The sequence below is a fragment of the Sceloporus occidentalis genome, unplaced genomic scaffold (genome assembly GCF_023333645.1).
Source record: "Sceloporus occidentalis isolate IW3139 unplaced genomic scaffold, rSceOcc1.0.p SCAF_2, whole genome shotgun sequence".
NCBI lineage: Eukaryota > Metazoa > Chordata > Lepidosauria > Squamata > Phrynosomatidae > Sceloporus > Sceloporus occidentalis.
In genome coordinates, this window is record NW_028316982.1 from 107900824 (window position 1) to 107972912 (window position 72089).

Here is a 72089-nt window from a genome sequence, read left to right on the forward strand (position 1 = left end):
AGAGCGCGTTGCAGAAATCCAAACGAGAGGTTACCAGAGCATGTACTACAGTTTCAAGGTCCCCCCGGTCGAGATAGGGTCGCAGCTGGAGTATCAGCCGAAGCTGATAACAGGCGCTCCTGACCGTCGCATCCACCTGAGATGTAAGGTGGAGCGACGAGTCCAGGAGCACCCCCAGACTGCTTACTGAGTTCTTCACGGAAAGCGTGATTCCGTTCAGGACAGGTGGAACCACCACCAACCCCGAACCGGGAGAACCTATCACGAGTACTTCCGTCTTTTCCGGATTCAGGCTGAGTCTGTTTTCCCTCATCCATCCCATTACCGACTCCAGACAGGCCACGAGAGGAGAGACACCAACCCCGGTCACTGCATCAGTCGGAGACATAGAGAAAACTATTTGGGTGTCATCAGCGTACTGATAACCCCGCGCCCCATGTCTCCGGATGATCTCTCCCAGCGGTTTCATGTAAATGTTAAAGAGCATGGGAGACAGAATGGCTCCTTGAGGGACCCCAGATGTCAGGGCCCTCTTATCGGAGCACACGTCCCCCAGCTGCACCATCTGGAACCTCCCGGAGAGGTAGGACCGGAACCACTGGAGCGCAGTGCCCCCGATTCCCACCTCTGCCAGGCGCTCCAGAAGGATACCATGGTCTATGGTATCGAAAGCCACTGAGATGTCCAAGAGCACTAACAGGGACACGCTACCCCTGTCCATGCCCAGACGGAGATCATCGACCAAGGCGACCATAGCAGTCTCAACCCCGTAGCCCGCCCGAAAGCCGGTTTGAAATGGGTCTAGATAATCCGTTTCATCCAAGATCGATTGAAGCTGGATTGCAACCGCCCGCTCGATCACCTTCCCCAAAAATGGCAATAGCGAGATTGGCCGATAATTATTATGCAACAGGGGGTCGAGGGAGGGCTTTTTTAATAAAGGTTTTACTATGGCCAATTTCAGATTAGTTGGAAATTGCCCATCCCTCAAAGATGTATTAATAATCTGATGTAACAATGAAGTCACAATCAGGCCCCCCTGTGCCGCCAGCCATGAGGGACAGGGATCGAGAGAGCAAGTTGTCTTCCTAACGCTTCCAAGGATCTTGTCCACATCCTCGGTACTGACAGACTCAAACTGATCCAGAATAACCAAGTTTCATCTGCTGGAAAGTATTGGTGTGAAGCAACTCCTCCAAATCAGTGCTTTTTCTCTGAGCCTTTGCCAAGAGCTTGAGCCAGTGAGTGTGTGGGGAGTGAGAGATAGGCTGGACCTAAGCTTGAGCTCCTGGCCAAGGCTCAGAGGGAAAGCACTGTTTTGGAGGAGTCACTGTCATCTCATTCACTGCTGCTAGCAGCTTTACCTGCTTTGGTGAGGAAGCTGGCAGATTCTAGCTAGATCCAAGAAGGCTGAGCCTCCATCCTTAGAGAGTAAGGCCAACCTTTTCCAGCTGTCTTGCAGCCATTTTGAGGAAGGCCAGGCCAAATAATACAAAAACAACATTAAATGATATAAAAAGCTTCAGATTTAGTCCATACCTGATTTAATGTTAATAAATGTATTTGCTGCTTTTCATTTATCAAGAATCCAATTACCTGCGCTATCAAGCACCTGCAAATAAAACAAGCATCAAACTATATAGCTGTTTTCATCTTTACTCTGCTGACGGATGAAATAACTATTGGCCCTTTCACACAAAACAAGTATTGCATAATACAGTATAGCACAACATGTCGAGAAAATACATGAAAGTTTTGTAGAGCAGTTGAAAGATACCATATTAAGAGCCCAGGTTGGAAACATTTAATACTAATTAACAAAATATGAGACAATGAGTTACCATAGTTCATTTTCTATAAGCAGGCAAGGTTATCTTCAAGCTTCTTATTTAGCATGAGCAAATTCATGAGCAGCAAGATGGGTTAAATTTTAACTGTTAATAGACAATGTTGAGAATCTGTGTGGTACCTCATCTTGGTAAAACTCTACATAACCTTGTTTTACTGTTGCTGTTTTGCCTTATCTTTCCTTCCTACAATCTTGGAAGGTAGTGAACTTTGAGCAGAATGGTATGCCTTCATTTACTGGTGATAATTGTGCCAGGTCCTCACAAGCAGAACTGAGGTACAAAGAAAGTGATAGCTTAGGAATAACCCTGCCATTCTCTGTATTACTGGAGAAAAATGATGTGCTTAATAGAATTACAATATGGCCACATATCTAGCTACCTGCTTCAGCTATTTTAATTATTGAATACAGGCTAGGAAACATGGTTTCAAACTCCAAATGACTGATATATGACTTTGTCCCTTAAAGCTATTTTCAGAATGGGACAAATATATATTGCTTTAAGCCAGTTCATCTTTGTTTTTAGACATAATTACCACTGTAATCAGCAAAGATGCATTTATTGAAACACCATTTTATTAAAAATTATGTATTCAAGGTAGGAATGCTTGAATCGCAAGCACACAAACCTAGTCTATAGGGCAGTGATGGTGAACTTATGGCACGCGTGCCAGAGGTGGCACTCAGAGCCCTCTCTGTGGGCACATGTGCCATCGTCCCAGCACAGAGTTTGCCAGAGTTTGTTACTAGAAAGCCAGAGGGACATGGCACTTTGCAATAAATAAGTGGGTTTTGGGTTTCAGTTTGGGCACTCGGCCTCGAAAAGGTTCACCATCAGTGCTATATGGCTTAGGTCCAGGTTATTTGAAGGACTGTATGTGCCCATTAGAACACTAAGATCATCAGGCACTCTTTTGATGTAAGTAGAGCTCTGGAACCACCTCACTAGGGTTTTAGAATCCAGGGATGGAGAAGGACTCTGCCTTTGAGGCAGATCTGGGAGCACTTGGGTTTGTATTTCAGAAGATGATGGGATGGTGAGCTACCCAGCCCATTGGATTGCCCCTGACCCTGGTTTTATGTATTTCACCCAGAAGAAGGCTGGAGAGGTAGTCAAGGGATGATACCTGGCCTCAGCCAAGCCTCCATCAGTTTGCTCCATCTCTTGTGGCCTTCCAGGATTGAAATATTAATTAGGTCAATAATATGGCCCTTGTTAACCCCGTTCCTGGTGTCAGGTCTCATTATTCCGTGGAAGGTCACCAAAATATTTTTGTATTGAGCTCCTGAATAATTGCTTCTGAGTCTATGTAATTGAAATGGCATCAGCAACAATGACATTTTTGAAAAATCAGTCATGTGAGAGAGAAAATTATATAATAAAAGGGCTTCTCAATAAACAACTGACAAGTTATGAGCAATCAAATAACTATTTCCTACAAGTTGAAAACTGTTATTGAGTTTAGGGAAGTGGGGGGGGGGGGGATAAAGAGAAAAGGAATTCCAGGTAAACTACCTACTGAAGTGTAGAAATGCATGCTATCCCAGCAGAAAGCCACAGAAGCTTCTAACTATTGTTGGCACATGTCAAGTTTGTACATGTATTTTATATTAAAGTACTAGTTTTTATTTTTCACATTTTTAATTTTCACATTCGTAATTACAGTATTCTCTTCCTGGCAGATGTTGGACAAAAAATTAATCCCAGGAAAAAAAATCCAGACGTTCCAAGCATGGTTTCTACCAACTGGTTCATTCAAGAATCCACTTGTTATATGCACCCTAAATCACTGGAATTGAATGGTTCCAAGTTTTTAATTGTATAAAACATAATTTGGAGAAAGTTTATTCTTAAAACCTTTATGTGTGTTCTCTTCTTTTTCTTCCATCTTTTCCTCTTCCACTTTTTCTTCCTCTTCTCTTGTATCTCAGTGTTGTCTCCATGAACTGGTTGACCTTTGCCAAATTCCCATTTTTCAGTCTGGCTGGAACTGAGTAAATAACACTATAATCTTGGCAGGCATATGGATGATGTCCTTAAGGCACATAGATAAAGCCTACCTTACAAGGTTTTTTAAGGATTGCTAAGGGGACCCTTCATCCGACCCTAAATGCACCAACTATATCTCTTGTTGAAAGCAGCAATTTGCTGATCCTTGTCCTTAGAAAATTATGGTCCCATTTTAGACTTTTGAAAATGCCTTACATGTCAACTGTGCATGCAAAAGGCTTATTGGTGGCTGTTTTGGGATGTCTGCCCTCATCCAAATCTCTACAAATTAGATTTCCAAGTGAGGTGTGTGGGGGGAGAGGTTCTTCTCTAATACAGATTCATATAACCTCAAGCCCACATAATCATCACTTAAGCACAGTACAGCTTTCAACCTGCTATATCACACTTTCCAATAGTGAAGTTAATTTTGAACATGGCCACACTTGATATTGAGAATGATGTTTTGCCTTAATTTATCAAATCTTTGTTTTATTTTTAATACAGCCTGACTGTTGCTAAACTTATTCTTTCTTAACTTGAATATAATGAAATGGCAGCATGCTGCTTCCTTCCTGTACCACTTGTAACAAAAGATCCAGGGAGTGATGTGTTTGAATTGCAGGTGTTTCACCAGTACAAGCAGGTTTTTTCGTTAATGCAAAATGAAGGGAAGGATGGGATAATTCCACTTCACTGACGGGTCAATGACAGGATCAATGTGACTTTGTCTGAAAGTCCTTCCCGTGATTGTGTGGGAAGGACGGGACAAGGACATCCCATCCCCTGTCTGATAATCTCTATTATTTTTCTCACACCAAAATTAAAGCCATCAGCCAGTCCAGAATCTCATTGTTGATTCCTGGAGAAGCATCAAGCTTTTGTTACCTATCAAGATTGCTCATACCCAGAGGCTAGTTTTCAGGTATAAATATAGGTCCCAAGAATCTAGTACGCAATATGCATACAGTTGTCTCAGGTTGCTTTCCATGTACTGTATTGCCCTCAGACTCCAGTCTGAGCCACTCATTCTTTTTGTGGTCAGTTTTTCAGGCAGGTAAATATTATCCTCCTTAAACCCCTCAAGCTCCATTATCATCTTTCCAAAGCTCATTTCCAATTAGCTCTGAATGCTTTGGCTGTGTGTGATTGCATTCTACATTTTTCTAATAAAACTCTCTTAATTCACCCAAAGCTGGAGTTCTTTCAGTTATTACCAGTATGTACAGGTGCAAACAGTCCTAAAGGTTACCCAGCTTTTTGCAAAGCTAATTTCCCCATTTAAAGTAACACTGATAAGTTCCCCTCATCATTCTTTGGATAAAAACATGCACCATTTTGTTGATAATAATACAATTGTCCATATTGTTTGCTTTGTAGGGGTTCTCCTTACTGTCTGATTTGGCAGAGTTTTCCACTGTCATAGGCAGAGATGTTTACCATTATCTGCTGCACAGTTCTATTAACTGAAGACATTGGAGACTGTACCTTGGACCTTTGTTTTGTAGAATCATTGAGTAGAAAGGGATCTTGAAGGTCATCTTATCCAACCACTTGCTCAGTGAAGGGTATGTTGAGACAGAGTGCAAGTACAGCATCCATCTAAACAGATGTCCAGCTTTTCTTTAAATACCTCCAATGAAAGAGAGCCCGCCACCTGCTGAGGCAGGCTGTTACACTGTTGAACAGCTCTTTTCATTAGGAAGTTTATCTTAAGAAACAAGACATATGTCCCTGAAATTTTCACCTATTAGTGCCCTGCCCTTGGGTAGAAGAGAAAACAAGTCTGCTCCATTTTAGTGTGGGTGACCTTTAGATATCTGATTATCTGAAGGCATTTCTCCCTTTCATCTTCTCTTGACATGGCTAAATGTTCCCAGCTCTTTCCAACCCATCATGAGTTGCACAGCAACTGGAGAGGACACAATCTGATTTCTGCTATTAGCAGAAAGATGTAGAATCACTGGGAGGTGCACCTGTGCTTTTCAGAAATATCAAAACAAGTGGGAGAAGTAATCTAGCCTCATTCATAGGCTAGAGAAGGAATGAAAACAGAGAACGTACTTTCTCCCTCCTGCCAAACCACTCAACTGTAACACATTGGTGCTCTGAACAAGAAGAAAGGACATACACTGGACAAACGATCAAGCGATATCAACCAATTTTCACTAGAATGCCAGCAAGGGAAACTGGCTAGAAATGGATGTGAGTGCTACTCATAGGTCACCCATTCGTTCGGGACTCAAGAAGTGCCAGCAAGTATGTATTTCTTAATAATAATAATAATAATAGTTTATTTATATTCCCTGCCTCTCCAAAGATTGAGGCGTGATTACAACAATAAAATAATACAAGGTAATACAAAATATTAATACAATCAATAAAACACTAATATTGAATTTACCAATTCCTATAGTCATATAGTCAAATAAACAATAAAATAAACCATTCCTGACAGATGTTTCAGACAATCTCTTTCTAGACTAGATTTCTGTGTCAACCTTCCTTACACATATTCCTTTTAGTTGGTGTCCTTAAACTGTGGCACACAGAATTGGAAACAATACTTTAAAAACTACATGTTCAGTATAGTGCAGAACTATTACTTCCCATGCTGTTGTTGCTTTTGTTATGTGCCTTTAAATTGAATGATTTGTGGTGTCCTTATTATAGGCTTTTCTTGGCAAGATTTATTCAGAGGGGATTTGCTACTGTCTTCCTCTTACACTAAAAGTGTGTGATTTACTCAAGTTTACCCAATCCATAGCTGAGCAGGGATTTGAACTCTAGTCTCCAAATGTCTTAATCCAACACTCAAACCACTATACCATGCTGGTTAGGTTTCTGTTAGTGCAGGACAAGATCACATTTGCTTTTTTGACAACCAGACCGCACTGCAGGCATAAATTTCAGAAGGAAACAATGGCAAACCACTTCTATGTATTCCTTCCCTAAGAAAATGTCATAAACTTAATGGGATTGCAATAAATTTACAGGCAACTTCATGGCACATACATGTGCACATACATTGGGTTGTTTCTGTGAATGTTTTCTAATCTATTTCAGAAAAGCATCATCTACATTTTGGAGTTGGCTGGTTATAGTATACTGGCATAGATTCTTTTGACTGGGCTTTTATTGATTTCTATGCAGATACAAACATTCTTTGTTTATACCTCCCATACTCCTATTCTGCTGCATCTGCTTCTTTGGAGCAAGGCATACATTTTGGCTACAGTGTTCCAACTGACACCTGGGTCTCATCTATACAGATCTCAGTGACACCTATCAGATTGTATTTACCTTTTTGTATGTATTAGGAGTTCAAATTCATCCTTGTTTTAGTTACTGATGTGATGAAAACACAGTTCTGGTCTCCATGGCCCTGAGCTTTGGAAATCTAGTCATGATTTCTTTTTTTCTGGCTGTATTAATCATTCCCACAGAGGTCAGTCTATAGCAATCAGTGGATGTGATGAACCTTGGCAACCATTCTGTCATATCTTGAACAGATATGCATTACCTCTTCACAGCAGTCCTCCCCCTGCCCTGAGAAGAAAGGCCCTGGGAACATTTCATAAATGGAACCAGGTACTGGCATGAAAACTCATATGTCAGTCAGGCTACCACACGTGCTAAGAGATTTTCACATCATAGAATCATAGAATAATAGAGTTGGAAGAGACCACAAGGGCCATCCAGTCCAACCCCCTGCCATGCAGGAAATCTCAATCAAAGCATCCCCATTGACAGATGGCCATCCAGCCTCTGTTTAAAGACCTCAAAAGAAGAAGACTTCACAACACTCCAAGGGAGTTTGTTCCACTGTCAAACAGACCTTACTGTCAGGAAGTTCCTCCTAATGTTGAGGTGGGATCTCTGTTCCTGGAGCTTGCATCCACTGTTGCAGGTCCTAGTCTCTGGAGCAGCAGAAAACAAGCTTGCTCCCTCCTCAATATGACATCCTTCAAATATTTAAACAGGGCCATCATATCACTTCTTAGCCTTCTCTAGGATAAACACCCCCAACTCCCTAAGTCGTTCCTCATAGGACATGGTTTCCAGGCCCTTCACCATTTTAGTCGCCCTCCTTTGGACACACTCCAGTTTCTCAGTGTCCTTTTTGAATTGTGGTGCTGGACACAATATTCAAGGTGGGGCCTGACCAAAGCAGAATATAGTGGCACTATTACTTCCCTTGATCTAGACACTACACTTCTATTGATGCAGCCTAAAATCACATTGGCCTTGTTAGCTGCCACATCGCAGCAGTTATAGGCTCTGGGAGTATTGAAATGTAGATGTGTGGTTTTGGTTGTTAATTGGTGGGTGCAGAATATGAACATGGGATGTAGGAAGCTGATTTACAGACAGACCATTACTCTAGCTACTTCCGCACTGTTTACACTGACAGAACAGTTTCTGTATAGACTCAGACAATATAGACTAGCCCTGCCTGCAGATTTCTGGGACTGAACTTGGGACCTCTGGTATGAAAGACATGTGCTCCTCCACAGAACTATGGACCTTCACCTTCAAGCTGCTCTGAAGTGTGTATGTGAAGCACTTATTTCAGCATTCAGGAAAATCACAATTACTATATATAGTTATAAACCATAACTATAGGATCAATGTAGTGGCTTAAGTGTTGGACTCTGATTCTGGAGACCAGGATCTGAATTCCCGCTTGGTCAGAGAAACCCACTGGCTGATCTTGGGCAAGTCATAACTTTCACAACCTAAGAGAAATGTAATTGCAATGGCTTCAGAATAAATCTTGCCAAATCCCCACCCCACCCCACCACAAGTGGGAGCTGACTTGAGAGTACCCAACCACAATAGTTGTAAAATATGAAGCACAACAAATGTGACGGGTCTGGGCAAGAAACCCAACAAAGCCCTGAAGTGCTTAAGCATTTTCCCTTCCAGCTTTCCATGGATAGAGATGTTAGTGTCTATATTATATATTATGCAGTGAAAGTATTGACAAAAGAGCATCCCAGCCTGTCTATGCATATTTACTCAGAAGCACATCTCAGTGTGTTTACTAGGGCTTAGTTCTAGGTAAGCCTGTACTCTCACCCTGGAAGCACGACATCATGAGAAGGCATGATTCACTAGAAAAGCCAATAAGGCTAGGAAAGGTAGAAGGTAGTAGGAAGAGAGGAAGACCACATGCTAGATGGATAGATTTAATCAGAGTGGCCATGGGCCTGAATTTGCAGGACCTTAGCAGAGCAGTGGAAGATGGCGGTCTTGGAGATGTCTCATCCACAGAACTGCCATGATTCGGGGCGGCCTTGAGAACAGTTATCAACAACAACAGCAACAAAGTCTGTCTAGCACTGCATCTGTAAAGAGATGAATGGGACGAAAAGGGCAAGATGTTGGCAGCAGTCAATGCTAATTAAACGAGGAAGGTTTAGGAAGCAAAATGGCATATTAGGGCAATGGGTCAGCTGTAAAAAGGAGCACTTTAGGGAAAGGGGGTGCCTCAAGAGAATGAATGAAAGAAGGAAAAAGAGCCTGGGATTTTGAACTCCAGAAAGCAAGAGCTGTAAATGGTTCAGGGCCAAAGCAGAGGAGGACGCTGCCTAAGCCATGGACAATGTGATTCTGCGCTTATTTATTTGGACCCAAGTCCCTCTGTGCGGCTGGCTACCTGCCACATCTACATGCATTAGTATTGCACTATTAAAGCATTCCTCCATGGGTTCTGAGGCTGGGGCCTGGCATCTGTTTTCAAGGCGAGAGCTCAGCCCTGGAAGACTATATGAGGCAACAGATAAACAAGCAGCGAGGACATTTCTCTCGCCTCCTGAGCCAGGACAGAGAGTGCCCTGCTTGCTTGCCTGTCTCTCATCTGGGAGGTGGAAAAAACTTCCACTTCACAAGAGTTGGCACTTCCCAGCCCCATTAGACTTCCTCACTTCCCTTGGCCCATGAATTTATGTCAAGCTGCCTCAGCCTTGGTGTCCTTTTTCAGGGCCAGGCCTCCAGCCTGGAAGGGACATGAAAGGGCCAGGTGCAGAGAGGGAGAGCCTCAAAGCACCCTTGGCCTCAGCAGCCTCTAGCCCTGCCTTAGGACACATCCACCCTGCAGAAATAACCCAGTTTCGACACCTCTTGAATGCCCTGGTTCAATGCTATGAAAGTCTGGAAATTGGAGTTTGTTGTGGCCCCAGAGCGGAGCAAAGCTTTGCTCCGCTCTGGGGCCACAACAAACTCCAATTTCCAGACTTCCATAGCATTGAACCAGGGCAGTTCAAGAGGTGTCAAATCAGGTTATTTCTGCAGTGTGGATGCAGCCTTAGCCAGCCAGCCTGACCCTTTGCCTCCTTGCTGACCCAGCTAAGCTCAAGCTGTGCCTGGCTGAGAGATCCAGGACAGCCTCCCTTGCCAACCCTGGCCCAGAAGTTTGGGCAGCAGGGGGCAAAAATGGAGGGAAACTTCCCTCCCCCTTGCCATGAGGATTGGCACTGAGGCGGCTGTTGTTGTTATTCAAGTTGTTTCTGACATTTGGCGGCCCTGAGGCAACCCTTTCATGAGATTCTCTTGGCAACTTCCTTCAGACATGGTTTGTCCTTGCCATCCTCTGGGGCTGAGAGAGTGTGACTTGTCCAAACTCACCCAGGGGGTTTCTATGGCCGAGCAGGGATACAAAGCCTGGTCTCCTATGAGCCAGTGTTGCAGAGTGGTTGGAGTATTGGAGTAACATGTAAATCTCAGGCAAGTCACACTCTCTCAGCCTCAGAGGATGGCAATATATCCACCCCCCTCTGAACAAACCTGGCTGAGCAAAACCTCATGAGAGGTTCACCTTAGGGTCGCCATACGGTGGAAAGGGCTTGCACAGAGCCACAACAACAACAAGAAAGACCTTGAGCAAGTCACACTCTCTCAGCCTCAGGGGATGGCAATGTGAAACCCCCTCTGAACAAAGCCAAGAGAACCCCTTGAGAGGTTCACCTTAGGGCTGCCTTAATTCGGAAATGCCTGGAAGGCACCCAAAAACAACACAGACTTTTGGCCAGTCACACTCTCTCAGCCTCAGGGGAAGATAATGGGAAACCCCCTCTGAACAAACCTGGCCAACCAAACCCTATGAGAAGTTCACCATAGGGTCACCATAAATCGGAAATATCTTAAAGGCACCCCAAAACAACAAAGACCTTTGCCCTGTCACACTCTCTCAGCCTTAGGGGGAGGCAATGGGAAACCCCCTGTGAACAAAGCAGGCCAAGAAAACCCCAAGAGCGGTTCACCTGAGGGGTCGCCATAAGTCGGAAATGCCTTGAGGGCACCCCAAAACAACAAAGGCCTTGGGCCAGTCACACTCTCTCAGCCTCAGGGGAAGAAGAAGAAGAAGAAGGCAAGGGAGGACCCCCTCTGCACAAATTTGGCCAAGCCAACCCCAGGAGAGAGAGGGGCATGGCCTTAGGGCCGCCCTAAGTCGGGATTGAAATGCATGATCCGAGGCGGCGCACAACAACCATGAAACCCCTGCAGCAAGCAAGCAGCCATTCCCCTCCTTCCTTCCCTGAGGGTCTCCTCCTCAAGCCCCCGCTGCAGCCAAGGCAGCCTCCCTGCCTCTCCTCCCTCTCCTTTCTTTTCCTCCAGCCACCCACAACCCACACCGCACTCTCGCGCTTAGTTACAACCGGTTTGCACCGGCCTCCGGCTTGCTCGCCTCCTCCTCCTCCTCCTCCTCCTCTACTACCTCTCTCTGTCAGAGAGGATCCAAGGAGCAGGGCTTGGAGCTGCCTGACCCACTGACCGCCTGGCAAGAGCCCTCTCCTCCATCCCCAAGAAGCTCCCTTTCCAGGGAGGGAAAAAGGAGGCAAGCCTTGCTTCCATCGCCCAGGTAAAAGGAGAAAAGCTGGGGCAACCAAAGGAAAGGATCGGGAGGGGATTTTTTTTTTATGGGGGGGGAGACCTATATTGTTTGAGGGGAGACTTCAACTTTCAGCCAAAGGGGAAGCCAAAAAAACACCAGGCTCTTGTTTTCCTCCTCCAACAACAACAGCAACAGCAACCACAGGGGAGGGATGTCCTTCTCAGTGCTGCAAAAGCAGAGAGGAAATCAAATGTGTGTGTTTATATATGGGGTGTGTGTGTGAGAGAGAGGCTTTCCCAGACATAGTTGTTTCTTCTTCTCCCAGACAGCTAGCCCCCCCTTCGCAAAAAGCAGCCACAACAACAACAATAACAACCACCTCCCGCCGGGATCGGATCGGGTGACTCCAGTTTTGGATGCTCTGCTTTCACTGTAAGGCAGCCAGCTGCCTTTTGCTCAGAAGGGAGCCAGGGGGGGAACCCCCATTGGGAAGATTGACGTTCCAGTTGTTGTTGTTGTTGTTGTTGTTGTTGGCCTTCAAATCCTTTCCAGCTTATGGCCACCCCTCTCTCATGGTGGGGTTTGGTTTTTTGGCCAGGTTTCTTCAGAGAGAGGTTTGCCTTGGCCATCCTCTGAGGCTGAGAGAGTGTGACTTGACCAGGGGTTGACTTGCCTCATGACTTTCTATGGCCAAGCAGGGATTCAAACCCCCTCACGGGGTTTTCTTGGCAGGTTTCTTCAGAGCGAGATTTGCCCTGGCCATCCTCTGAGGCTGAGAGAGTGTGACTTGACCTGGGGTTGACTTGCCTCATGACTTTCTATGGCCAGGCAGGGATTCAAACCCTCTCACAGGTTTTTCTTGGCAAGTTTCTTCACAGAGGGGTTTGCCCTGGCCATCTTCCGAGGCTGAGAGAGTGTGACTTGCTCAAGGGTTGACTTTCCTGCTGACTTGCCCACTGGGTTTCCATGGCCGAGCTGGGATTCAAACCCTCCCATGAGGTTTTCTTGGGAAGTTTCTTCAGAAGGGGTTTGCCCTGAACATTCGCTGAGGCTGAGAGAGTGTGACTTGACCAGGGTATGACTTGCTCAGTGGGTTTTCAGGACTGTGCTGGGATTTGAACCCTGGTCTTCAGCGTCATAGTCCAACACCCAAACCACTGGCTGTCACTCGCTTGACTTTTCCCTAAGCCTCTCTATTCATAAAACCCGGTTTGTTTGCTTTTTAGGAGGACTCCTGGTGCTGCCAGTCCAGAGGCATTGTGTACCTCTTCTGTCTTCTCTTCTTGATGCCTTTTTTCCTGGTAAGAAGCCACTTTACTACTGAGATAAGGGAAGACAGGGAGGGGTTACTAGCAGGAGATGCTATTGTCTGGACCCCAGTGAAATCCCATGCTGCAGGCAAGGCACCTGCTGGATAGAAGCCTTATCTGGATGCAGTCTTTGCTGAGGTGGTTTAAGGTACTGATAAGTTCAGTTATGCTGCCTCAGCATATGAACTATTCGTTGGCTGTGCTTGTGAGGTTATGAACCACAGTCTAACAACTACATATTTATTGTGTGTACTTCCCTCCACCAATACCCCAATCCCCCCCGAACAAACTTTGGTAGTGTGCTCCTTCAGCTTTCCTTGGGTTTCTGCTCTTTTGTTAAGTTCCTATTTCATATTGGTGGCCAATCTGGAAGAGTGAAAGTAAGTGAAAATCATGAGCTGAACCTCTTGGGCTTTTGTGCTATGGTACATTGAGAGCCAGAGCCAGCATGGCATAGTGGTTTGAGTGTTGCACTATAACTCTGAAGACCAGGGTTCGATTCCCAACTTAGCCAAGAAACCCGCTGGATGACCGTGGCCAAGTCCCATGCTCTCATCCTCAGGGAAAAGCAATGGCAAGCCTCCTCTGAACAAATCTTGTCAGGTTTAATAGGTTTGGCTTAGGGTTGCCATAAATTGCAAATAACTTGAAGGCACAAAACACACACTGAGAGCCAGTGTTGTATAGTGATTGGAGCCTTGGACTATGGCTCTGGAGACCAGGGTTCAAATTCCCACTTGGCCATGGAAACCGACTGGGTAATCTTGGTCAAGCCACACTCTGTCAGACTCAGAGGAAGGCAAAGCTAAACCCTTTCTGAACAAATCTTGCCAAGAAAACCCTGTGATAGGCTTGCTCTAGTGTTGCCATAAGTCAGAAACAACTTGGAGGCACACAACAACAACAACAACAACAACAACATTACCGACAATAAGGTAGGAGGTTGTTGGCATATCCTCCGTTGTCATCCAGTTAATGAAGAAAAAGAACTATATTTAATGGGGGGGTATGCGAATACACATTCTCTTGTGTGGCAAATGAACTATATGAATAAAAGTTGTATATCCTTGTTTTGTGACATCAAGGCCTCATTCCCACTAACTTTTAAACCGGATCGGAAATCAGTTTGAACCAGTTTAAATGACCATTTTTGAATCGATTCATTCGTCAATTGATGGTGATGATGTTGGGGCACAAAGGCAGGATGCAGGAAGTTGCTTAAAGCTTAAAGCCAAGGTAGCAGTATTGGAATGTAGTGTGGAACCAGGAAGGACTGGCTAAGAGAGACCTCTTAATGTTGGGGGGCTAGATAGTATTATAATGTGTATCGTGTGTCAGGAAACCAGTTCAGTATGTTTTTGTGGATGTCGAATTTATTTTGAAGCTGCATTCTCTAGAAACTTAGGCGCGTTACAGACCGCCGGATTGCGGTGGTCTGCTGCCGCTGCCACTTACACCATCCGGGAGCTGCAGCCTTTAAACGGCGCGGCTCCCGGACGCTGCCGAGAAGGAGCGCGGAAATCGTGCTCCTTCTCAGGCCCCGGAAGAGGCACCGCAAAGCGCAAGGGGCGGATTTGCGGCATCATTTCCGGGGCGACACGTGCGGACGCAACGCGTCCAGCATGTAAAGATGGCGGCACCTGTGTGTATAGGGCGCCACCATCTTTACGCCCCCGTCACGTGCTAGGGATGAGGCTGGTATGGACGCTAGGTCCTCGGCCAACCCCTAGCACCTGACGGGGGCGTATTAAAGGCCCGTCTATAACGCGCCTTAGTGTATTTTGCTCCTTCTCAATTTAATGCCAATGCACTGGAATGATGATGTCCTACTGCTTGTTTCCCCTTGTCCGTTTTTGTGTCTCTCAATATTACAGCAACCTTTTCTTTAGAACACAAATTTCTGCCCTCATCGTCAGTGGACCAATGGAAATTGTTGAAGTGCAAAGCTTCATTATGATATCAAAGAGCAGTAGTACACAGAACAGCTTTCCCTAACTAAATGTTCTCTGGATGTGGATGTGGATCAACTTCTATTGGCCATAGTGGCTGGGAATTATGAGAGTCATAGGACCTTACCACGTGGAGAAGCCAGGAGAAGCCATTTTTTGAATACAGCGCACCTGCATCATATGCAGGCACGCTATACATGGCTTTCAGCATACGGGGCGCAAGGGGCGGACACCACCGCGCCGCCGCATGCACAAACCCCATTCACTTGAATGGGGCTTGAGCATGCATGGTATTTGGCTTACGCAGGGGGGTCCGGAACGGATCCCCTGCATAAGCCAAGGGTGGACTGTAATGGGATCTTCCGAAAACTTTGTCGGTGGAAGGAAAGTGGGAAGCCTCAATTACGTTTTAGAAGTGTAATAGACGATCCTGCCTTCGCATGTCTGCAACAGTTCAGTAATGTTTTGCCCACGTACGTGCCTCCATGTGATAAGGTCCATAGGCTGCATCCACAATGCAGAAATAATCCAGCCTCAGCTAAAGACCAATAGTGCCTTCAAGTTGACTTCTTTGACATATGGTGACACCATGAAAGAGAGACCTCCAAATCACCTTGTCATCAACAGCCCAGCTCTGATTCTGAAGACTCAGGGCTGTGGCTACCTTGATTGAATGCACCCATCTGTAATGTGGTCTTCTTCTTTTCATATTGCCTTCTACTTTGCCTGTTGTCTTTTCTAGTGAGTCATCTCTTCTCCTGATATGGCTGAAGTACAGCAGTCTCAGTTTAGTCATCTTGTCTTCTAAGGAGAGTTCAAGCTTGATTTGTGGTAGGGATCCATTTATTGGTCTTTTTAGCAGTCCATGGTATCTATAGAAATTTTTTCCAGCACCACATTTCAGTGGAGTTGATCTTTTTCCTCTCAGCTTTCTTGACCAAAGTACAAATTCCATAATTCTGTATAGCATGAAGCCATGGGAATTAAAGTGGAATGATAGGGCTGTAATTGTGTAGTGTGAAAGGGCTGTTCTTTTCTCTTTTCAGCCCATCCTGACAGAAGTGAGGGATATCAAGACTTTTTTGCTTTCCAAAGAAGAGTTCAGAGGTTAACTTTCTTAACCACAATTGATGAAAACTTTTTTAAATCTGCAAATCAGATGATCTTTAGGGGAAATGACTTGCACATGATCCCTGAGACTATGTATTCTGCGGTATAAGAAACTGCTCTGAACTGGTTTGGGAACAATGATTATAATATGTAGTTGTGATGTGTGTACCATTTTGAAGGAAGTTTGCTAGTTTGGGAAGGTATGGGATACAGGAAGTATTACAGAACAGTTATAAAATACTACTTAACTTCATCAAAAAAGTACTCAGACGGCAGATTCATAGACTTATTATTAAGACAAAGATGAGACTCTGAAAGGAGCTGCCATGGACTGTGACATGTAAGATTACAGCTTACAAATTTTGACTTAAGTTGTCAGCTGGCAACTTGATTTAATACTTCTTGTTGTCTTGCAATACAGTTACTTTCTTTTTTAAAACCCACAGCACTACCATTTTTACTGATGAACACTTTTTTCCTCTCTAAATGGGAACATGGTGGGGTTTAGTGTCCTTCTCATATCTTGACATCTATAAGGAAAGGTGTTCAGATGTCATTAAATGTTAAATTAAAATTTAATTTTGAATTCTAGTCTTCGGTAGGCAAGGACCAATGTAATAACTTGCATCACAGCACTTTCAGTGGGTCTTAGCTGATTTGTTATCATGAGAGTAATCAGTGGAAACTCCTAGTTTACATTGAATTGGATAAGTTGTCACAGCTAACTTTTAGCAGCAACAGAGCTAGTTGCAGAGGAATGGAACATTTGTTAATAGCATCCTAATTAACAAATAAAAAGGCTAAGTGAGAGAGAGGCTTTATAGGAAAAGAGCAGAGAGAGAAGATATAGCTATAGCTGAGGAAATAATTTTTAAAAGATGTGGAAGATACATACTTTGTTGTTAGCTGCCTTCAGGTTGACTCTGTCTCATAACCACCATGTGGATGAGACATCTCCAAGACCCGCTATCCTCCATTGCTTTGCTTACGTCCTGCAGATTCAGGCCTATGTCCTCTCTGAGACTAGCCATCTGGCATGCAATCTTCCTCTCTTTTTACTGCCATCTACCTGTCCTAGCATTATGGTCCTTTCTGATCAGTCGTGCCTTCTCATGAGGCGGCCAAAGTATGACAACTTCAATTTGTTCATCTTGGCTTCCAGGAAGAGTTCGGTCTTGATCTGTTCAAGGAACCATTTGTTTGTTTGTTTTTTGTCCTCCATGGTATCCTCATCATGCTTCTCCAGCTTTTCCACATCTGAAATGAGCCAGTTTTCTTCTTATTGACTTTCTTCACTGTCCAGCTCTCACATCCGTACGTGGTGATTGGGAATATAATGGCTAGATGATGCTAACTATAGTGCTCAGTTGTATATCTTTACTCTTTAGGATGTTGTCTAGTTCTTTCATGGCTGCTCTTTCTATTCCTGGTCTTCTTCTAATTATTTGACTGAAGTCTCTGTTCTGATCAATGTTGGATCCAAGGTACGGGAAATCTTTAACTATTTCGATTTTTTTTATTATCTAGCTTGAATTTATGTATATCCTCTGCAGTCATTATTTTTTGTTTTCTTTATGTTCAGCAATAAACCTGCCTTTGCACTTTTTTCTTTTACCTTTCTTAGTAATTGTGCCAAGCCTATGATGCTTTCCACTAATGGTATGGTGACATCCACATATTTTAGATTGTTTTGGACAGCCAAAAAGACAGACAAACAAATGTTTCTTCTTCCTGTTTTCACTCCTCTTTCTTCTGAGTGTAAACCTGCTCTTTGTATAAGTTGTTATATGACTTCAAATCAACTTCATCTAATGGACACCCTAACATACAGTTTTCTTGGCAAGATAGAGTTAAAGAAGGTTTGCCATTGTCTTCCTCTTAAGGTGAGAGAATGTGGCTGGTAGAAGGCTACCCAGTAACTTTGCATGGCTAAACAGGGATTCAAACCCTTGTCTCTTGGACTCCTAGTCCAATACTACTAGTCCAACAGATTACTACCAGGTCTCACTGGTGTGGAGAGGGATTCAGAAGTTAAGAAATTCAAAGATGATATAGCTTGTGGAAAAATTTTTGCCAATTAATTTATTGTCACTACCCAGTGAAATTTTAAAGAGCTTTGTAAATCATTACTATATATTGGAGTCCCAGGGTTTTTCTTCTTCTGTCCTTTTGCTTGAGTCCAAGGCTGCTGTCAAGAGTTTGAGCAATGGTGAAAGTTCAGTCAGTTCTTGTTGCTTTGTTTTGTTTAGGAGAAGATGCATAGAAACTTCAGAAACTTGTCAAGTGGATAAAATCAGCCTAGGACCTCACAGGATTTTCATGTTCTTTTCTACAAGGTGGTACTGCACTGTTGAATGGGTTAACTAAGGCATCTCATATTTCCCCGTAGGCTGAGGTGGCAGATGTACCAAAACAACATGTTCTAGAAGCCTGAATGACTCAGTTCTGTAAGTAATATCTGTCTGTCTGTCTGTCTGTCTGTCTGTCTGTCTTATACTTGTGCACTTGTTATATCAGTGGTGGGAATCATGTGCCTTTCCATGTTGTTGAACTGCAACTTGCATCATTCCCAACCACTGACTGTGCTTGCTAGGGCTGCTGAAGCTTATAGCCCAGCAACATCTGGAGGGGCTGCCTGGTTTTCACTCCTGGTTTATATGGAAGAGGCCCCCCCCCATTTATTTACTGGATTTTCATTTAATATAAGATGTATAATATAATTCTGAGGACTGTATCCAATGCTGTCTGTCTACCAGCAGAATGGAAACTGCCTACAAAGTGGGTTCTCTCTCCCTCTGCAGCCCACCTCACCTCACCCTCAAATTAATAATAATAATAGTAATAATAATAATAATAATAATAAATTTTATTTATGTTTTCCCACCTCTCCCAATGGATCGAAGCGGGATTACAGTCAAAATATATAACAGTAATATAGTATAACAATACAATAATTCCAATAACATAATTTGTTTAGTTATCTATTAAATTTATAGCTGCCTTCCTGTTAGCAAATGATATTAAAGGAACCTTTGGGTTGAGGACCTATGGAGAGCAGATTTGGAGTGTGAGCAGGGACAGAAGAGTCAGGAGAAATCCAGTTACACTGGTAGGTATTCTGTTCGTGTTTGCCTTGGATGTAGCACTAGCCAGAGAACCAGGACAACCTAGTAGGGATATGAGACTAGAAACTGAACAAGTATTGGATCATCCCTGATAAGGCATATATTTTGGGCTATCTTGATCAGTCCATCAGACCCTTAATATCTGAAACTCCATCTTGTGCTATGTTATTTTAATTGTTGTCTTTCTGTATTGTAGAACTGAAAAGACATAAATTTAAATTTATGTGTAAATTTATAGCGCTATATAAATAAAGGTTAATAATAATAATAATAACATGTATCTGGGGACTATATTAAAGATAACTGAAAAGAAGTTTGGGTAGCAAAGAGCAGATTATTAAGTGTACAGGCCTTTGTCATGGTATTATCATGCATTTATTGTATTTGCACAATTTTGATCTCCATTTCTTATTTTATTGAGTAACTAACACCAATGTAATCAATGTAACCAGTGTAACACCTTGAGATAAGCCACATAAACTTATTGTAAACCAGTTTGTTAAACCTCATCTGTGCCTTTGACAAATATTAAAGCCGAAGCAGTCAATACGAAAAAGTGTTCTAATAAAATGGAAGCAGTTTGAATCAGCCGAGCTTATACAGTAATATCTTTGAAATGCTGGTTTCGGTCTATAGGAATAAGTGAGGGTATGAATGAATGAATGTACATGATTTATAGATACAAGGGCCAAGGGTAAACAGAGAGAATGTGGCAGGAAGGGAGGAGATGTCATTCACTGTAAGGTGGCCATTGTAAGGCTGAAAATAAAGAACAAAACTCCTGATGTGAACCCCAACCTAGAAACATATTTCCAAGAACTCCAACTCCAAAACAGCTGTTTCAGGCAATATTGACTTCTGTTCAGAGAACTGCTGAACAGCAGCTTGTGACACACTAAAAGGACAAAGAATATGATATGTTACTAAACTATTGACATCAACATTGTTGGGGAGGGATTAAAAGGAGTGCCTCAGACAGGCTGCAGCTTCAAGTAGACTGATTTTTTGGAAGCAACTGTACAGGACACTACATTGCTCTTATGCTCCTGGTTTACACACACTTTCCCTTCTGGTGGGCATCCAGGGTTGGGTGAGGTAAGTGTGCTTTCTGCATAAATGTGTGTGTGTGTGTTTGTTTTTGGTTAGAAACTTAGGGTCCATACAGACAGGCCAAAATAAAGTTGCTTCGGGTCACTTTGGAGGTATGCCGTTTAAGAGTCCAGAAACCACGCAAAAAACACGCTCCAATCCTTCTGAATCCTATTACATTCTATCGCACTCCCACAACTGTATCTGAGGTCTTAATACCACTTGATACTGCATCTGAAAAAGTGGGTTTATATCCATGCTTCAAAAATTAAGATTCTTTTTTAAAAACTACCATTACCTTGAAGTTTCCCTATTTTTTTTGCTTACATATTGGACCAAAACTTAGCTGTGGGTGTGATATCTCCAAGACCCTATATCCTCCACTTCTCTGCTTAGTTTCTGTAATTTCATGATTGAATCTATCCATCTGATGTGCAGTCTTTCTCTCTCTCTATTACTTCTACATTTCCTAGCATCTTCTAATGAGTCATGCCTTCTCATGATGTGGCCAAAGTATGACAGCCTCAGGGACTGTATACACAGGTGGTGAAACACTGTCCCTCTTTGCTGTGCATCTGTGCAGCAGCATCTGCACAGATGTGCTCTCCAAAAGGAACTGCCTAGAGTGGCTCCTTTTTTGCGGCTTCATAAGGGCTGCATGACGCCCCTTCTGTGGAGAGGTGCCTGAATGCTGCTGCCATGTGGACGGGCATGTGCATGTGTGGCACTAGTATACTGGACACCCAGCGCTGTCTAGTCCTAATTTTGGCCCCAGGGCGCCACAAAGCATCCCTCTGTACTGGCCCTCATTTTGTTCATTTTGGCTTTTAGGGAGATTTACGGCTTGATCTGCTCAAGGTATCATTTGTTGGTCTTTTTGGCTGTCCATGGTATCCTCAGCACTCTTCTCTAGCACTACATCTCATATGAGATAATTTTCTTCTTATCTCCTCTCTTCACTGGCTAGCTCTCGCATGGTGATGGAGAGGCTTGAATGGTTCTAACTTTAGTGTTCAGTTGTATATCTTTACACTTTAGGATCTTGGGTAGTTCTTTCATAGCTTCACTTCCCATTCTGTCTTCTGATTTCTTGACTACAGTCTTCATTCTGGTCATTATTTGATCCAAGGTATGGCAACTCTTTAACTATTTCAATTTCCTCATTTATGCTGTTCCTTTTTGGTCATTATTTTGTTTTCTTTATGTTCATCAGAAGTAAGCCTGCCCTTGCACTTTCTTCTTTTACCTTCCTTAGTAGTTGTTCCAAATCTGTGATGTTTTCTCCTAGTACTATGGTGTTGTCCACATATTTTAGATTGTTGCTGTTACTTCCTCTTATCTTCATTCCTCCTCCTTCTGAGTCTAAACCTGCTGTTCTTATATTTTTCTGCACACAAGTTGAACAGATAGGGTGAAAGGATGCATCCTTGCCTGACCCCTTTGCCAATTGGGAACCATTCCGTTTCTCCATATTCTGTTCTAACAACAACCTATTGTCCTAAGTACAGATTTTTTTTATCAGGACTATCAAACGTGGTGGCATGACCATAACCTTAAGAACCATCCATTCCCTTACTTTACTTCATCAAAGCCTTCTCTAAATCTTCCTCTGTCTTCCTCACTTAAGAGGTTCCTCCCTCCATCCCTCTACCTTGGTATGTTACTTCATTCTCATTCATTCCAAAGCTAAATCCTTCACTAATGTCTTCTCAGCCTTCTGGCTCCTTGTGAGACAGATTGAAAATACTTTAGACCCTCACAATAATGTTAGCTTTGCTAGAATTCCTGCCAGTAAAGCCCACCCCCACTCCTCAATCTAGACTTCTAATATACTTTTATATTGGAATGACACTGTGTGGATGGAATGATACACAGCTGGTTGGATTTCAGTAAACAGGTAAACTCTATTCTGACTTCATACTATTTTCATCTGATTGATACACTGACATATATTCTGCTGTACACTAACTGTGCATTTATTCTTGATTCCATTGTTATAATAAGGCATGTTTTTAAATTTTCCTTTCATGTTATTTTATTTCTTGTTATTTTATTTTATTTTAATTAATTAATTCGTTCATAAATAAAGCATGTGAATATATCAGCACTGATACAATAAGTTTAATAAAAACAAGGATTTATATGCTTGTGAGGAGTATATGGATGAAGATATTTATAGTGGCATTGGGGGAGATGGGTTGGCATTGGGATATTGATTGTCTGGTGTCACTGTGGATCAAACTGCATATTATATGAAATACATATAATGCAATTTACAACAATTTTTCTTTTAAAATTTTTTCCAGTAAGCACATAACAGCATTGATCTAGATCAGTAAAGCTGCATGAAAGTGGGGAGGCTTAAACTTTCTCCCAGTTGTTGTTGTTGTTTTAAAAAAACAACAAAGTCTATTGCCCCTCTCATACATACACAAAAGCTCAAACACCTACATTGATGCCAATGGATTTCCCCTGGCCCTTGATATGCACTGTCGAGTAACAATGGATAGTAAAATGGTGTCTCTTATATAGAATGACAGAAACAAGGTTGGCTTTTTGGAATATATATATATATATATATTGTTAAGCTGTGCATTCTTGAATCCGTGGACACAGTGGGGTAACAGTATTTTATACTTCATGAAATTTTGCTTTGAGCAGCATCTGAGAGATGGACATTGGGTGCTTGCATACCAGTTACCACAAGGTGGCCATGTTGGAGACTGGTGCCTACTTTCAGGGACCCAGGCGTGCCATCAGTCTGCACTAACAAATCTTAGTAAAGTTATGCTGCCTCCATTCAGTAATATCATCTATTTCTTTAAATGTTTTATTTTTGTTTACAGTGATATTTTTAAATAAAAAGCCAATGCATTTCTTCTGTTTAACTGTTTTCTCTTTATGTATGTTCTTTTATATAGAGGTGACCTCTGACTTGGTCCTGGAAGATGGTGTTCCAGAAGCCACCAGACGGTGGATGGGGCTGGGTGATTGTACTTGTATCCTTCTTCACCCAGTTCTTGTGCTATGGATCTCCTTTGGCTGTTGGAGTTCTGTATCTAGAGTGGCTGGATACATTTGGAGAAGGAAAAGGAAAGACTGCATGGGTTGGATCTCTTGCAAGTGGAGTTGGACTACTTGCAAGTAAGTCTTCAGAGATAATATAATTTAAAACACGATCTTTATTTACTTTAAATACTTTTAAAATGCCTACACCAGTTTACATTTCTTTTCTAAAGTAGTTAAATGGATCAGGTTCCTTGAAGAATAAAAAAGTTATATGCAATAGCACTTAGCTGCCACTTTATGTAAATCTGAAAATATGCAGTTTTACTGCAGTTATTCTCCCATGTACAGTAGAAACAAATGTTAATAAAAAGAGCAGGCAGCTTCTGCTGTCTTCAGAATCATGAAATGGCATTGGTTCAACTTCTGCTTCCTTGCTCACAAATACTAGACTGCTGTCTGTGTGCTTTCATCTCCTTTAATATAACTAATTTCTGATTGAGATATCTGTTTCTTTTCCTGCTGGGAGCATTTCTGTTAGAATTCCTTGGAAGAATCTCAGTGACTAGTTTATGAAACTTTATTTTAATTTTTTTTAAAAAAATATTTCATCTCCCTTTCCCATGCAGGTCCCATATGCAGTTCATGTGTATCTGCTTTTGGAGCAAGACTTGTGACCATCTTCAGTGGCTTTATGGTTGCTGGGGGCTTGATGATGAGCAGCTTTGCACCTAATATCTACTTCCTCCTTTGTTCCTATGGAATCATTGTTGGTATGAAAATACATTTTTTTAAATGATTCATTGCCTAAATAGGTGTTTTGCAGAGACTGATGAATTCTAAACTTGGCCATGATACTTCAGCTTACCCTTTTATTGTACAATTGCCATGAATTCCAGAGAGAGTTGAAGGTGTTTGCTTCATGAACTCTCTTCAAATTAAGGAAGGATGCATAATTTGCAACATTTCACAGATAAGAATTGGAACATATGTGGCCAGGCATCATCAGAATGTGGTCAAAATGGCAAAAAATATTAATGAGGAAGAATAGACAAGCCAAGAGAGGTGTGAATAGTTTGCTTGTGCCTATGTCTACTGCCCCCACCTCTCCTCTTCCAAGTCTGAGTGCAAACTCCTTTTGTGCTTTGAACTTAATTTGCAGCAGTAGAAGTAAGCCAAGGACAAAGGGGGAAAGTGGAAGAAGGAGAAAGAAACTGGGACATTTTAAAGGCAGCTGAAAAAGTGGGGTGGCAGGATTAATCAGGATTGTCTCTGTCATTTGGAGTGTATGAGGATGGGGCTTTATGCTTTGTAAGATTGTTTTTGGCCCTGTTAATTTAATGAACCAACTTGACATTATAGTAAAAATAGTCAACATGTTAATTTGCTACTATGAAATGCTGGTTCTTTATATTATTCTTTTAAAAATATTTTAGGACTTGGCTGTGGCTTATTGTATACTGCAACAGTGACTATCACATGTCAGTATTTTGACAAACGCAGAGGACTTGCACTTGGTCTAATTTCAACAGGTATGTTTTTTAGTCTCTGTTTATGTCCCTGTTCTTAATGTCCTCATCCAGAAACTATTGGCCCCATACAGGCAGGCCAAAATAAACCTGCTTTGGGTCACTTTGGAGGTATGCTATTTAAATGATGCATGTGTCCTAAGAGTCTGGAAGCCATGCCAAAACCATGCTCCAGTCTTAAGGAAAAAAACTCTGTGAATTTTGCACAGAACAAGTCTCCAACTCCAAATTGTGTTTGAAAAGGCAATTTTCAAATACTTTCTCACAGTGGAAAGGTAATTTCTTCAAGAACAAAATTAGCAAAGAATTATATTCCTAGAATCATAGTAGAGACCATAAGGGGCATCCAGTCCAACTCCCTGCCATGCAGGAACTCACAATCAAAGCACCTCCAACAGATGGCCATCCAGCCTCTGTTTAAAGACCTTCAAAGAAGGAGACTTCACCACTCTCCAGGGGAGTGTGTTCCACACTTGAACAGCTGTTACTGTTAGAAAGTTCCTCCTAATGTTGAGGTGGAATTTCTTTTCCTGTAGCTTGCATCCATTGTTCCATGTTCTAGTGGAGCAGCAGAAAACATGCTTGCTCCATCCTCAATATGACACCCCTTCAAATACTTAAACAGGGCTATCATATCACCTCTTAACCATCTCTTCTCCAGGCTAAACAGCCTAAACCGAGCTCCCTAAATCTCTTCTCATAAGGCATGGTTTCCAGACCCTTCACCATTTTGGTGACCCTCCTCTGGACACACTCCAACTTGTCAACATCCACTTTGAATTGTGGTACCCAGAACTGGACACAGTATTCCAGGTGAGGCCTAGGCAAGGCAGAATAAAGTAGCATTATTTACTTCCCTTCATCTAGACACTATACTTCTATTGATGCAGCCTAAACTCACATTGGCCTTTTTAGCTGCTGCATCACACTGTTGACTCACGTTCAACTTGTGGTCTTTTAGGATTCCTAGATCCCTTTCACATGTAGTTTTGTTAAGCCAGGTGTCACCCATCCTATATCTTTGCATTTCATTTTTTCTACCTAAGTAGAAGTAACTACTTTTGTGCAGCTTTCTATATTAAGTTTTGCACCTGAGAAGGAACTCGAGAAAGCTATGTCCCTTAGGATATGTGAATGCATCCTTTCAGCAGTAACTGCACAGAGGAACAGGATTGTCTGAGACAGATCGAGTCCCTTTGCTTGTGTCTGACGAATCAAAAAGAAAACAATTCAAACTTATTTAAAAGTATATAAGAGTATTGTCACTGTTTTCATGAATTCTAGGTAAAATTATTAGCTGTACTTCCGTGTTTTTACATCAAGCAGAAATGCTCTTAAAACCACATGACAATTTAAGATTTATTTCTTCCTCCACAGAAAACAATGGCTTTGAATAAATTGGTGAAAGGTTCATATATTATAGTAACTAATTAATTTTTTCAGACCTGTACAATTCATGACGCACTGTGCCAAATGTAGATCATCAGTCATGACATGTCAACCTACTAGGAGTATGAGATTTTTTTCCCCTTTCTTTTTTGGCTTAGGAACTGTCAGATATCTGAAAAGCCATGAGACATACTGATGTTCTATGTTAGGTTTGATGACGCTTAAGAAAATCAGACTTGAAGTAGATTCCAAGTAAAATCATGGATTTCCCCTCCCTTCTTTTAAAGTGTTCAGCCACTGTGTTGTTTTACAAAATAATTTAAGTGTTACTATTTTCTCCTTTCAGGCTCCAGTGTTGGACTTTTTATATATGCAGCATTACAAAGAGAACTGATTGAATTATATGGACTGGATGGGTGCTTGCTTATTGTTGGTGCATTGTCTCTAAACATATTAGCATGTGGGAGTCTCATGAGGCCTTTGCAGTCAAGTGGTTCTACCTTGCCAGACAAGCCCAGTGTTGAGAAGAGTCCAGATCAATACCTCATTTATAACGAAAAAGAAAAGAATGTTTATGAAGAAAACATAAAGATACTTGAAAAACCCACTAATGAAGAAAAGAATGTGAATAAAATATCTTGTACCGATTGTAAGCAGGATGCTCTTACAATCAGAAACAAACTATCATCAGTAACACCAAGAGAGAAAGACACATACAAAAAGAAAGTTGCAGAACGGACATATTTCTGCAAACAGCTTGCCAAGAAGAAATGGCACCTTTATTTAGACTACTGGGAGGAAACACTGAGTCTTTTTAAGAACAAAGTATTTTCATCACTTTTTATTGCCATCTTCCTCTTTGACATTGGTGGATTTCCCCCTTCTATGCTCATGGAAGACATTGCAAGAAGTTCAAATATCAGTGAAGAAGAATGTATCATTCCTCTCATTTCTATCATAGGCATTATGACTGCCATTGGTAAACTTGTTCTAGGAATTTTAGCAGATTTTGCCTGGATTAATACTTTATATCTATATGTCTTGACTTTAATAATGACTGCACTGGCACTGGTTTTGATTCCTTTTGCCCAAAGTTATATTACATTGGCAATACTTTCAGGCGTTTTAGGCTTTCTGACGGGCAATTGGTCAATTTTCCCATATGTCACAACAAAGACAGTGGGAATTGAGAAGTTAACACATGCATATGGGATACTGATGTTTTTTGCAGGACTTGGAAACAGTCTTGGACCACCAATTGTAGGTAAGATTGCATTTTAGCTCTGTATAGAATTACTCTGGATAACAGTTTTCTATTTTTTTAAAATTGCATTTACACACAAAAGTTAATTTTAGCTTTTGGCTAATGTAGAATTATGAAATAACTCCTAAAAATAGAACAACAAATGACATACCTGCTGATAATCAAATGTCACTGAAAATGTAAGACCTACTTCAAGAATGTTATTAGTGACTTGACATCATATTTGGGATTCAGTGGAAAACCTATTTTAGCAGGTCATGGTGGTGCTGAGGATTGAGGTTAAAACAGCAAAAGGTGTGAGGATTGTGAACATGATGGGATATGTTGTCATGCAAGCATACTTTGGATTTTGTTATTATCTAATACCCGGGACTGTGTAGGTTTGAAGACTAGATAAACAACAAGAGGTAACAATGTCTTTGAATATAGAATCCTTACATCAAATATAACATAGGAACATTAAACATAGGAATCCTTATACTTAGGGATTTCTTATACTGAGACCACTGGTCCATTTAGCTTCATATTATCTACACTGACTCCAAAGGCTTCAGGTAAGATTCCCAATCAATCTGAGACTGAACCTGGGTTGTTCTGCATATAAAAGATGTGCTGTGGCTCCTCTCAAAATTCAAGCATCACACAAAACCAAGATGTGTCCTAGTCGCAGTTAAGAACCCATAGTATCGTTTGTGATTCAAAATGAACAACACACACAGGTTTATAGTTTTTTGGTGGGTTTTTCAGGCTATGTGGCCTCCTAGAACATGGCCACATAGCCTGAAAACCCCACAAAAACTATGGATGCCGGCCATGAAAGCCTTCAAATTCACACAAAGGTTTATTTTTTCTCAGCTCAACACTCAGCTTTGTACATTTACTCCAATCTGTATGGTGCAGCAAAACAATGAGAAGAGTAATTGTCTGTAGCTCTGATTTGTCAGCAGTTGTGAATGCAGACATAATGGCAAATAGCAATTTGCACAAACTATCTATACTTCAAGGATGGCTCTAAGATTAGACAGAATGAAATGACTGTCTCAGGCAGGAGGTTATGGGTGTCATGACAGAGAAACAAAGTCTTACTTGATCTATCATAGTCGTGTTTTTACTGCCAGGGATGTTGAAAGGTGTCTATGGGAATTCTTGCCTCATGTGCAGAACTAACTTTGCTGTTCAGGCACTATGTACCTTTTTTGTGTAACCTCAACAAACTGACTTCTTGGGCCACCCTTCCCAAACCATCCTAAAACTGTGAGTTGATATCATAGTTGGACAGCCTCTCATAAACTGTCGTTTGTGAACTGACATAGCTTCAGATATAAACACAAACCATGATATGACATAGTGTTTGATTGTGCTAAGTTTACTTGTAGGAATGAATATTTATTTCTAATTATTCTACCCTTTTTATGGACAAGCAGACAGCAGTTTGTTTGTGATATTTTAACTGACCAGATGAAGGATAGTAAAGTGTATGTAGAGGATTAATCTGTTCTGCGGAAGTATGTGCACCTGACAAACTCTTTCTGTTCTTTTTCAGGTTGGTTTTATGACTGGACAGAGTCTTATGACATAGCATTTTACTTCAGTGGACTTTGTGTTCTGTTTGGAGGCCTCCTTTTGTTGGTGGCAGCACTGCCATGTTGGAACAACACAGACAGTAGCAGTCAATCTGAAAAGCCACTTCCAAACATTTACTCCTACAAAGGTGCATCCTTTGTGTAGGTGGCATTATGGAACAGCTGATGCTCTTTCTCTCTCTTTTTTATACCGCACATCAAGGCATTTTAGTAATTTTTCCACTTATTTATGATGTAACTTTTTATACTTCTTTAAAATGTTTGTAGCTTTGATCAGAACCTCTTCCATGGAGAAATTATCTGTTTCTGGCTATGGCAGATGAAGCTCCTTCAGCACAAAATGCCTTTTGCCTTACCAGTCACCAGAAAGCCCTGTTATGGCACTTGATTACAGCCTGTCCAGTTTAAAATACGCTCAGGAACAGTCATGCATATGTGGAACACCTCTGGAAGGCCTTTCCCATGGGTTTTGGTGTTGGGGATTTTACAGTACTCTCCAATATTGGATGTCAGGTGGAGGCATTTTCCATATTTAATACTGAAACCCATCAAGGGTTTCTGTGTGTGGAGAGATCCTCTCGTGAAGCATACATACAACGAGATCTGATCTGGAACCAGCGTTGTTCGCTCTTCTGTGACTTCCTTTTTCTTCCTAGTAGTTTCATCAACTAATTATTTTTGTAATGGAACAAAACCTATTTTATACAGACTTTAAGCAATTGCTTTTGCTTATCTTTTGACAAAGGTGATACTTCCTTCTAGCTTCAGAAATCTTGATAACTCTGTAGGGAGAGACTTTTAAGGCAATCTGAGCGTATCAGTCTGAATGTAATACAAGAGTTTGGTGCTTCTTCCTAATAGGATAAATGTTATGAAATGTTTTAAAGGTCTCATATGTTGTCATGAGGAAGATTTTGGTCACGTTACCTGTGAACTGCAAAAATTAAGCTTCCAAAGGCCACGCAAAATGCTACACTCCAAATGCTTTACCTGTCACATCTTCAGACATTTTTTTAAAAAACCTGTTAAACCAAAACTGATAAAACCAAGGAATAAATGGAAGTTATAAAACAATCAGTCACATGATCTTCAAATATTTATACCCTGTATCAATTCCAGTTTAGTGAAATCCTTTGACAAGAGCATCCTAAGGATTCAACTTATTATTTTTAAAAAATGAATTCTCAGCTTCCTGCTTCTTAAAACACTTTTGCTTTTCAATATCTAAATATTTAAAGACTGATGTTGGCTATTAGTTAAGCAAAAACTTTCCCAATAGGAACTGGAAAAGAACTACAGTTGGCTCTCCATTTTCATGGGACCCGTTCCAGACCCCCTGCGAAAATCGAGGCTCGTGCGTATCCAAGTCCCATAGGCTTGAATGGGGTGCATGCCTGCGAGTGCGCACGGGGTGTGCCCCATTGAAAATAATGGAGGTTGCCCCCCTCCATGAATATTCAAGGTCGCGGATCCCAGATCTGCGAGTTAGGAGAGGTGACTGTACTGGGTCTAGCATACTTGATAGATTCTATGAACAGTGATGTGTGCAGTCATGCCCAATGGGATATGTTGAGTACATTTAAAATAGTTAAGCTACACATAGAAAATAGAACAATTTGCTGTCGGAGAATTTAAAAACTCATGTTTCTAGGCCATAAGCAAATTGGAGGGGTCTTAAAAGAAGAAAATATATTTGTTTTCTAAGCAAATGCAGGACAGATCTTCACTGGCCAGAATACTCTGGTCTGTCCCTGTCTGACTTCTGCCCACTACCTGCACATTCTGGAGTAACACCAAGTGGCTGTCTACACAGCATTCCACTGTGCTGCCCCCCCCTACCCCCTTCTGTGAGGTCACAGCATGGTGCCCAGCTATGTGATTGATATGGGGCACCTTGTTATTGGCCTCAGTGGGACACTGTGTAGAGGGCTGCTATGTGTAGTTTCTGAGTGCTCCAGATTTTCTGGGAAGATCCAGAGCAAATGGTGAGTCTTTTAAATCCGCTTTAAATCAAAGATGGTCCAGATTCACTGCAGGATTCTCCTTTCCATGTTGAACTAGGCCTTTGGCCCTATGTTGTCTGAACAGGGCAATGCGAGCATGGGGGGATGCCACTGCAAATAGCCTGTGTAGACATGCCCACAGTGAGTATTCTGGTGTCTAAGAAGAGCACATCTCTGTCCTTTCTGTGGACCTAATGCGTAATCCCTCCTACCTGGGTGAATACAAATTAAGAATTAACTTTTTAATACTCCTGCAAACATTATGAAGGCAAATTAAGTGAATTACTTGTCTGTTGTTTTTTTCTCTGGGCCCAATCCAACTGTTCTGCTATTAAGGCTGTCTATGTGGTGTCCTGTAAAATAGCAGTCAAGCTGATCAGCTGTTTAGTATTGACGGGGGAGCAGTCATTGTTCTACCTCCACCCATTGTTTTCACCACTGAACAGCTGGTCAGCATGACTCCTGATTCTCTAGCAGAATTCCTTATGCAAAGCCTCAGCAGTTGGGTTTTGTGTATATATGGGAGGGGGGGGAGGTATGTACTGCAGGCCTAGCGTCTGTTCATTTTTCTCCTAAAGACTTATGTTTCACACATCATAATTGCAGGCCAGTTTACACTGCTATTTCACAGTTTTCCAGGATGTGATACTGTCTAATTTTGCCATGTCAAACCTGAAAGACCACTTTTCATATCACTGAAGATGAACTCAATCACAGCATGAGCGCGGGGAAAATAATTTTAGAACCTTCGGCCTCAGAAATGGTTGTGTGAATCAGCCATAAGTGTATCAGTATATCAAGAGTAATATTATCCAGATAATAGCCATGGGAGATACACCTACCAGAAAAGCAGTTGTGAACACAAAAGACTGACAGAAGGTCACCCAATAAGAACAGGTATAGAGTGTTTCAGTCATACCATTATAGTAAAGTGACATTGAACACTGCAAATGTCAAAGCAAATGCAGAATTGTTTGTAGAAAATATGGAAATGCCAGTGAATAAATGAATGAAAAATATTGCCGCCTTATAGCAAGGAGAGGGAAAACTCTAACCCATAGGCCTAGTAGAACCTATGAGGGTCCCCATCTGGACCCATCAGCTGCTTCTCTCCAAAAGCTCTCTATCTGCCCAAAAAGCCTAAATTCAATTTTCAGTGCCAGCTTAGATCTACTAAACTAGGGTGCATGGCTGTCCAAGCAGGTCTGCAGGTACACTCAGGTGGATTGTAAGTGCATTTCCCAACTCACTAGTAGCATAAATTTGTGGATCATGTGAAGTGAGGATGACCACTATGTTTCAGGTACTGAGGCTGTTTCTCCTTCCCAGGACCCCACACAGTTTCCCAGGCTCTGGACTGGAGCACAAAGGCCAACCAATCTGAGGCAGCCTGGTTGGCTGGCAAGGGGAGCAAATGAAGGCTTCACTTCGGTTCTTTCCTAGCCCACATAAGATGTTTCCTCCATCACACCAACAATGAGTTGCTTTTGATGTAGTCTTTCAGTTTGTTGTAAAACTATTATCATGGGACCACACTGCTAATATTAACTATCATAACATTGGGTGGTTTTGGCATGGGGGCTGGATATTGTTTTGGGGGTACATTTGTCAGACCTGGTATATGGGGGGATGTCTCTTAAGGGACCTTGGGGCTGTGGGCAACTATGTCATGCCCAGCTTGGGGGGGAAATGGCTTTTCCTAACTTCCAGATATCAGGGAAACTCAGTCAGTGGCTTCTTCCATGAGTGGATTCTTGCACCTGCATTCCATTGGTACCCAGCAGGTAGGCTGAGTGAATAGGTTTCCATCAGCCAGAAGGCAAGTCAACTTATGAATGGATTGCTGTCAGCAAGCAGCTTAGTGTTCTGATACTAAATGTAAAGGTATTCCTCATTGACAAGGTTGTCAAGTCGTGTCTGAGCATAGGGGGCGGTTCTCATCTCCATTACTAAGCCGAAGAGTCAGCATTTTCAGAGACCACTCTCTCATCATGTGGCCAGCATGATTGCACAGAATGCTGTTTACCTTCCCACTGGAGTGGTACCTATTTATTTACTTGCATTTGCATGCTTCTGAACTGCTAGGTTAGCAGAAGCTGGGACTACTGACCGGAGCTCACCCCATCATGCGGCACCTGGGTCTCAAACTGCCAACCTGCCAATCTTGCAACCAACAGAGTCAGTGTTTTAACCACTTGAGCCACCTGGGTCTAAAACCACGCTGTGGGATAACTGTTCAGCTGAAACCAGTAAAATATGACCCTTGGAGGCATGAAGGGGCTGTATCATGGACTTCTCCGCGTTATCCAAGATTGCTCATATTGCCTAAACCATGTGGAAAGGAGCTATGCTACCACATGTCCTGTGCTACAAAAGGAGCACTACAGGCCCTAATATAAGAATAGAACATACGAACAACAATTAGGCCCATGTTTGTTGAAATCCAATTGGTGGAGATGCAAGGCAGTTTTCTTTGTACTGATGTAAAGGCTAGGTTCCATAAGTATTTAAACCTTTCTAACCCTGTTGTTTAGCTCAGGAGTTCTTAGCTTGGGTTTAACAGATTCCTTTGAGAAAATGATGAAAGCTACGGACTTCCTCCCCAGAAAAATGCAGATAACCACATGTACACAAAAGTGTGCGTACAATTTATTTTGTTGCAACGGAAATTCATTTTCCTTTTATAGAAACATGTTCTGCAAAGAACATTGTCCCTCTTCCTTTTTTTCTTCGTTGCCAAAATTAATGGGTGCCTCCTGAAAAAAAGCTGACATAAATTTTCATTTTTACTAATTTTAGTGCTATGTAAATCTACAGTGCTATATACATAAAGTATAATAACAATAAATATGAATTATGCAAACAACAATTTTGCTTGAAAGTAAATTTCAGTGAAATGGCTCCTTTGTTTGGCTTGAATATGAAATTAAAATTCTAGAATGGTCTGTGACATACCTATCACATTTAACATACAATCAATTTTGACTTTTTGATGGCAGCCAGTGCTGAAAATTCTAGTTTACAAAGGTGTGTTGCAATAAATGGAACCAATGGCCTGTTACAGACTGCCAAAATAAAGCTGCTTCGGGTCTCTTTGGAGGTATGCTATTTAAATGATGCATGGGTCCTAAGAGTCCAGAGGTCGCGCCAAAGCCACAGTCCATTCCTAAGCACTGGAGTGCAGCTTCCAGATTCTTAGGGTACATGCATAATTTAAACAGCATACCTCCGAAGAGACCCGAAGCAGCTTTATTTTGGCAGTCTGTAACAGGCCAAAGATTATGTAGGCCCTCAAAGACCATCCACGGTTTACTATGACCATAGGTTACTGCTGTTTAAGCTAAAAAGGGTCTCTGAGTGGCTTTTGTATGATTAATAACAAATAAAACAGTCCTTACCTGCAAACATACATGCTAAACATCATCACACAAAAGGGCACAGAGGAAATATTCCCAAGACACTGCACTGTAAGCATAGGATTTTTCTATAGGCCTCTGTAGCTACATCTTAAAATTAAAGGCAAGAAGGTAGAGGACTCCCTAAGGAGAGGAGTTTTCTGGCAAGCATTTGCTCAGGTGTGACACTAAAGCTGAATTATTTGTTTTAACAGGAATACAAATGGCTTTATGGAGCTAGGAATGTGTGGGTTGGAGAGAGGATTGGATGGAACCTTCCCACATATTTTTCATCTGCAAAATATATATGTGCAAGATTCAGTGAGAGTTTCAGGAAAACAGCTGATGTTTCATTGCCCTCTTGTGGCCACAAAGCTAATGCACATTTTCATTCTGTCATTGCTCCAGTTATTGCAGTAGGTGACTGCCTTTGGGTTATCTTCACATTTTTCACTACTCTAATGCCTATTCAGTAACATCCCAAATCCACAAAACAGTGATTGGACCAACTAAAATGTATAAAATATATTTTGCAATCCAGCTTGATATCATTTTTACTGCCATGGCTGGAGAAGAGAAAGTTAAGGGGTGACATCATAGCCATATTTAAATATTTGAAGGGATGTCATATTGAGGATGAAGCAAGCCTGTTTTCTGCTGCTCCAAACACTAGGACATGAAGTAATGCATTCAAGCTACAAAATAGATCCCACCTGAACATTAGGAAGAAGTTCCTGATGGTAAGAACTGTTTCACAGCAGAACACATTGCCTCAAAAAGTGGTGCAGTGCAGTGGCAGCTTGCGCCAGGTGGGATCCTAAGAGGGGGTGGCACCACTGCTCCTCAAACATCTGTGTTTAGGTACAAATGGGCTGTGACATTCACCTGTGTCCCATTAAAATGCTAAAGAGATGGAATGGGTGTGGTGAGGGATGGGGGACAAGGAGAGGCCCTAGGATTTGTTTTTTGTTTTAAAAAATCAAATTTCAACTTTTTAAATTTTTTAAAATAGTTTAATTTTAAATTTAAAAAATTTCTTTAAAAACATCCCATTTCACCAAATTTTCACTTTAACCACATGGAACTATATATGTGTAAATACATTTAGGTTGTCTGTATGATATTGTAATTTAAAGCTGTAATGTTAACTAGTTCTTTATGTCACAACTATTACCATTGCAGTCAGTGATATATGGGAATTACGATTTATGAGTAACAGCAGTACAAAAAAACATTACTAAGGATTCTGGATGGTGTGGTATGGGAGGAGGTCAACAGGGGGATGATACCATGTGTTACCACACCAGGTGACACCAACCATAGGCACGCCACTGGTGCAGTGTTCTTCTTTGGAGGTCTTTAAACAGAGTCTGGATGGCCATCTGTCCAGAGTGCTTTGACTGTGATTTCCTGCATGGCAGGGGGTTGGACTGCATGGCCCTTGTGGTCTCTTCCAACTCTATGATTTTATGACTCTGCAACTAACATATACAAACACGCATTTAGATCCATGTTTTTTACATTTGTTCATCTCTTAGGGGAAGAGCAGAAAATTGTCCCCCCAGATTTCTTGGATCCAGCAAACAGTGAGAAGTATACACATGAAGCATTTATGCATACATTTCCTCATTTCCATAACACTAAGCATTTCCTGGTTTTCTCTAGTTTAACTCTTGTTTAAATCCCATTTGCTCCCTAGTGTGTTAAAGCAGATACTCTGCTTTGGTTAGTGATGAGGAAAGATAAAGACACTCTTCAGGATATTTAACCTTCAAGACCTGACTACTGCAAATCCTGCTGGGCTTCCTAGATTTCAATAGACTTTACTAATCTACTTTTAAATTTCTTTTTTAGAATTATTAGTGTGGGTGAGAGAAAGAAATAAAAGTGTCAGTTATCGCAGTTTAGCACCCTAAATCAAATGTTGTGTTTTTCTTATGTTCATCATAATAGGAGCCTTTTGTGGCTACAGAGGTCGGAACTATCTAGTTACAAGGAATGTAGTTATTTGCAACAACTTAGTGTTGAGGGTGGAAAAAGGTGTGCTTCAAGCTTAATGTATGAAGTCTGATTGCTGTTACAAAAAAATCCCTCTTTTGTGTGTGTAATGGGTGACATTTTAAAGCTATTTTTCAGGGCATACGCTGGCATTTTGAGCAGAATTTTTCAAGTTTTATGCCATTCTCTTAACAATCCTACTTTTTTAAAGTAACAAGACAGCAAAGAGGAACAGAACAAGTAACAAATTAGCCTGTCCCTCGATAATGTTAACAAGAACAGACTACCCCGCTGGCAGTGTAATGACTTGCACAATGAATTACCTTTTAAAAGGAACCTTTCAAGGTCTGGCTAGGTATGAAGAAGTTCAGCAATGCCTCTGATTCATGCAGTCAGGATCTCTTGTGGGTTGATCGCTGGCTGGAAAGGGTAATTTTTTGAGTTCTATAGATTTCTTCCCCATGAAATGTGAAAATGAAGTTTCACCCAAGCAAACTGTGTTTGGTATTGCCAGAAGTAACACTGTGCTGTTGTGTGTATTAGACGCTATGGTAACACCTTTGTCTGTGACACCTCAGTCAGTTTTTGCCCTAGCATTGCATAGAGGTAGAATCCATTCAGACAAATCTCTACTTCTCGCAGGGCCTTAAAACAACAACAACAACAACAACCCGAAACCCAACAATTTAGTACCAGCCAAGTCTAAATTACAGTAAGGATTTGCAGGTAACTCTCTCTCTAAATTATTCTGAAGGGTTGTACTTAGCCTGGTTGAGAAGGAGACATGGATTGAAAGAAGAACATGGCATTTTCATCTTCTGGAATTTGACACAGCAGTGCTTGATCGCTCAGACTTAACATGGGAACAGGTGCCTCCATTTCAATTTGTGTAAGTGAAATATAACAAGCTTATTGTTTCTCATTTGTTATTTGTTTATAGTTTCTAAATTCAAAGAGATCATTTTTTTGCTTCTAAAGATGAAAAGAGAGGAAAGGGTGCTGCAATACGAAACACCCTCATGAATATTTTAAGGATTTTTTTAAATCATGCATAATTGATGATATTGGTTCATTTTTTTCCTATCAGCAGTTTTTCTTTAATAATCTAGACTGCAGAAAGGTTTACTCAGAGGTTAGGTCTCATTATTTTAAATGTAATTTGCTTTCTAACAACTGGGAATGGATAATAATTGTGATTCATTTTAGATTTTGGATTATAACAATATTTCTCTCTTTCTCTTTTTGCCTTAGCACTTAAAATGAGTTGTATGGTTTGACCTGGCATTTGTGATTAAGTTGTAACATTCTGTCATACATGGATGCACCGTGTTTCATTACACTCAAGGGAGCTGTTGTGATAAATTATGCGACATCTTTCCTGGCTTGTTTAAAAAGAGCTGCAGTGGTCAGGCTACCTTTTGATCATGAATTGTGGAATTGCTCCTTACATAATCAATATTAACCTTACTCTGATATCATAATCTCCAAAAATGTAGCTGTGGATTGGGTCTAAATACCTCATCCTATACACAGAAGCAGTTTCTGTCTAAAAACATGGAAGACATGTGAACAGGATCAAAACCTTGGATCAAACCATTCTATGGCCAAGATCCTGCATGGCACAAAGTAGTATATTAGTTCTGCAGGTTAAACTGCAGTACATCTCCCCTCTCAACCTTGTTCTGGACTCACAATTTAATGGTAGTTGCCACCTCCAAACCATTATATAGCTGTTAAGAGGGGATTAGAGGAGTGTCTGGTTATGTCTTTATAGCTTGATGCAGAACGAGTACATTATCAACCAAGATCTTTTGAGGTCCTTTGAAGGTCTCAGCTAATCATGACATTAGAATATGCCTAGCTATGGAGACATGGCTAGAAGCTTCTTTGATCCATTGCTCTCTGCCAGCCACATAATAGCCATGGAGGGGCCTACATTGCCAAATGGTGAGTCTGCAGTGAGGTTTCAGTCATTGCAAAGGATGGAGGAGAATATCAAGCACCACAAAACCCAAAACAAGAGAGAGAGAGATACACAGGTGTAAGGTGGATTTACCACAGACAGGAGTTTGCATTCGCCCCACTTTTTTTGGAAACAGGCATGTGCTTGAACCTAAAAGTTTAAAGTGGACTATGTCCTAAAGGGGTTATTCAGACTCCATTTTTAGTACATTGATGTGAATAATCATACTCACATATTCTGGTTTTTTCACTCACACTATGGAACTGCATCAGTGTGCATCTCTGCGAATTCTGTTGCTCACACATGCCAACACTCGAACAAAGATACAAATGTATTTGAAACACATTCAAGTCATGCACAGTTTTCTCTCCGTTTGTCCTAGGTCTATTCGCATTGGTTATTTACACAGCCAGTGATGTAAGTCTTTTAGAAAAACTCAGAAAAAACCCCCAAGGTTAAGTGAGTTTTTTGGCACCCCCCCCCCCAAAAAAAAAAACACCTTAATTGGGTGCATTCAAAATGCATGCGAACAGCAAAGATTGAACACAGATCCTTTCAGGAATATTTTCATCATCTGAATAACCCCAAACATGCATAATAAATTTCATTCTCATTGTTCAAGACATATATGATGTAATAAAAGAAACACTGCATTCTCATCCAGTTACGGCGAAGGCCTTCACATTCCTTGGCAAAAAAATGCTTTGTACTGTTGCAGCTGTTAACATTCTGTTGAAAGGCTGTCTTTATGGCCCAACACATATGTTTTTGCAGGGAAATATTTACAGAGAAATAGGTAGCAATATATTCATTCAGGTTTAGTGCCAAATAAATATACCTAAGATATGCAGCTTTAAATATTGTCTGCATGGTGGAAGAATTCTTCCTGTGTACGCTTTAGTCATGGCAACACAATAGCCTAGCAGAGAACAGAGTTTCAACCAGCAAAGTCATCATAAATCTTAAACCATAATTAAACAAAAATATAAAATATAAATAACCCTAGACCATGACAATAACCTTGGAACCCAAAAAGAAGACAGACACAGATGCCTTCAACACAGTAACATTATGGACAGTACTAGATAATATATGAGATCAAGATCTATTAAATTCAGTGTGAGGTTTGGCATTAAACCATACATCTTGTTTAGATTTGCATCTCAGACCTTTCTGTCCCATAATTGTTCACCCCTTCTTATTATTCTTTTCCTCCTCTTTCTTCTCTTCCTTCCTCTTCCTCCACTTTTCCATATATATATATATATATATATATATATATACACACACCCCACCTTTCCCCAAAACTGAAACATTAGGTAGTAAGCCATATGCTGATCTTGTTAATTGGATTTAAAAAACATGACCTATGATAAAAGAGAGACAGATAAAACCCTTGCTGACATTTTACTCAGCCACCCATCGAAAATGAAAAAGATCTGGCCATCTTCACAGTCATCTCTCATTTATTTAAAAATTAATTTCTGCCCTCGGAGTAGTAATATAACAGCCTGACTTAAAATAGTGACTTCAGAAGAGACAGGAAGTATTTTTGACAGTATTTATTATGCACATTGTGCCTGAATTATCTATACACTGCACATATATATATATATATATATATATATATATATATATGCATGCATGCATGCCTAAAAGGATTTTAAAATTTACAAAAATGGGTGCTCTCAAAATTGTCATCCTTTAAACAGTTGCTGGGAACAGCAATAACACATCAACCATCCATACGACATGATTACAGTGCTATAATTCCACTTTAACTGCCATATCAATCCTATTATGGGACCTTGGGTTTGCTGAGTCCCTGTAGCTCTCTGACAAATAATTCTAAATGCTGCTCCCTAAATTCCATATCCTAGGAGTCCATAAGATGTTGCCATGGCAGTTACACGTGGAATCATAGTAGTGGGATATTCTGTGTGGTGGTGGTGGTCATAGTAGCAGTAGTACCATGGTCAAAGGAAGAGAAACCTGGGCACAGATAAGCATCTAGAAGTGTGTATATTAGATTATTAGCCCAGCTATTAGGCAATAGGCACCATGGTGCAGATTTTGAGTACAAGTTGTTCATAATTTATTGTGAATTTATAACCACATAGAGATGCTTGTGGGATTTTTCTGCCTTGTGTCAAAACAACTTGGCTGGTACTATCCATGTGGGGTGGTTTGGGTAAGTGGTGCCTGGGAAATATTTATTTCAAGCAGCAAATATCTTGGGCTGTGTTGTGTGTTGCCTGCAAATTCTGGGGCTAGCAGGGCATTTTATCTGGACTCAGCAGGAATTACTTCTGACTACATTCTTGCTTCTGTGCAGAGTTGTGCTGTAAAATACCTCTTAGGATCTCTGTCACTGTTGGAGATGTTTAGGAGCCCGTTCACACTACACAATTATAGTGCTATGATTCCCCTTTGACTGCCATGGTTCTATCCCATGGATTTATTATTATTATTATTATTATTATTATTATTATTATTATTAACCTTTATTTATGAAGCACTGTAAATTTACACAGCGCTGTACATGCAATCTTTTTAGTTAGATGGTTCCCTGCCCTCGGGCTAACAATCTAAAAAGACATGACACAGAAGGAGAAGGGAGTGGTGGCGGGAAAGGGTAAGAGGTCCAGCAGTTCCTCTCTACCTCCGAGGCCTGGACCAAGGCAGATGGACTGGAGGGAGGGCTTGGCTTCAAAATGGAAGGTTAATCTTCATCCAGGGAAAATACATACTCTCAAGTAGGATAATACATATACAATACATAGCAATACAGTAAATGGTTCGATAAACAGGCAACAAAAGAACATCAGATAGTAAGCGACAATTATGCAATGCCTGGGAAGGCTTCTCTGAACAGGATGGTTTTCAACTCCGTTTTGAAGCTAGTTAAAGAAGTGATGTCTCTTGCTTGTGGGGGAAGAAGGTTCCAGGAGTGAGGGGCAGCAAGTGAAAAGGGGCGAATCCGGGATGGGGCAGAGGAAATCCTGGGCTGAGACAGGAACCCTTGACTACCAGAACGGAGGGCCCGAGTGGGAAGGTGAGGAGAAAGAAGGTCTGATAAGTAAGGAGGGGTCAGTCCATGGAGGGCTTTGAATGTCGACAGCAGGAGCTTATACTGAATGTGGAAAGGGAGAGGGAGCCAGTGAAGGGATGCCAACACAGGAGAGATGTGGTCAGAGCGGTGAGTGGAAGTGATAATGCGTGCAGCTGAATGCTGGACAGAGATTAAAGGACGGAGGTGAGAAAGAGGAAGCCCAGCCAGGAGGACGTTACAGTAATCCAGTCGTGAGATCACTAGGGCATGGACCAGGATCTTGGCAGTAGAGGAGGAGAGATATGGTCGGATTTTGGCAATATTGTACAAAAAGAATCTACAAGCCTTGGCAGTGGTCTGGATCTGAGGGATACACAACAGAGAAGAGTCAAAGATAAAACCAAGACTGCGGGCTTGCTGGACTGGTTAAATAGAAATGTTGTCCACAGAGACAGAAAAGGAGTGTTGAAGGGTGGGCTTAGGAGGAAAGACAAGAAGCTCCATCTTGGACATGTTGAGCTTCAAACGCCGATGGTGCATCCACTGCGAGACAGCTGTAAGGCAAGACGAGACTTGCTGTTCAAGCCTTGGAGAAAGGTCAGGGACAGAAAGATACAGCTGGGTGTCATCAGCATACAGATGGTAGGAAAAACCAAAAGAGCTGATGAGTTTTCCTAAGGACAGTGTGTAGAGAGAAAACAGAAGGGGACCCAGAACAGAGCCCTGGAGAACTCCAACAGATAAGGGAACAGGAGAAGAAGTCTGACTCCCTGCAACTACTGCAAAAGATCTGCCAGACAAGTAAGATCTAACTGGGATTTGCAGTTTAGGAAGGGGGATTAATAATTCTCAGATAGAGAGCTCTACTGCCTCACCAAAATACAAACCTCACAACTCCAAGGGATGCTGCCATGGCAGTTAAAGTGGAATAATAGTGCCATAATTTTGTGAAAGGGCACTAGGGACCAGGGAGAAAGGAAACATCACCACCACTGTCCGCTTAGTTTAAAGTCCAGGCCCATCTTTACATGTATGATTGAATGCTTACATCCAAATTACAGCTTTCAGCCTTTTCTGTTACCCTTAACTGCAACCTCTGATGCATATTGCAATGAAATTGCCTTGTAAATTTTATGCAAACCAAGGCAGGGGTCAGAGCGTTCAGTATGAGAGATGATGAAAATTGTAGCCAAATTGTCTGCATTTCTATAACTGATGGTATGCAGAAACAAACAATAACCAGTAAATCCAAATGGCTTTTAAATGACTGAGACTCTTTTGACACAGCAGTGTGGATTCATGGAAATTGTTGTCTGGCTGGGACTTTCAAAGAGCGATATTAGGGGCAATGGGAGCCTTTGGTTTTGCTTAACCATCAAATATTCATTGCCAATTTGAGATTTATTTTTCGTCCCAATATTTTGTATTAATATTGCAAACAATGTATTTTACATCTCAGGCCTTTGCACCCTGCCCCAGGTTTTTCATATCTCATGAGGTTCATGCCACAGTTTTAAAAAGAGACTTCCTTTTCATTAATGATTCAAGAGTGCTCTGAAAATGTATTACACTCAACTTCTTTCTGTTTGTTTGCAGCAATCGTTGTCTTCCATAGAAATTAAGCACTGTACTAATAAAGTTAGTCCAGAACTTCAGAGAACCTTTGGTGTTCCCCTTGGCTCTTCTACCCAAGAGGCAACACACCATCATATTCCTTTGATTGTCAAACACACAGTGGGATATTTAGAAGAGTTTGGTAAGTTCACAGCCTTTAGCTAAACTTAGTCAATACAAGAATAATTCTGTTCCTTTCCCCTCAAAATGGTGAACTCTGCCTACTCATTTTCTAGGCAGATATAACATATGATGTGGGGATTCCATAATGGCTTTTGGCTATACTTCAGAATAGCATAGACTGGATGATCTAGTTGATTCTGTTTATGCTTCAAAGGTTATGTGCACAAGGCACAGAGTGACTGAACAAAATCTGGATGTATCTGAAACATTGTGGGTGTTTTGCCTTCAGTTCTATGTGTGCCCAAAAGGAATTCTGGGTTCTGAAGTGAATCTCAGCTCCAGTCTGCAAATATGTTTGAGGTTGAGGGCAGGCCAGAATCAATGTGCTGCACGAGCCATTCAAAAAAATTTAGAATGAGAGTGGTGCTTGTGTGTGCCTGTCTGCATGCATGTGTGATCACATGTATTCAATCTTACTCCTTGTGCAGGAAGTAACTTCTGAGTAGCTGGATCTTTGCCTCCTATCTAGGACTGAAAGATGTTCCTTACTATAAGGGATGCCCCTTACTTGAGGGCAAAAAGCTTGTACCTTCTATTATTGGCCAGTGTTCTTTATTATAATGGATGGAGATGTCTGTATTGCAGAATTCATGCAGTTTGACACTACTTTAACTGCTGTGGAATTCTTGGATTTGTAGTTTTGTGAGAAAGGCCCGGTACAGACGGCCCAAAAAGGGCGGTCTGCCGGTGTCCTGGTTTGCTCCGCGAGGAAGCTGCAGCGGACAAACTGCGTGGCTTCCTTGCGGAGCAAAAAGAACTTGCAAAAAGTGGGCTCTTTTTGCGGCACCATAGTGACGCTGCAGTGCGCCAATGGCGCACTCGCGGCGTCATTATGGCGCTATGACGTGCGGATGCTAGGCATCCATCATGTCAAAATGGCAGCGCCCATCTGTACAGGGTGCTGCCATTTTGACGTACAAAAGATGTGCTAGGGTTGCAGGGCATCTGTAAGCGACGCCTCGAGGTAACCCTAGCACGTCATCAAGACGTGCCAGGAGGCCCGACTGTACCAGACCAAAGATAGCTTTCTCTGTCAGAGAGCTCTAGTGTCACAACAAACTACAAATCCCAGGATTCCATACTATGAAACCATGATAGTTAAAGTGGTTTCAAACTGCATTAATACTGCAGTGTGGCAGCTGCTGATGTTTCCCATCTGAGTGTTGGAAAACTTTTCCTTTTACATAGACTGAATGAGATGGCAAAAATTCCTGTATTTTGGGGTGTGGGCCCTTCATAAAGATATAAATGTGTACATCATGTAATTCATAAAGATGGACAATATGTTAATTTTACAAAAAAGTGTCTAGATTAACAGAAATTCATACTTTCATTTGATATTTAAATGGAACACAGACTTGTTAATACAGGCATACTTCACTAATATGATGGGTTAGGTTCCAGACCACAACTGTAAAGTAAATATCACCTTAAAGAGAGTCACAGCCTTTTTTCACTAGCCAGGCTATTGCACATTACAATAGCCAGGAAAACCCTGTGATAGGTTTGCCTTAGGGTTGCCATGATTCAGAAATCACTTGAAGGTACACAATAACAGCATTATGCAGAAAATTTAGCAAGCTTGGGCCCAGACAGACAGGCCAAAATAAAGATGCTTCGGGTCACTTTGGAGGTATGCTGTTTAAATGAAACACGCATCTTAGGAAGCCAGAAGCTGCACCAAAGCTGCGCTCCAGTCCTTAGGACTGGAGCATGGCTTTGGTATGGCTTCTGGCCTCTTAGGATGCATGCATCTTTTAAATAGCATACCTCCAAAGTGACCTGAAGCAGCTTTGTTTTGGCCTGTCTGTTCGGGCCCTTGTTTTCTGCTGCTCCAGAAACTGGGGAGCTTATTGCAATGCCTACAGTGTCTGACTTACCTCTTTTGAATTTGGCTCAAATTTGGAAGTTAGGCTGATTTTATCGCATGGACTTTTCTCTCAAAATGGTTTGCTATTGCCTCCAGTGCTGAATTCAAGCCCCATAAGTCGCTTAGGCGACTATTTTTTCCAATTCCGTAGCTTCCGATTTGGAAAAAATGGCCACAAAAGCCACTTACAGTGCTTTAAAATCAGCCTAACTTCCAAATTTGAGCCAAATTTGGAAGAGGTACATCGGGCACCAGAAGTGGTGCAATAGCACATAAGCCAACAGATTCAAATTGCAACCGCCTAAACATTAGGAAGAACCTCTTGATGGTAAGAGCTGTGTAATAGTGGAATAGACTTTCTTGAAGGGTGACAGTCTCCCTTTCATTGGAGGTCTTCAAACACAGGTTAGATGGCTGTCTCTGTGTATTTCTGCATGGCATGGAGTTGGATTAGATGGCCCATGGTAAACTTTCCAACTCAGTGATTTCATAATTCTAAATGGAACCTGCAATAGACTGTCTCTGTGTGGTCCTCTTTTCAGACTTCTTGCCAGCATGTTCAATGACACTCCATTCCACCCGCACCCACCCTGCTTTTCCATCTGTCTTCCAACATTCAGTCAGCATTCCATATCCATTCAACATAGAATCCTAGAGTCAAGCACAATGCTGTTCAAGCTGATTGCCTGCCATCAAGTTGCCCCCAAAGAAAATGGGAGGTACACTTTTGTGAAAGTTGAGCTTTCCCAAGTTTGCTGCTATTTCCCTTTGTGTGCAAAGGGCGCTGTTTTCATTTCATAAGGACCCAAACTCTGAGTTCTCCACTAGTACATAGGATGTTGACTATTTCAACAGGACTGAATCATAAAGGCCTATTTCGGATCAGTGGGTCAGCAGTGAAAATCAAGGCACTGAAGAAGAAGTATGATGAAGGAGAAGAGGTGGATCTTGTTAATGAAGGAGATGTTGATTCCATTGCCAGTCTTCTTAAACTCTTCCTGAATGAGCTTCCAGTTGCTGTTTTCCCTGATGTTCTGTGCACTGAAATTTTGACCACCTTTGAAGGTAAGCAACCACATGTGGGGGGCTGCTTTTCCATGTTTTTGTTCAAATGAGTATGTTGCCATATCTTGAAAACTGTATATCAATGTCCTTGGAACAGAAAAGATGATACAATGGATTGGGTCCATGGTTAGTCCAATTTAACAGTAGATCATACTAAGTCAATGGGACATGTTTCTCAGGAGTCTAGTTGATTTCATGGGATCTGTTCTACACAGGAATAAGTCTTCATGAAATCCATTATATTTTGTTTTGTTCAGTACTTTGAAGTCAGTTTGTCCACAATGAAAATAAACAAAGCAATTTGATAAGCATCAACTGAGATGCTTAATAACATGCCAAGAGTGGAGAATACTACACAGATTCATTCAAGCTTACAATATCCATATCGGTGTAAATTTATGTTTACTGGCTTGCTATCACATTCCATATCGGAGTTAACCAGAGTTTTACAATTCTCCATCTCTTTTTCCTTGATTATTTCTCCTCCTCTGTTTCTTTTTCTCACTTGGTTTCATTCCCTCCATTCGTCACAAATCCATGGATAAACAAGCTAGTTGGCATACTCCCAGGTTTCAAACTAGATAATATGTTTGCATTATATTTAGAAGGGCGCCTCACACAAGTGATGAAAGATATGTTTGTCATAGTAGCCTATTATTTTCATATATTGCATTTAGTGATTTTGTAATTAGTCCTTAGAAGGTAAAGTCCAGCTTAATTTGCAAGTCTGAATGCTGAAGCATGTGTCTCTGAGGAAATTCCATTGTGAGATGAAAGAGGAGTTGCAGAAAATACACATTCCTCTTAATGTCTACTTTGACCCTATGTATGTGTCAATAGTCACACCACATCCAAAGCCCAAGGCTGCATCTACACTGCAGAAATAATGCAGTTTGACAATACTTTAATTGTCATGGCTCGATGCTATGGAATCCTGGGATTTATAGTTTGCTGTGGCACCTTCTCTCTGACAGAGAAGGCTAAATATCTCTCAGAACTTCAGATCTCAGAATTCCAAAACATTGAGCCATGGCAGTTGGAGCAGTATCAAACTGTATTATTCCTACAGTGCAGATGCAACCCCAAATAGTGTGGTTTTCCCATCTCCATTCATCAACTCTCATTCTTCTCTTCCTGTAAAATTCTCTTTAGCACACAATTTATTTCTCAAATCTTTGAAATCTAACCTAACATTAGCTTGGGGTTGAGTATGCAAAAATATTTATGTGTTGCAAATGCATACTAAAACTCTTATCACATTGGAACACAGATCAGGTTTGTCTGTCTCAATATTCTTCTAGGTTAAAAACAAAACAGAACCCAACAGTAAAAAGGAGTAACATTTGGGAGAAAGGTTCTAGCTTTCTCGCTGGTGTGCTACAATCTAGATTCTGAGGGCTTTTCTTTATTTGAGGGACATTCAAGTGTATGCATTCTCTTGAAATATGAAGTATGACAAGCCCAAAGTATCTTCAGAAGGAATAAAACAGTAAAGTTGCATCATGGATGTTTCTCCATGTGTCAAGAACTGGCCCTCAAAATGAAGTGAGCCTTTGTTTTTCTTCACTGACAGGTGCAGACCTCTCTCTACTATTTATGGCCACATCCTCCTTTGTTCTTTCCCTGTCCCACTCTTACCTGCACAACACAAAGTGGAATTACTGTATTGCAAAGAATCTACAACAGTTGAAATATGAATGACTTACACATCTCCTCCTTGGAATTTGTTCATAATGTGCTAATGGGGAATTTACACATCTCCCTTTGTGGTAATATTTATAAATTTCAACTGTGCATTGAGTTTATGCACATCACAGAATAGATGGTTTGATGTACAAGCATAAATCTGCCATTGCCTTTCTTTCTTTCTTTCTTTCTTTCTTTCTTTCTTTCTTTCACAGCTCATTTGAACAGAGACCATCTCACTTCAGTACACTACAGGTGCACAGCTTAGAGCTGAGGGGCAAGAAGTACAAATGAGGACCCTTGAATCTTGCAGATGCTGCCACCATTTTGCCTGTCAGGGAAAGATAAGTGCCAACAGGAGATCCCATTGACTGAAGGCAGACTAGCAGTGCCCTTCTAAGGAGCTTATTGCTTGGCTTATTAATTCTGCTTACCTCTCCCACTTTAAATTTTAAATTGGGCTGTATCCTGATATTATCAAAAAGTTTTTGCCACCAAAGATCAGGATGCAGCCTGAATTGAAATTTAAACTGGAAGAGCTAAGCCAAATTAATAAGCCAAAAGATAAACTCCTTAATCTAGTGTAGCTATGCCCCTGAGAAAGCATCTAGCTCATGGTTTAGTACTCAATGTCTATGAAATGCTAGTTGTAGTAACTACTGCTGATGCCAGCCTGTACACACCTCAATTAATGGTTAGTGTTTAATCCTTCACAGATAATATAAACCAAATGGCAGAATGCACGGGATGTCTAAAAGGGCTATTGAGCAGCCTGCCGAAAGCTCACTATAGCCTTTTCCATTTCCTTATCAGATTTCTGGCCAAAGTGGCATCACACAGTGATGTGAATCACATGACACTGGAGAACCTAGCCATTGTTTTCGGTCCTACTCTTTTCCGGTAAGAGGTTTTAAAATGATTACTATATACCATTAAAGTAAAAGTTCCCCCTTCATATTACATACAGTCAGACCTTCCCTTACTCAGGGATCCGTTCTGGACCCCTCCCCCTGTGTAAGGAAAATGCCATGTATACATGAGCCCAATGAAAACAATGGGGCTTGTGCATGCAATGTAATGTCCATGGCACAGTGCATCCACCATGAGCACACACCATTGCTGCTTCCATCACGTGGCTTCAGTGTAAGCTAAAAGCCGCATGGCGTGCCTGCATATGGTGCGGACACACTGTAGTTCTCCAAAATGCTACTGTGTTAGTGGCAAGGTGCTCACCCACGCCCACAAGGTCTTCTGAGTAGCACATGAGGGAGAAGGGTTCCAGTTTAGCTCTTTCCTTGATGTGCTAGTTTTCTTTATACAGGGAATTGTTCAAATGAAGCAGCTTTCAAATCTAAAATACACCCACCTTGTAGTTTCAACTTAAATAGATGGTGGTTATCTATTGGGTTTTTGCTATATATTCTGCCCTTTCTCAAAAGACATTAACATTACTATGAAAGGATTGGGCAGACCTCAAGCTTGTAAGATCTACTTAAAAGAAAAAGAAAATGAACTGGAATGTGTACCAGATGGAGCTGGCGAAAATGTATAGTCTCAGTGGGGGCAGATATATACTAAGAAAGAAGTCTGTGAGCACATATTCAGCCAATGAATTTATGTTCAGTATCAGAAACAAGCTCACAAATATTGCCATACATAAAAAAATCACTTATTTTTTTTCCAATAGTGTAATTTAGAGGATTTTTCCCCCTAGTTGTTGCTTTTATTTGACAGTGGGGAGTCACAAACCTTTGCATACCACCCAGAGGCCTAATCTTAGATCTGGTTCTACTCTAGCTTTTGCCTGTCTCAATCAGTTTCCAAGTATAGTGGTATTTACAAAGTATAAGTGATGGTAGAACGATTGCTTTAGGGTCAAACTATATGATACATTTAGAATGTTTACAGAAGTCGTAGTCCCTCAAAGGGTGAAAGACATATGTGTGTCAAAGCATCTGCTTTTCCCCTCCTGCATTTAGCATGTTTCATTTTGTGACTGGTCATTGGAAGGTAAACATGTGCTTAATGTACAAGTCTGACTGCTGAAGTATGTTGTTTCCATTTGGTAGACGGAAAACATGTTAATTGAAGAAAATACTCATTCCCCTTAAAATCTAGTTTGACCTTTAAGGATAATTTGCTCATCTTTTATACTGCCTTGGCCACAGTGAAAGTTAACACACCTTATCTGATATGAAAGTACAGTACAACCCCCATATTTGTGGGATCATTACCCACAATTTAAATTATCCATGCCTGAAAAATACATTCTTTCTAAGTATTTTCTAGATCCTTCATCACAATTCTATGGTATGCTTCTGGTCGATGATGATGATGATGATGATATTTATACTCCACCTCTCCATTAAGATTGAAGCAGCTAATAACATTAAAACATTAAAATCAAGCTAAACTAGATTATCTAGGAGATATACTTTGAAAAAATGGAATTGTATAATTTAGAATGTAAATGTCATATTTTATTATCAATAAAGAGATTAAAAAACATTAAAATACAATAAAATGCATTGTCTCAGAAACCCACCCACTCACCCATCATAACTAATAAATCATAATTGTTAATAATAATAAAATTTATTTTGTTGTATTTAAAATTTAAATTGACTATCGAGTTGTGCTAGATGACCTGGAAATGCCTAGGGAGGTGTTCTGTCTAGGAATATCTAAGTCCTCCAGAATGACTTTATGGTCAACTCCAGCCTGAATTCATTCATTTCAATAGAGTCCGTTATTATCCATGGTTTCACATTTCCACAGTAAATCCAGGAACATATCCCCCAGATATGGAGGTCGTACTATAGCTTTCTTTAAACTGCTGATCTATTTCCCTTTCTCTGACTATCCACAATGCCAGTCCTGTCTGTAGGGGACTTGCTGCATTAAAGAAACACTTAATTACAGTGAGTGACAATTTAATATTCAACTTGTAGAATTTATATGGGCTTGGGAGTGATGTGGGAGGGATGCACATTAGAAAAACTTAAACCATCACTTTATGACCCACATTTTATGTACCATAGCTGATAAATCCTCTATAATTACACCAATAATGGCTTCCATGAGATAACAAGGGCATACCCACCCACACATATATGCACACACACACATACATCTTTTTTGCTGTCAAGATTTAATGGAAAGTGACTATTTACAGAATCATTAAAAATGTATAAATCTCCTTCTGCCCAAAGCATTTGCATTTTTTCCTTTAGAGAAAATCAGCACCATTACTCATGTTATGTTTGATACATATACTGTGCATGCTGAGATATCTCCTGGTGCTTTAGTTTCTTGCAGCGCTATGATGGCTTGTGAATTTAAGATGGAGATATAAGACATCAACCAGGGATTTAGTAAGAGTTTTTCCATATACCTAAATAATAATTGCCCCCATGTATTTTAGTGATATGTAGTGGCTAGGGACTGAGGTTTCAAAAAAAAAAAAAAAAAGAGAGAGAGAGAGAGAGAGAGAGAGAGAGAGAGAGAAACTGTTGAATGGTGCAATAATTATGGATTGATGAAGAGTATGACGTTGAAAGAAAAATGTGTATATGTGTATCTGCGTACCTTGAAGTTGCCTGTCGATTTATGGTGACCTTGTCATGGGATTTTCTTTGGAAAGGAATACTCAGAGGTGGTTTTGCCAGTTCTTTCCTCTGAAATATAGCCTACAGCACCTGGTATTCCTTGGCAGTCTCCCATTCAAGCACTAACTAGGGTTGACCCTGCTTAGTTTCCAAGATCAGACAGGATCTGGAGCCTTTAGGATATTTAGGCCCTTGCATGAACAATACAAACTACAAAATGGATTCAAGAGTTTACTTAATCAGAGCAAAATAAGAAAAAATGTTATTTGTTTGTTATATTTTACATGCTAAGAAAATGGAGATGTGAAGGAGGGGACCTGTGCAACTGGTGAAGCTGCAACCTGTGAATGATGTCAGGGGCGCAGCCATGCCCCTAATCCTGGGGGCAGGGAGGTGTGCCATCCAACATAATTTACGTGGAGTTGAAGGCCTTCATGGCTGGCATCCATAATTTTTTGTGGGGCTTTCGGGCTATGTGGCCATGTTCTAGAAGAGTTTAGTGCTGACTTTTCGCCAGCCACAGATGCTGGCAAAAAGTCAGGAAGAAACTCTTCTAGAAAATGGTCACATAGCCCGAAAATGCCACAAAAAACAACATAATTTAGTTTGTGGAAGGATCTACTGTTGAGGGTATAATCTGGTCCTCAAGCCCCGAAGATTTCCTATCTCTCTACTAGTTGGGCTTTTTTCAGGAGAAGGGCGCACTTATTCTGCTATGTGGTTGTGACCAACTGTTGGGAAAATGACACAGAGCATAACTGTGGCCCTAGAATTTTAGATGGCTAGGGGAAGCTGAGTTTGTGTGAATAGGGCCTTCAGATTTTTCAAGTTGAGGGAAATGACTTGCTTTCCTTACCTCCTCCCAGGTTTTTGGCAATTTGTATGAAAATGGCATGTGCACAAAAATGCGCAAAATGCATTCATCAGCTTGCCCAGCAGGTGAACACTTCTGAAATTATTTGTTTTTGAATACAAGGACAAAATAAGTATTTACATAAAGTTCAGGGTTTTAAAAAAAATCCAAAAACCATCTTCTCCACTTCCCCCAAACTGTATATTACTTGCACATTAATCTTTTCATTTCTTCCTTAAAAAAAAGCAGAACCACAAGCATTTACAACATTTATGTGCTGCAAGTACTAATGACCACCACAGAGCAGTTCCTCGGGGTGAGGGGCGGAGAGATGATGAGTTATGAGGCTTAGGATTCTAGTCACTAGAGACTGAGGACCATTAAACTGATGGTATTCCATGTCTTTCTTTTGCTTTGCTTTTTCAGAATTCCCCACAGCCCTTCAGCTTGTGAAAAACAAACAATTTGCAATGCCATCCTTCTGCATTTTCTTCAGCACCACGAGGAGATATTTATGGATGGCCCCAGCAGCCAATGCTCACTGGTGGAAGGAAATGATCACCCCCAGGTAAGAGGTTGATGAAAACAGATACGCAGTGAAAACAGAGGACTCCTTGTTATTTCCTAACAGTAATCATCATCCAATGATACAATCCTAGATCCAATTATGTCCTTTTCTATCCAGTGACTTTCTTCCCTGTTCCTTTTGCTGCTTCCCTCTGTGGTATCAAAGGACCAATTCAGACGTTCTTGATTTTTAGCATGACTATCAGAATAATCTCACTAATGCATTCCGGTTTTGTTGTTCACACTATTTTTTTAAAATCAGAACCACATTATGACATCTCTGTGAGTTCTGTTGAACACACATGTCAGCATTCAAATAAAGAGTGGATCATGAGAATATATTTGAAGCATGTTCCAGGCATGCAGATTTTATCCTGGGTCTATTTGCATTGGTTATTCACATAGCCAACAATGCCAATCTTTTAGGAAAACTCAGGAAAAAAATGGAAATCGATTATCCTGAGTTAAAGGGTGTGTTTCTTTGCAGCTCTCCCCCAACTTAATCAGATGCATTCAAAATGCATGTGAACAACAAAGATTCAAACCAGATTTTACCGGGATTATTTTCACCATCTGAATAAACCCAAAATTCAAGATCACGATCAAGCTCTCTGAAATTGGGGTGGGGTGCTGCTGGTTCTTGTGTCATCCAGCGGAAGTATACCATTGAATCCTGACCTATGTGCTTCTCACTGCATTGTGTAGTCACACACCACAATGAATAACAGTCTTACATACAAGAGGGAGTGCAGAAAGGAGACTGGCTCAGTTTTTAAATTATAATTCCCACTCCAAAGAATATAAATGTTCAGCATTAGAAAAAGAAAAAAAAGGAAAATGATCAGAAATACAGCTATGCACAACACACATATTTTTGTGCCTGGTTTTTGAGAGAACTTACCTCTCTCATCTTTTTTGGTGCTATCTCCATATTAAGTCACATTTGAGAAAGACAAATTTATGAACAAAAAAACAAACAGTAACAACACCTAACCTTTTCTTCTTATATTCTTTAATCATTATGGTTATGGAATGTTCTTTAAGCCGGAGTTACTAATAAATTGGTTCAGGATAACTGAGTTTTAATCTACTATTTGTTCAGTAGAGTCAGTGTAAGCATATTAAATTTAGCACACATAATCACGATAATATATCTGGCTTAACAATGGAATCATGCATGCTCCATTATATATGAATCTGTATGAAAAAAATAAACTCAGAACAATAGAGTTGCCAGATGAAATCCACTCCTTGACACAACCATACGTAAGTCCAGGAGCCCTGTCCCTCAGTTCACTTGGCAATTCTATGGTTGAGTGGATGTGAGGGGACAGAAACTTGCTGCTAAATAGCTTATTTCTTAACATAAGTTTGTTCTTATCTCTCCCATTGTAATCCTGAAGTGGTAAAGTTCAGACAGACTTATTCCATATGATGCATTGGTTGTCCAGACTTGGCTGCAGGGCAATTTCAGTTTTATGGATAAATCATGCATGTATCCAAGATGTGGATGACCTAGCATTGGGTCAAGAGATTTTAAGAATAATGCAGTCGCTTCAAGTCTTGGGATCCCAAAATTATACAATGCTAAACATACATCAGTTAACAAATCCTCTGAAAGTGATGATTCTTTCCCCAAAGTCCTTTTATACCCATCTAGTGGTATGGTGGTTTGAGTGTTGCACTTCGACTCTGGAGACCAGGGTTTGAATCCCAGCTTGGCCACGTAAACCCACTGGGTGACTTTGGGTAAGTCATACTCTCTCAGCCTCAGAGGATGGAAATGGCAATCCCCTCCTCTGAAGAAACTTGATAAGAAAACCCCATGATAGGGTTGCCTCAGGGCCACCATAAATTGGAAGTAACTTGCAGGCACACAACAACAAAAATAACAACACCCTCTTTCTTTCTTCATTATCTGTCTATCTAAGAGTTTTTGTTTTTAAAAAACAGCATTGGCATTGTGAGGATGATGAAGAAGGGCTGCAGAAACATAGATTTTTCACTAGCAGGTTGCAGTAGCATGTCAATAGTAAGCTTTGCAATAAACAGACCTTCAGCTGAGAAAGAGTGAAATTCTGTTCTAGCCAATCCTACAGTAGTTGTGTGTGTGTGTGTGTGTGTGTCTGCCTACAATGAGCAAGGTAAAAAGCAGAATCCAGAATCTCCCAAATCCCTTATTGACATGCTTGAACAGTAAAACAGAGAGAAAGGGGGACACCTGGTAAGACTGCTTCACCAGCTACTCCTGGCAGGTCAATAAGCCTAACCATCAAAATGGAAATCATAAGAAAGATGGAGGCTGATGAAATACAAAGCCATCCCTGCATACATTTTTGAAGAAATGGTCTCTAGAAGTTCAATGTTTCTTATGCAAGGCCTATCTGATCTGGTTGTTTCATTTCACCAGTTATGAAGAAAAAGTTTAGTGAAACATGTTGGGATGGCTCTTGTTTTTTGTAGTATAGGAGCTATCCCTATTCTTTCCATGTTTTTTCTGCCACTAGTACCAAATTTTCAGTTAAAAAAGTATTGCCCAGGAATTCATCACCTTCATTCATTGGGGTTGTTTGTTGTTGTGTGCCTTCAAGTCTTTCTGATTTATGGCAACCCTACGATGAACCTAGCAAGGAGTTTTCTTGGTAAGATTTGTTTAGAAGGGTTTTGTCTTTGCCTTGTTCTGAGGCTGAGAGAGTGAGACTTGCCCAAGTCATTAAGTGGTTTTCCATGGCTGAGCAGAGATTTGAACCTTGGTCTCCAGAGTTGTAATTCAGTGCTCACATCACCGCACCACACTGGCTCTCTGTCAATGGGAATATTCTTGTATGTGTCTTCTTAAAATGAGAGCTTATTCACCAAGCACCATCTTCACTCCTTCTCTCCTTATTTCTGCTCACACTCTGTTTCAATCATTTTTCTCATCTCTCCCCACAGCATCTCTTTCCCACTCTGCTCATGGAAGAGGCAGAGGAAATCAATAATCCATAGAGGATGTGGCACTGGCAAGAAAAACAGCCCAAGATGGCATGGCATGTTTGTTCCACTTGGTGTCAGTATTGTGTTTTTTTTTATTTCAGTGTTGAACAATCTGGAAACTGGGCTGATTTTTGGTTATACATTTCAATTATTATTTTGTAACTTACCCCATATTGGGGTACATTCTTCTACATCAAACCCAATTTTTGCAGATGTAAACTCCCCCCCCCCCAATCAATACCACAGTACAGATTTCGTGAGCTTTGGCACAAAAGGCATTTCAGTTATCAGATCCTTGGATCAGATATGCAGTTTGTGAGTTGGAAACTCCCCAGAAAATTCAGTGTTGATGGATGGTGTAGAAATATTGTAAAGAAACAAATGATCAAGACACAGAGGCCATTCAGACAATGAGGCACAATGAAAATAGTCCAACACACATGGAAATTTGGGAATATTAGTGAAGAGTGTGGAGATCTCATTGAATTTCTAACTGCAATTATTGTAGTTTTCTGTATTGAATCTATCATCAGCTTGACATATGAAATACTGTAATAAAAATGAAATGGGTATGTGCATTCTCATCAATACTAAAGGCACAAATCTCTGCCTTTGTAAAAGTGTCTGACCTCTGTTGACAATGTTAATATATAATTTTATGATGAGGCATAAAAAGAAGAAAATATCCAGGACCTTCTTTTTCTTTGGGTCCTTTCACACTTCAGAATTTATAACACCATGAAACTTGTCGTCTCCTGAGGTACTAGAGCTTTCTGGATGAGAATGTCAAATGACCTTCTCTAAACTTATAAACCCTAGGATCCCATTAGGTTGGAGCAGTGGCAATTAAAGTGGAATCATAGTGCTATAATGTGAAAAGGCTCTTTCTCTTTTTCAGTTTACAGCACAATACTATGTATGTTGAAAAAAGAAAAGACACTCCATGCTCAAGAGAGATTTTTCCCATTAAAAGAGTGAAGCCTTAATCTTGAATGAGTCTCTAAGAAAGGCAAGATAATAATAATGCAAGGTTGGCCTTTTGGATCTTGCTAAACCTTACCCTATCCTACCTGGAGTAATAATTCTCTACTTCTTGATATATTTTGGAGGGGTCTTAATGCTGTGTTTGGTAGGTAAATAATCATTAATCCACAAAAGATTTTAAGATTTTCCTTCCATCCCGAACTGATGAAGGAAAGACAAAAACAAAAAGAAGTTTCTACTGATATGTTAAGAATCAAGGTAACAGAAAAAGCAACATATGAAATGCCGCAGAAATAACAGTTACTGCCAGATAGCTTCCTATTTCTGGGTGATGTTAATTTCTAGGCAGCTTGAAAAGAGCCACAAAAGAAATGATTTTGAATAGTGGAAAGGGGAGATTTGAGTGCAGACTCTTACATATATGTACATTTATCAAGATTTATGCTTTCCATATGGTATCAAGAGGCACTGTTGTACAGAAGGTGTTACTTCAGAAGAAACTGCATTTTATTGCTAGTTGACATATCTCAAAGTTTTGGCAGCTGCTGTGCTCTTGGCCAACTGGCCTCATGGGGGTCACTGTCAATGTCATTCCTCTTCATTTACATCTGCCTCTTCTCCACCACACATATATTACATCTTCAGCACATTTTCATTTCTCACAAAATTCTGTTTTCTATGTTCCTCCACCTTTTTCTTCCCAGCATGAATAAGTTGTATTTTATAGATTGAAACCTTTGATGCATCTATGACAGTTCTTCCTACTGGAAGCAAAGAGGCATTAACACTTGTATAGTAGATGATGGCTGTTGGAGACTATTGTTTGAATCCTAGCTCAGCCATGGAAACCCACTGGGTGACCTTCGGCAAGCCAAATTCTCTCAGCCTCAGAGGATGGCAGTGGCAAATCTCCTCTGAAGAAACATGCCAAGATAACTCCATGATCGGTTCACCTTAGAGTCACCAGAAGTTGGACATTACTTGAAAACACACAACAACCACCAACAGGTGTAATTAGTGAGAGAGGGGATTGTAGAGAGCATCCCTGCCCTTTTGTTTCACCTCTGTCCCTTTCTTTGATCAATGTACTCAAGCCTCTTTGCTTCATTAACTCCTTTGTGCCTCCTAATGGACTCTATCCAACTTCCACATATGAGAGCCAGCCTTAGGAGGCTTTTCTATTGAAGTTTAGATAATTTTTTGTCCTTCCCTATCGCAACATGGATACAATAAATATAAGGGTTTGTTTGTTTTTGTTTTTTTCACCTTCCAAGAGCATCCACACATCTGCCACTCTGCAGAATTATTGCAGTTTGGCACCATTTTAACAGCTGTGGCCTAATCCTATGGAATTCTGCGATTTATAGTTTGTTATGGTACCAGAGGTCTCTGACAGAGAAAACCAAATCTCTCACAAAACCATAAATCTTAGAATTCCATAGCACTGAGCGTTGGCAGTTAAAACAGTGTCAAACTGCATTAATTCTGCAGTGTAGATGCAGCCTGTGAGTATCTTCTCCTGTTTCTACCACAAGCTGATATTGTACTGCCTTCACTGCACTCTGCTTGATATAGATCAGGGATAGGCAACCTTTTTGAGCCGGGGGCCGTGTTGTTGTCCCTCAGACAACTGGTGGGCCAAAGCCAAAAAATAAATAAATAAGGAGGGAGGAGGCTGCCGGCGATCATGGCGATCACTGGCGGCCCCGCGGGCTCCTTCTTGGCCTCTGCGGAGGCTTCGGCCTCCGCAGAGGCCAAGAAGGAGGGAGAAGGCCACAGGGAGGCGGGGAGGGTGGCACGGCCACGTGCAGGAGGCGCCGCCTCCACCTTTGCCTCCTCCGCCCCAGGCCTCGCTGCCCTCCTCTTCCTCCGCCTCCTCTGCGTGGCCATGTGCGGTGGAGGAGGGCAGCGAGGCCCCATGGGCGCCCGGAGCGGCACGGAAGCTGCGGCGGGGGTGGCAATCGGCAGCAGGACCGGGCTGGGGTCGGTCCCAAGGCCTTGGTGGGTCGGATCCAGCCCGTGGGCTGTAGGCTGCCGACCCCTGATATAGACACAAAATATTCCTACACTCCTTATTCTAATAGGACCGGCGTGGGCAAGGAACTTTTCTTGTCCTTCTGACTGCAACAGTAGGGACTAAGCCTGAGGCCTCTGCATGAAAAGCATCCACTTTGCGTGAAAGCTTTCATACTTTCCATTTTCACCTGGCCCTTTCCCTCCTGCTCTTATAGCAGAGTCATGGCAGCCTAAGGCATTGTGCTGCCTGAGAAACAGAAGTGAATATTCCTGTAACTATGTGGGATGTGCACAAAGAGGGCCTTGCCCCCCAATAAGAATTCTGTCACACAAATGAGATTTTCCACCAGTCTCCAAGTTTCTAGCATTGCAGTAAATTGAAATTTCTGTCGAGCATTTCAAATTATGGTTAAGAAATGTAAAGAAAAAGGGCAGAGAAGTTCCCAAGGGAATGTGAGCACAGTAAATATAAGAAGTCTAGGTATCAATTATTTTCAGTGCCTCTACAATGCTAGAAATTGATCCCCAAGACAGAACCCTTTCTCATATACATTTGCATTCTAGTGATAACAGATAAAATAAATAACAATAGCCTGAATCCTGCTGGCGATTTATGTCTTCATTTGGGGGCTTATGTCTGCAGGAATTTCAATTGGTCAGCTGCGTGACATCCGTATCCGGTAGAGGTCTGTTACGTTACTACATTGGTTCCACTGTGCATCATCCTATTGTGTATCAGGACACTGACTAGGGAGTGCTAGTGTGCATCAGTATACTCTTGCAGTTGTCTTGTTAGCAGTTCTTCACAATTCACTAATAGGGTTTGTTAGTATCTTTACAATGCAGCTAGGTATATGTGAAGTTACACAACATAAACCCTGATAGAGGAGTCTGGTTAACATCCTTTCATGACACCCAACACACCTGCCTGAGGAAGCTGCTTCATTCTGCCTCATGATATGGATAACCCCAAAGAGACACTGCATTTGGTGTGCATATCTGATCTGATTCAAACAAAGGGCAGTGCAGATGAATCATGTTATCCACAACATCTCCCCTTTCATATTTCCTTTTGTTTTCCCTCACTCCTGTTTGCTTTCATTTCCCTGCCCTTTATTTATTTGTCCAGTGAATGTAATTTTCATTTTCAGCTCCGGGTGTCAGATTGTCTTAGACACCCACACACTCTTTTCTTGCCCAAAAGTACAAAGCTAAATTTGGAAGAAAGGAGGAAGTCAACAATAAAAGGCAGCCAAAATTAAAGATCCACTTCTACCTCCAAGCAACAAACCTAATTGCTTTGACTTTTTGACTGGTCACTTCTCAAGTTAAAAAATAATAAACAAAGACTGAAGCTGTTATCAACATATATTGCTCCTAGAGCTCTGCTTCACAAGATTTTCTTTTTATTAACAGTTTACATTTGCATATTTCTCTAGGTAAAGTAACAAGGAATTTGCCAAATCCACTGATGGGCAAAGGTAATATTTTATCAGTTCATATGACTGGTCAGCTTTTTAATTTTTTTTTATTAACACTTCAGATCTGACCTTTGCATCCCTCAGTGCAAAATCTATTCCAGGAAAGCCCCTATTATTTAACCTTGCATTTACAATCTGTAATAGACTGCCTTTAAACAGAGCAAACTGGACATCACAAACAATTGAACAATTCTAGTGCAGCCTCATGTTGATTCCCTCTTGCCTCTTCTGTAATGTTTGGTTCAGTTGGGTTATTCTTGCTGCTAGAGAACTGTGGACATCAGGAGGACCTTTGGTAAGTTGAACCAGATGTTACAGTGGAAAGAGGAAGGGGGAACTTGGCATGGGGCTGCTGTTTTAGGGAGCAGCTTTTGTTTTGTCACATCCAGTTAAATACAAATACACAGAGATCCATGGGAGCTGCTTCCATATGCCATGGTCCCATCTGGGTACAGTATGTATTATTTATCTTAATATTTTAACATAAAAAATGGCCGTCTTGCATTTTGGTTGATATTTTATTGCTCCTAGAGCTCTGCTTCACAAGATTTTCTTTTTATTAACAGTTTACATTTGCATATTTCTCTAAAATGATTGAGAACTTCCTTAGGGGCATTTGTCAACTGAACAGGAAATAAAGTTAATAAGTTGAGGTAAAAATAAAGTGAAATGAAAATATAGGACTAGTGAAACCACCGAGAAAACACTGATAACATGGCTCTCTGAGCTGATTGCACTCCAGCAAAACTGGCAGGAAGGAGGACTGCAATAAGGTTTTCCCTCTAAGACTCATCATGGAATAACATTTACCACTATGGCTTGAAACAGCTCCCATTTGGTTGTAGGTAATAATAACAATAACAATAACAATAACACCCCATCTCTCCATTAAGATCAAGGCAACTAACAACATTAAAACATTAAAATACAAGGTAAAGTCTGAGTCTCAATTATCTGAAATCTTGGGACCAGGTGTGTTTTGATTTTGGAAATTTTCAGATTTTGGAATATTTGCATATACATAGTGAGGTATCTTGGAGATGAGGCCCAAGTCTAAACATGAAATTCATTTATGTTTCATATACACCTTATAAACATAGCTAAAATTTGTGCATGAAACAAAGTTTGTGTACACTGAGCCATCAGAAAATAAATGTACCACTATCTCAGACACCCATGAAGACACTTTGGGATTATGGAGTATTTTGGATTTCAGAATTCTGGATAAAGTAGATTTAATCTGTAGATGTGGTCTTGGCAATTACAGCCAAGCCAAAGGGATATTTTCAGCTGAAGGCATTATGGCTCAGCCTTTCCCAACCTGAAGCCCTCCAGATGACTTGGACTACAACTGGCTGAAGACAGTGGGAGGTGTAGTTCAACACATATAGGGATACTGGGGAGTTCTGCAAAAAGCTGAGCACACTTTCAGTCTGCTATGACTTGTAACATCTCTCTCATAACAAGACAAGAATTTAGGCTCACTCTTCGACAGATCTGTATTTACAAGAGGGTCAAATGTGGCCCTCCCAAATGAAATTTTCCTTCATTCCCTTCATTTCTAGCATTGTAGAGTGAGACACTGAAAATCATCCATACCATACCTGAACCCTTATAACTGCATTCCCTTGGTAATCTTGCCTGCCCCTTTTCTTGGAAACCTAAACCGTATTTCTGAATATTCAACTGAAGTTACCACAATACTAGAAATGTGGGGACTGAAGCAAACTTTCACCCCAGAGGGCAGAACTAAGTGGGCAATGTCTTCATTTTGCCTCCCATAACTACAGCCATGCCCCTTAGGATGGCCCAATACCTGAGGCACAGCAGGAGTTGATGTTCTCCTCATGACAAGATGCAGAGTGCATAAGGTCAGCCAAGTTATTTTGGCACCTGAGGCAGAAAAAGCCCACAAACATATCCCTGGCAATAAAAATAAAATACCAACAAAGCAGATAATTATTTGCTACCTTTTCAGAACATCCCAAATATTCCACATGAGGAATCTGCTTCATTCCACCTAATGGTAGTAGGGTGTTCTCTGTTTACCCAGCAAAACATATAAATAGTAGATTCAAAGCAGACAAATTATTTTTTCATAGAACACACAGTGAACTATTGGGGTTTGCTGGTGCCAAAGATGATGCGATAGTCATGGAATGGGATGACTGTAACTAACAGATGCCCTGGCATATTAGGAACAAGCTGCTTACTATTCTGGGAAGAGCAGGGATGGGGTAAAATAGACCATTGGCTTCACACAGACCCTGGAACCCACTTTTGTGATCCCTGAAGCCTGCAAATCCCACTCCCCTTTTCAAAAATGGTGTGGAAATAAGTGAAAAAATGAGAATTCCACCATGTCATCTCCACAAATATCCTTAAGTCCTGTGCTGCCCCACAATACCTGTTTTCCTCTGCAGTCTTTTTGAAAATGGTGGTACAAAGTGAGGCAATAACAGAGATTATCACAGTGCCCTTTCTCATCCTTTCCTACAGATCTAGGTGCTGGATGTAAACTGTAATATGTGGACTTTATCTCACACTTCCATGCCCAGGCAGGCATTATCCTGTAACCAATCATGGCATCCCGTACCCAATCCGGACTTCTCTTGCTCCTTGCAAAGAACAGGAAAATCCCGTTCTTTCAAAAAGTGCAATTTGACATAGTTTAAGTGCCATGGCTCAATGCTGTGGATTTATGGAATTTTTAGTTTTGTCCAATATTTAGCCTGCTATATGAGAGAGCTCTGGTTCCACAATAAACTACATATCCCAGGATTCCATAGGATGGAGCCATGACAGTTAAAGCAGTGCCAAACTGCATTACTTCTGCAGTACTGTAGCAGTCATGGTGTGCTGCCCTTCTCTGTGTGGTCGCTTCACTTAGGAGATTATTGCACAGCGAAGTCTCACTGGATAGATGCAGGATCTAACTCTCAAAAGATGGATCCTATTGTACTGCCCCGTGGCGGAGCAGTAGACAGCACATATGTAACCCAGACTTCTTGCTCAACTTTTCAAAAATCGGAAGGCCACAGGGCAGTGTGCTAAGATTTTTCTTTGAGTTTTAGACCCTACATCTATCCTGGCTGGACTTTGCTGTGTGATAATCTCCTCTGTTTCAGGACCCCTGAGCAGGTCTGAAGGGATAAAAAGGAAGAGATGGATGGGCTCTTGATAGTCTTAAAATGATCCAAACTCACAGTCAGACATTTCACACTGCACAGTTATAGGACCAGGATTCCACTTCAATTGCCATGGCTGCATCCAATGGAATCCTGGGGTGTAGTTTAGTTGTTGAGATAGTTCTTTGCTAGAAACCTCTAATGCTATAGTTCATGGGAGTGCATTACAGCTCTCACTAACCGGGAAATCTACAAATCCCAGGATTCCATAGGATGGAATTATGGATGTTAAAGTGGACTCAGAGTACTATAATTGCATAGTGTGGAAGTTTACTTATATCAGGGAAGGAGGAGAGGACACAGGATTGAGGAAGAGGAAGTGGCAAGGAAAAGATTCTACAAGGTGGACCCCTACTCATCCCAGCCATCATCTCAAAACTATAGCATGCATAGGCAGAGCTACCGTATTTTGTCAGATCTGGGAAAAAGAGCCTGAGCATCTTCTGGTTGCCCAGACAACACAAAGATGCAATCCTCTCTTTTATCTCCTTGAGCAAATTCTACCCTCTCAGCGTCAAGGCTAGCTGGGCTAAATCAAAAATAACATGTTCATTATGTACCACTGAGACAACTTTTTCTTTTTCTAAGACACTTAACTGTCAAGCTCCAATTCTATTGAACCTGAAATGTATCTTTTTGGAGGAAGGACATTGACTGTCAAGTGATTGTCGGGGGAGATAAAACTAAGAACTTTATCATATGGGGGAAATCAGGGAAAAGTGGGGTTTAAACTGTCATTATCCCATGAAAGTCACGCAATTGCACTAAAGATTTTCACATGACGTCGCAGTTAAAGAGGACTTATTCTGGCAATAACTAGGTAATAAGCAGCAACAAATCAGTCACGGGGAAATCCCATGAATGAATGTTGCTGGTTATTACCTAGTTATTGCCGGGATAAGTCCTCTTTAATCGCGAATTGTGTGAAAATTTTCCCGCGATTGTGCAACTTTCATGGGGAAATGAGAGTTTAAACCTCTGATTTCCCCCCTGATTTCCCTCCGTGTGATAAAGTCTCATGCCAAGCTAGAGAATTTTCAAAGAACATTTCAAGGGTAATCTCTTCTGCAAACCCCTTTTAAAAAAGGGCAAAATAATTTTAATTCAAATAACACCCCAAACCTGAAAACTGAAATATATTATTCTAGCACACATATTGTGTTTATTAAAGTTTGTTAAAGGGATACAAAGTATCTGTTTTAGTCAGAGTTAGATGCAGGGTAACCAAACATCCTCATTTTCCAGGACATATCCTATATTTCAACGTTCTGCCGAGGAGGAATTTCAAAGTGTCCTTCATTTTGAGCATGGCTAAGAAGGATGCATTTACATGTATATTAATATTTTTAGCTTTTATTTAGTAATATCCTCCATTTTTCTCGAATATCCTACATTCTACAGTGCCTTGTCCTCCATTATGGTTATGGCATCTGGTCACTCTGGTTAGATAGACATTTCAGCATGTTAGTCAAATCCATTCACTCAGTTTTTTTATTACTCTCAGAATAATCTGCATTTGCTTGGTTATGGCCTAGCTATATAATATATGTGGGAACATCTCCTTTCACATGAACTTCCCCTAATTTCTGAATCTGTGTTGTTTTGGGTTGTTTTGAATGTTAGGACTGGATTAAAAAAAAATTCTGGCATCTGGGGCACATTTGAGAGAAAAATCTGGAACAAAGCCCACAGGCAAAATTCTGTTTATAAAAAGTCCAATGTTATTACATGTGCTTCTTAGTGTCCTCCCAACAATTAAGACCACCCACACATATCATATCTGGCCATTATAGTTCATCCTCATACAAGATTATAACTATTTCCCACACTGTTTGCTGGAACTAGAAGCATATCCAGAACAAATGGACCTATAATGTGTAGCTAGCCTAAATCAGATGCATAACACAAATCTAAACAACACAGTCTATCAGATCAAAGACATTCCAGAACTCATTTATCCTATTGTACACAGGGAAATATTGAGGTTTAAAATATAAACTATCCCAGGCTTGCATTGGCTTAATGCAGACCTGTTCTGCATGTGCACTGCAGAATTAAAGTAGTTTAACACTGGTTTAACTGCCCTGGCTCAATGCTATGGAATCCTGGAATTTGTAGTTTTCTGACATTTAGCCTTGTCTGCCAAAGAGCTCCAGTGCCAGAACAAACTACAAATTCCAGAATTCCATAGCATTGAGCTATGGTAGTTAAACCAGCGTTAAGCTGCTTTTAATTCTGCAAGGTGGCAGCAGCTATAGGAAGCTATGCTTTCCTGTTGTGTGAATGAGCCTGTGTACGCTCCGAGCTTCTATGCTACCTTGCCATTTCCCTTCCCTTTCATGCACCAGAAAAGCAGACTGAAAGTGTCTCTCAATTCCCTCTGATGTCTGAATTTGGAAGAGTGTGGTTTATTTAAAGTGTGGTTTGAAAACAAGCCAGGACCTAAAACCAAAACCTGATCTTATGTTCCCCACATTAGTGACATCCCTAGAGTGGTGTGGGAAGTACAAGCCACACCGGGTGTCACTCCAGAATATATGTTGCTGTGATACACCTGGTAGGACTGGTGCAGCTTTTGGATAAAAGAGAAAGGGTGTCATGCCCCTTTTTTGCTTGTCCAGCTGCCACACTGGACCCCAAACAGTAGACCACTCCTCCCACTGTCACCTCTGCACTGGGTGATACCAACTCCAGGGATGCCACTGCCCCACAGCCCAGTTGATGGCTGAGTAACAAGGCAGCAGAGTGTAGTGGTTAGGGTACCATAGACCTTATGGGTTTCACAGAAAGTAGCTAGTGGCAATGGGTTGCCACATATAGTTTAAACAAATTATAATTCCCGTGTATAGACACCATGGGAAATTTAGGTTAGTTTAAAATTATAACTCAATCTTCTGTTTCTTCTCTCTTTGAAATGTGATGAGAAAGGGCAAGGGAACCAAATTATCCAGGGCCTCTTTTCATAGAGATATGAATCATGATTAACATATCATGAGATGGCACGAATCATTGCAAAAGAAGATGAAAGAAAAGAAAAAGTTGGCAAAGTGGAAGGCAGTTGGAAGACAGAGCTTGTATTAGATTGACTCAGTCAAGGAAGTCACAGCCCTGAGTTTGTAACAGTAGGGATGCTAATAACAGTGTCTTTCGGAGATCTCTGATTCATTGGGTTACCATAAGTTGAAGACAACTTGATGGGAAATAACAATAAATTATCACATTAATTAACATATGAATTATATAAGTAAATATGATCAACTGAAGCAAACTGAAGCAAACTGAAGCTATTATCTGTGATGTTTGCTAGTGGCTGGTCATCAGCTTCATTTGACGCCACAGTTGATTTTGATTTTGCAGGAGCTATCTTGAGAATTTTTAGTTGTTCAATAATCTCATGCTTCAAAGAGTGAGTATATTGTAGTGATTATAGCATCAAATTTGGAAGGAGAGACTTAGGTTCAGATGCTGACTTGGTTATAAAATGTTCACTATATCAATGCTTTTCAGGCTATCTGTTGTGGGGGAAACAACAATTATTATTCTCCAATGTGCCTGGATCTGGCACTAAATTTGTTCCCATTGGGTATAATTATTTCTTTCTTTCCCAGAACCTTGCCAGTGACTGACAAAAGTCAATGGACCATCACTTTGAGCAACTTTGCATTAGATGACCTTAGACCAGTCACATCTATCTCAACCTACTTACAGAGTTATTGGAAAGATACAACTCTGGGTAAAGCACACACACCATGCACTCCACCTCAAGCTTCTTGGCAGAAGGGTGTGATATAATATAATAAAATAATATATTTTCCAAATAAAACACACTTTTAATTTTACTTTCTGATGTAATGTACTCTACATGAACCACTCCCATAAATGATGGCACATGCTTCTTTTGACTCCAAAAATTAATTTTGGGAGTTGTCTAATTATATCTGAGTTTTTTGGGTGGGAGGAAAGAATATGAAGTTTAATGAGAGAAAGAACTAGCTTGGAGTGTATCTGAAATATCCAGAAGATTATTCCATTTATTTGAAAATCTTATATCAAAGTTCAAAGGAAATTCAAGAGGCTGGGTCAAAATAGGCAACTAATTTTCATAGTGAAATGCAGAATGGAATAGGTTTTGGAGAGGCAAGATTTGAGAGATGGACATAGCCAAAATGGTTGGAGGATTCTGGGTACTGATATCCAAAAAGTACCTTTGTCCAAACTCTGAAAAGGTGATTTCTAGATCAGCCTACCCCAACTTAGTACCCTCCAGATCTGTTGGAGTACCATAACCATTGCTCCAAGCTAATATGACGAGGCACCGACTTTAGGAGGGCTGGTCTAGACACACATAAAAGCAGGGCTCTGTTCATAAGAGCAAATTCACCACCTTCTTTTCTAAGGTCTTTATGACATGGGGGAAAAGTGGTAGTTTAAACGGTGGTTATCCACAAAAATCACACAATCATGATTAACATTTTCACACACAGAGCAATAAAAGACCCATTATCCTGGGAATAACCAGGCAATAAACAGCAACGAATCATTCACAGGATTTTCCCGTGAATGATTTGTTGCTGTTTATTGCCTGGTTATTCCTGGGATAATGGCTCTTTAATCCCTTTTCATTGTGACATTGTGTGAAAACCTTTATTGCTATTGCATGATTTGTATGGGATATTCCCAGGATAAGAGCACTTTAACTGTGACATCGTGTGAAAATCTTAATCACGAATGTATGATTTTCACAGGATAATAACCGTTTATCCTTCCAATTGTCCCAGTCTGATAAAGTCCTAAGAGTTCTTACAGATTAAACTCATGGGAAACAGGCTTTACCAGTATGGAGCAAAATGTGGTCCAGAGCCTTGATGGCTGGGTAGCCATCACGTCACAAAGCACTCCTCAAGGCTGTCCCAAGACATTTTACCACCTGAGACAAAATATAAGGTTGGACCATATACAGAAGCCAACTGGGCTGGTACACAGCCAGCAGGGCATTGTATTCACTAAATCTGAGGCAGAATGTGATCTGAGGAAGCTGTAGAGTGTATCGCTTCCTCAAAGACCCATCTATGACACTTAAAGAACATCCTCCTTCGATGGAAGACTCTCCTACCACGGAAGTTATGGAGAGCACAAAGTGTGGGGGCTCTGTGTAAATGGGTTAGGTGTGTGAGGGCAAGGCTGGCCCAAGACATTTTCTGCCTGAGACATCATCCACCATCGAAGTCAAGATGCATAATAGCCAAAGCCAACCAAACTATTCTGACACATGGAACAGAAAACTCCACAATGGGGACCTCTCCCCATTTTCTCTTTTTTCTTTTAAAAAACATGTAGATAACATTTTTTAGCTCTTTAAAGACACTCCAAATCTACTGGGTTGTCTACCTCACTTAGGGGCTCTCCAGACCGCCCCTTTTACAGCCACATTGGGGCCATGGCAACCGCACACTGCAGCCCTGATCTGACCTTTGCAGGGCACAATAGCCATGGCTTTACAGCACTCCTTCGGTGCTGCATCATGTGGAAACGGTGCCAGAGGAACAGCATGATGGCATGCACTATGTGGTGTGGCGTGCAGTGTCATGCCAGCCTGGGGGACAGAGCTGGGGCATGCGTTGTGTAGACACTATGTCCCGACTTTACCCCAACCTGGCCAAAGATGCCGGTGTGCAAAGGCCCTTAGTCTAGTGGGAGAGATGACCCTGGTGTGAGGGAATGATGGCTACGTTAATGGCATATGTTTTGACAGCCATGCAGGGGAACAATTACTGTACTGATTTTTAAAAACAACAAACCTCATGGGTTTATGCTGTGCTGATCAATGGCTATTCTTTGAAGTGGACTTGACAGACATTTTATAATGCTGTCCTATTAGCGCAGAAACCACCACATATTGCCACCGAGGGTTGGGTTGCAGCCTTGGTTTTCAACTTTGTGATCTCTTCCATATTAAGATATGAAGAAATGTTGCGTGAGAGCTATTTTTAATGTACTTATCTCCCTTCAAGTTAATCTGCTGTTACTAGTCCTGAGCCCCTTGCGTTGCCATAGTAACTGCCACTGCCTCCAACTGTGCAGCCCTCAGAGACTTAATTGCATTCCAAGTTTCACAAACTTTCTATTAACCTTTGCCTGGCAGACACATGCAAGTTGCTAGATAATGAGCGGAATTAATAGCCGAACATGACGGATGTGGTTCTCCCACAACTTCACATTTTCTCCTCCAATATCCCTTTCCTGTCAGCTGAGATGATCTGGAAATAATGGCTGTTCCATGCTGATGTTCTGTTTGCTATTTGCAAAACGTCAGACATCATGATAACCATCTCATATGCAGTCTGAATATGGCATTGGATACACCTGTTGGATGCCCATCCCTTTTAAGTATGGCATTGTGGCCAGCATTTTTATGTCATCTTAAGCTATTGTACATAAATTGCTAACTATGCTATTGTACATAAATTGTTGCTTCCATTCAATCCTCCTCACCAAAATTGTAACAAGTATATTTGTATGCAGATCATGCTGATAGAGATTTGGCGTTTGGGTGTAATTCTGAATTCATCACTCCATGTTCGATTGGCAGCTAGAACTTTCTTTGAACAACTAACATTACACTACCAACAGTATCCATCCTTGGAGATGTCTGGCCATGGCGAAATGATGCTCAGTTATATCCTATTTGGATTAATGTAATGTATTCTACATTGAGGTTGTCTTTGAAATGTCCAGAATGTGGTGGTCAGATTGTTGGCCTGGTTGCTTGCAGGGCGCATACTATTCTCTTATTACATCAGTTCTGCTGGATACCAGACTGTTTCTGCATAAAAATAAAATATTTGATTATGAGCCATGAAGCTCCATGCAACACAAGATCTAGCTTATTATTTTATTTTAATTTGAAGATCCAGATACTAAGAAGCTTATTGCACACCTCCCCCCACCCCCCGTTATGGAAACTGGAAGGGGATGCTCGGGGCCATGCATGACCTGGAAAAAATGGATTTTATCACACAGCAAGTCGTCCTCAAAATGGCCCCGTTCCGTCCCCCGGCACCAAGTTGTCCCCATTCAGTGCTGAGGGGTGCCATTTTCCTTGGTCAGAAGACTACTGACCAGAAAATTTGACACACCTCAGCACTGAATGGGAATGGCTTGGTGCTGAGGGACAGAACGGGGCCATATTGAGGACAATTTGCTGTGTGATAAAATCAGTTTTTCCAGGTTGCGCACAGCCCCGAACATTCCTTTCCAGTTCCCATACAGGGGGGGAAAGGTGTGTGATACGCTTCTAATTCTCACCAAGCTGCAATCTACTTCATACGGCTCTTGTCAGGATAAAGAGCATGATAACCTCATTTGTCACCTTGAGGTTATTGGAGGAAAGGTGGAAGAGAAATATTACTAACAGAAGAAAGATTCAGAAGAGCAAAGTGGAGAAAGAGGGAATACACTGAAAAATGAGCATTAGGAACCAGGCCAGTGTGAATATTAAAAGATAAGAAACAAATATTAGGATCTGTGTAGAAAGGAAATGGAAGACAAGAGAATCATTAAGAGGTGTCACATGGTCAAAATGACAGGTGAAGGAGTTGCTCAAGCAGAAGAATTTTGAATAGAGATTAAAGGTTTGTGGAGGGGAGCTCAGAGAGTAAAATAACACAGTAATGAAGCTGAAAAATTGAAGTCCAGGGAAGCGTCATAGCAGTCAAAAGAGAAAAAGATGAATTTTGACAACATTAAAATGTGAAAAATTACAAGATTTAGAAATATATGAAGAGTGAAGGGAAAAGATGGAAAACTGCACAAGGTTTATGCACAAATGAACATGTACAGAAATTCAGATTACAAACAATAATAATAACAAAGGAGCCAGCATGGTGTTGCTATAGAATAGATCATTCCCTCCAAGACAGAAAATTAAGCACCTAGACTCAATCTCATGGCTGGGCACTTCATTCTGACTTCAGAGGGCAAAACTCATGGCAACAGAAGTAGCAGTGGTTGTAGGTGGCACAGCGCGGGTGTTGTAAACACCGGCCCATCATCACTTCAAAGGGCTCTGGAACAACTGGAGCAAAAGGAAACTTTTTTTTTAAATGGTGTGTATGGGGTTATAGGGTGGATTCATTGCTGAACTGGCTAGATGTCATCTGGACAATTTGCACCAGTACCAAGCATTGGGCCCAGTGTCAGCCAGATTACACACCTTGAGGATGAGGAAACGAGGTGATATTTGGGCCATGTTGAGATGTTATGCTCATTAACAGCATAGGGTGCTTGGCCATTCCTCAAGCATTAAAAGCATATAAATTTGCAAAACAGAACAGCTAGAGTATCATTTAAGATCTTTTAGAAGAGAGCCTGCAGTAATTTTCTTTTATACTAAGTAGTTCTTCCAAAAGCAACTAAATGTTGCCAGATCAAAAGTCACAAATTCCAGCTCACCAAATATTTAAGAGGCTTTGCAGTCATCTTATTCACAAATTTTATTCTGGCCAAGGTTCTATAAAAATGGATTTTTTTATCCTTATAGAAGATGCAGCTTCGAGAT

The 72089-nt window shown here is 41.0% G+C and overlaps 2 protein-coding genes across 2 annotated transcripts; both read left to right on the plus strand.

Moving 5' to 3' along the window:
• The first annotated feature begins 18400 nt into the window (after positions 1-18400).
• SLC16A9 (solute carrier family 16 member 9) lies at positions 18401-29252 on the plus strand. Its single transcript, XM_089507896.1, has 6 exons — positions 18401-18492; positions 23181-23403; positions 23895-24038; positions 24702-24797; positions 26530-27447; positions 28991-29252. Exons 2-6 carry the CDS (start codon positions 23208-23210, stop codon positions 29173-29175), a joined length of 1539 nt encoding a protein of 512 aa, XP_089364022.1. The 5' UTR covers positions 18401-18492; positions 23181-23207; the 3' UTR covers positions 29176-29252.
• An 8033-nt stretch (positions 29253-37285) lies between these two features.
• On the plus strand, positions 37286-56328 carry LOC149318846 (protein FAM13A-like). Its single transcript, XM_089510559.1, has 6 exons — positions 37286-37315; positions 43038-43197; positions 45964-46173; positions 48576-48759; positions 52747-52888; positions 55822-56328. Exons 1-6 carry the CDS (start codon positions 37286-37288, stop codon positions 55873-55875), a joined length of 780 nt encoding a protein of 259 aa, XP_089366685.1. The 3' UTR covers positions 55876-56328.
• Positions 56329-72089: the final 15761 nt, after the last annotated feature.

Coding starts and splice junctions, on each gene's coding strand:
- SLC16A9 (XM_089507896.1), top strand. CDS start 23,208: ATGGTGTTCCAGAAGCCACCAGACGGTGGATGGGGCTGGGTGATTGTA. Junction 24,039..24,701: donor TTCCTATGGAATCATTGTTG/GTATGAAAATAC, acceptor AAAATATTTTAG/GACTTGGCTGTGGCTTATTG. Junction 27,448..28,990: donor TCTTGGACCACCAATTGTAG/GTAAGATTGCAT, acceptor GTTCTTTTTCAG/GTTGGTTTTATGACTGGACA.
- LOC149318846 (XM_089510559.1), top strand. CDS start 37,286: ATGGGAACAGGTGCCTCCATTTCAATTTGT. Junction 37,316..43,037: donor GTGCCTCCATTTCAATTTGT/GTAAGTGAAATA, acceptor GTTTGTTTGCAG/CAATCGTTGTCTTCCATAGA. Junction 52,889..55,821: donor AAGGAAATGATCACCCCCAG/GTAAGAGGTTGA, acceptor CTCTCCCCACAG/CATCTCTTTCCCACTCTGCT.